Source organism: Nicotiana tomentosiformis, chromosome 8 (assembly GCF_000390325.3).
Source record: "Nicotiana tomentosiformis chromosome 8, ASM39032v3, whole genome shotgun sequence".
Taxonomy (NCBI): Eukaryota; Viridiplantae; Streptophyta; class Magnoliopsida; order Solanales; family Solanaceae; genus Nicotiana; species Nicotiana tomentosiformis.
In genome coordinates, this window is record NC_090819.1 from 4,610,943 (window position 1) to 4,683,031 (window position 72,089).

General features: G+C 40.9%; 4 protein-coding genes and 1 pseudogene across 7 annotated transcripts in view; all 5 read right to left on the minus strand.

Annotated features, from left to right (window-relative positions):
- Positions 1-20,007: 20,007 nt before the first annotated feature.
- On the minus strand, positions 20,008-30,666 carry LOC104092609 (probable E3 ubiquitin-protein ligase ZFP1). 4 transcript variants are annotated; one of them, XM_070181982.1, is made up of 8 exons: positions 30,477-30,665; positions 30,162-30,255; positions 25,262-25,318; positions 23,322-24,161; positions 21,882-22,270; positions 21,660-21,758; positions 21,279-21,446; positions 20,008-20,422 (listed from the first exon to the last, which is right to left on the minus strand). In XM_070181982.1, the coding sequence occupies exons 4-8, from the start codon at positions 24,115-24,117 to the stop codon at positions 20,276-20,278; spliced, it is 1,599 nt and encodes a 532-aa protein (XP_070038083.1). In that variant the 5' UTR covers positions 24,118-24,161; positions 25,262-25,318; positions 30,162-30,255; positions 30,477-30,665; the 3' UTR covers positions 20,008-20,275. The 4 variants fall into 4 exon arrangements, with proteins under 4 accessions (XP_070038083.1, XP_070038082.1, XP_070038084.1 ...); XM_070181981.1 differs by lacking the exon at positions 25,262-25,318 and adding an exon at positions 29,401-29,448; XM_070181983.1 differs by lacking the exon at positions 25,262-25,318 and having other exon boundaries at positions 21,927-22,270; positions 30,477-30,666.
- On the minus strand, positions 25,221-26,006 carry LOC138897006 (uncharacterized). The gene is made up of 2 exons (XM_070182957.1): positions 25,619-26,006; positions 25,221-25,318 (listed from the first exon to the last, which is right to left on the minus strand). The coding sequence occupies exons 1-2, from the start codon at positions 26,004-26,006 to the stop codon at positions 25,221-25,223; spliced, it is 486 nt and encodes a 161-aa protein (XP_070039058.1).
- On the minus strand, positions 26,358-26,810 carry LOC138897007 (secreted RxLR effector protein 78-like). Its single transcript, XM_070182958.1, has one exon. The coding sequence runs from the start codon at positions 26,808-26,810 to the stop codon at positions 26,358-26,360; it is 453 nt and encodes a 150-aa protein (XP_070039059.1).
- Positions 30,667-33,964: 3,298 nt separating the features above from the next.
- Positions 33,965-36,331, minus strand: LOC104098823 (uncharacterized; annotated as a pseudogene).
- A 35,505-nt stretch (positions 36,332-71,836) lies between these two features.
- Positions 71,837-72,089, minus strand: part of LOC138897008 (uncharacterized) — a 735-nt gene continuing 482 nt past the window's right edge. Inside the window, exon 2 of the mRNA XM_070182959.1 lies at positions 71,837-72,089. This exon is cut by the window's right edge and continues 115 nt beyond it. Within this exon, the coding sequence (XP_070039060.1) occupies positions 71,837-72,089 (253 nt within the window).

Genomic DNA, 72,089 nt, shown 5'->3' on the forward strand with positions numbered 1-72,089 from the left:
CAAATGTATCTTTTACTTAATTATGGCGGGGGTCGAGTAGGTGTTAAGTCGAACGAGGTCGAATGTAACATGTACTTTGTTAATTCGAACAAGGCCAAATGTAACTTTTACTTAATTACGACTGGGGGCCGAGTAGGTGTTAATTCGAACGAGGTCGAATGTAACCTGTACTTAGTTAATTCGAACGAGGTCGAATGTAAATTTTACTTAATTACGGCCGGGGGCCGAGTAGGTATTAATTCGAATGAGGTCGAATGTAACTTTTACTTAATTACGGCCGGGGGCCGGGGGGGGAGAGGGAGGGGGGAGGGGGCGAGTAGGTATTAATTCGAACGGGGTCGAATGTAACATGTACTTAGTTAATTCGAATGAGGTTGAATGTAACTTTTACTTCATTATGGCCGGGGCCGAGCAAGTATTGAGGCAACGTTGCTTTGGCTGTGTGTTTGGCGAAAATATGGGCGAATTTCATGAATTTGTGCTTTGTTCATATACTTGGAGAAATTTACATATTTTTCGGGCTGGCATTCAAGTCCACTCTATTTAGTCCCTTCATTGGTCGACCTGGAGAAGTATTGGGAGGTTGGGAAATGAACTGACCGTCATGTTCCTCCGTCTGTTCGCACTTCAACTTGAAGAATTCCCCTTGTCACCTCATTAAAACCCTCCTTGGAAAAAAACAATTGGGACAAAACTCAAGTGAGGGAAAAAAGAGTACGACTTGGAGAACGCTTTTTCTTAAAATTTGAAGTACTTGAGGTGAGTGACATTCGAGTTGTTTGGTAGTAGTTTTCCTTCCATTGTTTCTAGTTGGAATGACTCTTTGTTTGCTTTTGCCGTGATTTTGTATGGGCCATCCCAATTTGTTCCCAGTTTGCCTTCCCGCGGGTATATTCTTGCTTGTGTTTTATCTTTGAGCACGTAATCCTCGACTTTGAGTGGTCTAACCTTTGCCTTTTGTTATAATAACATTTTGTATGTTGTTTTTGGGCGATCATCCTTATGTAGGCCATATCTCTCCGTTCTGCAGCTTCATCGAGCTCTTGCCTTCTGCTTTCATCGTTCCTCGGCCCGCTCTCGTGGGAATATCTCAAACTGGGCTCTCCGACTTCAACTAGTATTAATGCATCAGTCCCATAGACTAATGAGTAGGGAGTCTCTCTCGTGCTCGTCTTTGGCATTGTTCGGTATGCCCAAAGTACTTCTGGTAGTAACTCCGACCGTAGACCCTTTGCGTCCTCAAGCTTTTTCTTCATGATGTTCAATATTGACTTATTGGAGGATTCCTCTTGCTTGTTGCCTGCGGGGTGATAAGGTGTTGAGAGTATTCTTTTGATATGTCGTTTCTCGAAAAATTCCGTGACCTTTTTTCCTGTAAATTAGGGTCCGTTGTCGTAACCGATCTCTTTGGGGAGGCCGAAGCGGTATACGATGTTTTTCCATATAAAGGCGATCACTTCCTGCTCGCGTATTTGGATGAATGCTCCTGCTTCTACACATTTAGAAAAATAGTCAGTTAAAACCAAAAGAAATCGTACGTTACCTCGCCCCACGGGGAGGGGGGACCGACGATGTCCATTCCCCACTTGATGAATGACCAAGGGGAAGTGACTGAATGGAGGTACTCGCTCGCTTAGTGGATCATCGGGGCGTATTTTTGGTATTGCTCGCATTTTTTCATGAAGTCTGCGCCCTCTTTCTTCATGGTGGGCCAATAGTAACCTGCCCGTATGAGACATCTGACCAGAGCCCGATTGCCGGAATAAGCTCTGCAATGGCCTTCATGGACTTCTTCAAGGATGCGTCGCGTCTGATTTGGGCCTAAGCATTTCACTAGAGGGCCGCCATACGTCCTCTTGTATAGGTCGTTATGAATGATGTTGTACCTGACTACTTGCATTCGAATCTTCTTGATTCATTTTTATCATCTGGGAGTACGCCATCCTGCAAGTATGTAACAATATGGTTGCGCCAGTCCCAAGTTAGATTTATGGTCCTTACCTCGATTTGATCTATCGATGAGTGGAGAAGGGTGACCACGTTTCTTTATCCGGTTATGTTTTTGGTGGCTGCTATTAATTTATCGTCGGCAAGGATTTATGACTTTATCATCGTTCGCGGTTGATATGTGATATCATGCTCTCTTAATTCTATGGCCCATTTGGCTAACCTGACCGATAGCTCGGGTTTATGCAAAATACTTCTTAACGTAAAAGTCATAACTAGATGGGATGGCACTGTAAGTAGGGTCTAAGCTTTCTTGAAGCTACGACCAAGACCAGTGCCAATTTTTTGAGGTGGAGATACCTCGTCTCGACGTCGACTAGTGTTTTGCTAATGTAATAGATGAGATATTGCATACATTTATTTTCTCGGACCAGGACTGCACTCACAGCCACCTCAGACACAACGAGGTAGATGACGAGGTGCTCCCCAGGTTGTGGTTTTGAAAGTAGTGGGGGTGACGACAAGTAAGCCTTTAACTCCTTCAGGGTTTGGGCGCACTCGGAGGTTCATTAGAGGTCGTTATCCTTCTTGAGCACACCGAAGAATTTGTGGTACCTATGAGATGATCGCGAGATGAACCTTGAAAGGGCGGCGATGCGGCCAGTCAACCTTTGAACTTGTGTTTTGGTGGTTAAGTGCTCTGGTATCCCTTTGATGGATTTGATGTGGTCGGGGTTGACCTCGATACCTCGCTATGATACTAGGAAACTCAAGAATTTTCCTGAGGCTACACTGAATGCACATTTTTCGGGGTTTAGTTTCATTCCGTATTGCCTGAGTATGTCGAAGGTTTCTCTCAGGTGGTCGATGTGATCTTCTTTTCTTTTGGACTTGACCAGCATGCCATCTATGTAGACTTCCATTGTCTTATCGAGTTAGTTCTTTAACATCTTTATTACCAACCTTTTGTACGATGCCCCTACGTTTTTCAGTCCGAATGGCATGACTCTGTAGCAGTACGTTGGTGGGTGATGAAAGTGGTTTTTTCATGATCCTCCTCTTCCATGAGGATCTGATTGTAGCCTGAGTAGGCGTCCAAAAATCTTAGCAGTTCATGCTCAGCCATTGCATCGATGAATTGATCGATGTGAGATAATGGGAATAAATCTTTGGGCCATGCTTTATTTAAATCGGTAAAGTCTACGCACATTCGCCACTTCTCATTTTTCTTCTTTACCATGACCACATTAGCAACCCTATAACGACTCAACCGATCGTTTTGAGAATTAGAGCCCTGATCTCCTAATAACTTTTTTCCCCACGTTTGTTTCCGCTATTGAGACTTGCCGGAGTGATTAGTTATGGAATTTAGATAGTTTTGGGACACTTAGTCCCTAGTTGTGAGTTTAAGCCTTAAAGTTTGGACCGTAGTCGGAACTGTGTGAAGATGGATCCGGAATGGAATTTCGTCGACTCAATTAGCTCCGTTGAGTGATTTTGGGGTAAGGAGCGTGTCCAGAATGTGTTTTGGAGGCCTGTAGTAGATTTAGGCTTGAATTGACGAAAGTTAGTTTTTCGGCGATTTGTGCCGATAGTGGAAATTTTGATATCGAGCTCGGAATGGAATTCTGAAAGTGGCTGTAGATTCGTAGTGTCATTTGTGACATGTGTGTAAACTTTGAGGTCATTCGGATTAGATTTGATGTGGTTCGGCGTCGTTTGTAGAATTTGGAAAATTTTAAATTCTTGGGCTTGAATCCGTGCTTAATTCATGATTTTGGTGTTGTTCGATGTGGTTTTAAGGCTCGACTAAGTTTGTATGGTATTTTAGGATTGGTTGGTATATTTGGTTGAGGTCCCGGGGGCCTCGGGTGTGTTTCGGATGCTTAACGGAATGAATTTGGACTTAGGAAAAATCTGGTGCCTTTGTTGGTTCTGGTGTTTCGCACCTGCGAAAAGGAGGTCGTATGTGCGAGAGCCGCAGGTGCGGAGGGAGTGCGCAGATGCGGAACTGGTGATGGAGCACAAGTGCACAATTGTGACCGCACCTATAAGCCCGCAGGTGCGAAGCGTGGGCGTATGTGCGGAGCCTGGCTGCCTTAGTGAAATGCGCAGATGTGCCGATTTGGACCGCATGTGCGGTATCCGCAGGTGTAAGGAATTACCCGCAGATGAGGCCCCAGCCCGGATAAGTGACCTTGGTACCTACGATGATTTTTTCCGCAGGTGCGTGACCACAGATGCGGCCCCATGAGCGCAAGTGCGGAAATCGCTGGGTTGAAGAGGCAGCTTCGAGGGTTCATTCCTCATTTTCACCAATTCGATTTAGAGCTCGGTGGGAGACGATTTCTCGTGGGATTTTGAAGGAGAACTATTGGGTAGCTAATTCTAACTCTATTTTGATCATAATACATTAATCTATTATTATTTTCCTCGTCTAATTAAGGAATTTGAGGGTAGAAGTTTGGAAATGGGGGAAAAGGTTCCCCAATTGAAAATCTGAGATTTGAATGGGAATTTGACGTCAGATTTAGATGATGTTTGTTCGAGTGAACTCGTGAGTGAATGGGTGTTCAAAATTTATAATTTTTACTCGATTATGAGACGTGGGCCCGGGGAGACTTGTTGGGTGTTTTTCCTAATTTCACGCTTTAGCTTCGAATTAGTTAGCTAAATTAGTTACGTGTAGTTATATTTACATTATGCAATTAATTTGAATTGATTCGGGCCATTTGAAGTCGGATACTCATGGCAAGAACGTGATATCGAGTTGATTTGAGCGGTTCGAGGTAAGTGACTTATCTAATCTTGTGTTGGGGACTTTCCCTTAGGATGTTTGATATTAATTGATATGTGGGCGCCGTGTACGTGAGGTGACGAGTACGTACACAGGCTAGTATTGCAAAAATCCCGTTTTTCCTTTCTAAATCATAAACTGTTTTTCCTTATTAAATTGCACTAATATGTTTAATTGTTAAACTTAGACTATGGAAGCATGCTTACGTGTTTTAACTGCCTATTTGACATTCTGTGTGCCATGCTTAGTTAAGTCCCTACTTTTCCTTATCTTTGTTCAGTATAAACTGTATAACTCGATGACATACCTGCCATTTCATCTTGCGTTGCATATTTAAATTGGGACTACAGACATATTCCGGGAGATTCCTCTGTCTTGTATATTTATTTTGGGACTAGGGACGTATTCCGGGAATCCCCCAGCACTGCATATTTATTTTGGGACTACAGACGTATTCTGGGAGATCCCCCAGCACTGCATAGTTATTTTGGGACTACAGACGTATTCTGGGAGATCCCCCAGCACTGCATATTTACTTTGGGACTACGGACGTATTTCGGGAGATCCCCTTGTACTGCATATTCATTTGGAACTACGGGACGGTATCCCAGGATATTCCCCACTATGTTTACCTTGTTCTGAGTCGAGGGCTCCCTTAACTATTAAATTTTTGAGAAATTTCTTTGACTGTGTTACCGTAAATTTTACTTATATCTTTTACTGTTTAATTTATTATATTTACTCCGGTAGGGCCTTGACCTGACCTCGTCACTACTTGACCGAGGTTAGGCTTGGCACTTACTGGATATCATTGTGGTGTACTCATGCCCTTCCCTGCACATGTTTTCGTGTGCAAATCCAGGTGCGAGCTATTAGCCTCGGGGTTAGTGCATGTTGCTGATTCTAGGAGACTTCAAGGTACTACTGCATGCGTCTGCAGATCTTTGTAGTCCCCTTCTACTCGCTCGCTTAGAGACTTTCTTTATTATCTTCAGACTTTTGTATAGAGCTACATAGATTATAGCAACTTGTGACTTAGTGATATTCCGGGTCTTGGGAAATTATTTTGTATATGCCGAGTGGTACTACTCTTGGCTATTCACAATACGTTGTGTATCTTTAAAATGTTGTGTTTTCTTTATATTTTTTTCGTAATATTAGGCTTACCTAGTCGTAAAGACTAGGTGCCATCACGACACCTTACAGAGGGTTAATTTGGGTCGTGACAAGTTGGTATCAGAGCCCTAGGTTCATATGAGTCGCGAGTCACAAGCCGATTTATTAGAGTCTCGCGGATCAGTGCGGAGACGTCCGTACTTATCTTCGGGAGGCTATGTAACTGTTAATAACAATCATATTCCTTTGATTTCCTTGTCGTGCGAGTTATTGACATCAAAATTCTAAAACTCTATTCTATTCTTTCTCACAGAATGGTGATGACCCGTACAAGGAGGACCGACGATCAGGCACTTGAGCCCCCTGTCAGAGCCGCCAGAGGCCGGGGTTGGGGTATAGGACGACCACGCGGTACAGCCTGAGCACCTGCGAGAGCTGCGTTAGAGGAGCCCCCAGCAGCTCCAGCTGGAGGGCCAGCACCGGAGATCCCTATTGCTACTCCAGCCCTCCAGGAGACTTTAGCTCAGTTCATGATCATGTTCAGCACTCTGGCTCAGGCTGGACTATTTCCGATAGCTCCCGCTACATCTCAGGTTGGGGGAGGGGCACAGACTCCCGCAGCCCATACTCCTGAGCAGAGGGTCCAGGTTGATCAGGCCCCAGAGTATATTCCTATGCCCCCAATGGCTCCGGTTCAGCATGAGATCAGCGTAGCTGCTTCTGAGGCAGAACAACTCAGACTTGAGAGGTACAAGAAGTACCACCCACCTACTTTTAGTGGACTAGCTTTAGATAATGCTCTGGGTTTTCTTGAGGAGTGTCATCGTATTCTCTGCACTATGGGCATTGTGGAGACGAGTGGGGTTTCTTTCACCACTTTCCAGCTGAGGGGAACATCATATCAGTGGTGGTGTGCCTATGAGTTGAGTAGTCCGGACGAGGAAGCCTCACTCACTTGGACTCAGTTTTCAGAGATGTTCTTGCGTGAGTATGTTCCTCAGATTCTCAAGGATGCTTGGCGCGCAGAGTTTGAGCAGTTGCGTCAAGGTGCTATGACTGTGTCAGAGTATGCAGTCCATTTCAGTGAGTTAGCTTGCATGCACCGGCTCTGGTTGCTACAGTCAGAGAGAGGGTTCGTCGCTTCATTGAGAGACTCCACCCCAGTATTCGGATCAGTATGGCCAGGGAGTTAGAGATGGACATCACTTATCAGCAGACAGTGAGCATTGCCAGGAGAGTGAAGGGCATGTTTGCCCGGGACAGAGAGGAGATAGAGGCCAAAAGGTCTCGAGAGACTGGTCATTATTCAGGATCTCGTGCACCAGTAGCACGCTATGGTAGGGGTTTTGTGAGTCGCCCTATTCATTCAGCTCTTCCAGCAGCCAGCGATGTTTCAGCTCCTCCTAGACCCCAGGAGCCCTATTATGTACCGCCAGTATCGAGTATGCCTCCTACTCGAGGTGCTATTACCGGCCAGTCCAGCAGGCCAGGTCCGAGTCAGTCTCAGCCGTCGCGTCCTCCGAGAGGTTGTTTTGAGTGTGGTGACACTCGTCATATGGTTAGAGATTGACCCATAGCCAGGAGGGGTGCACTTTCACAGACTTATCAGCCTCCATGTGCTCCACCGGGTCCTCCGGCCATCCTTCCAGCACCAGTTGCCACCCCACCTCCTCACCCAGCTCGAGGTGGAGGTCGGGGAGGTCGAGGCTCCCTAGAGGGGGAGGCCAAGCCAGGTACTATGCCCTTCCAGCCCGTTCAGAGGTCGTTGCTTTAGATTCAGTCATCACAAGTATCGTCCATATTTGTCATAGGGATGCATCAGTATTATTTGACCCAGGCTCTACGTATTCATATGCGTCTTCTTATTTTGCTCCACATTTGGGGATATCTCGGGATCTTTGAGTTCCCCTGTTTATGTATCTACTCCCGTGGGAGATTCTCTCATTGTGGACCGCGTATATCGATCATGTTTGATTGTTCTTAGTGGTTTTGAGACCATAGCCGATTTGTTATTACTTAGTATGGTAGATTTTTATGTTATCTTGGGCATGGACTGGTTGTCGCCTCATTATACTATTCTTGGTTGTCACGCTAAGACCGTGACGCTGGCTATGCCAGGTGTGCCGAGATTAGAGTGGAGAGGTACCTTAGAGTATACTTCCCGCAGGGTCATTTCATTTCTTAAGGCTCAGCGAATGGTTGAGAAGGGGTGTGATGTGTATTTGGCATATGTGAATGATGTCAGTATTGATACCCCTACAGTTGAGTCAGTTCCAGTAGTGAGGGACTTTCCAGATGTGTTTCCAGCTGATCTTCCGGGCATGCCGCCCGATAGAGATATTGATTTTGGCATTTATTTGTTGTCGGGTACTCAGCACATCTCTATTCCTCCATATCGTATGGCTCCTTATGAATTAAAGGAGTTGAAGGAACAGTTACAGGAGTTGCTTAATAAGGGCTTCATTCCGCCCAGTGTGTCACCTTGGGGTGCTCCTGTCTTATTTATGAAGAAGAAGGATGGTTCTATGCGGATGTGTATTGATTACCGCCAGTTGAACAAAACCACAGTGAAGAACATGTATCCATTTCCTCGTATTGATGACTTATTTGATCAGTTACAGGGTGCCAAAGTGTTTTCTAAGATTGACTTACGTTCAGGTTATCCTCAGTTGAAGATTCGGGAGTCAGATATCTCGAAGACTGCTTTCAGGACCAGATATGGTCACTATGAGTTTCTTATCATGTCATTTGGGCTGACCAATGCCCCAACAACCTTTATGCATTTGATGCGCAATGTGTTTCGGCCTTATCTTGATTCCTTCGTCATTGTGTTTATTGATGACATCCTGATATATTCCCGGTCTCAGGAAGATCATGAGCAGCACCTGAGGACCATGCTTCAGACTTTGAGGGATAAGAAATTGTATGCAAAATTTTCTAAGTGTGAATTCTGGCTTGATTCAGTGGCATTCTTGGGCCACATAGTGTCTTCTGATGGGATCAAGGTAAATTCGAAGAAGGTGGAGGCAGTGCAGAGTTGGCCTAGACCGTCATCAGCTTCGGAGATTCGCAGTTTCCTTGGTTTGGCGGGGTATTACCGTTGCTTTGTGGAGGGGTTTTCATCCATTGCAGAACCTATGACCAGGCTGACCCAGAAGGGTGCTCCGTTCAGGTGGACCGAGGAGTATGAGGAGAGCTTTCAGAAGGTCAAGACAGCTTTGACTACAGCCCCAATATTAGTATTGCCCACAGGTTCGGGGTCCTACACTGTCTATTGTGATGCCTCGAGGATTGGCCTTGGAGCGATATTGATACAGGACGGTAGGGTGATTGTCTACGCGTTTAGACAGTTGAAGGTGCATGAGAAGAACTATCCGGTTCATGATCTTGAGTTAGCAGCTATTGTTCATGCCCTGAAGATCTGGCGTCATTATTTTTACGGTGTTCCCTGTGAGATTTACACTGATCACCGGAGTTTGCAGCACTTGTTCAGGCAGAAGGACCTTAATTTACGTCAGCGGAGGTGGTTGGAGCTACTTAAAGACTATGATATCACTATATTGTACCACCCGGGGAAGGCCAATGTAGTGACCGACGCCTTGAGTCGCCGGGTAGAGAGTTTGGGGAGTTTGGCATATCTTCCGGCAGTTGAGAGGCCCTTAGCCTTGGATGTTCAGGCCTTAGCCAGCCAGTTCGTGAGATTGGATATTTCAGAGCCTAGCCGGGTATTAGCTTGTGTGGTTGCTCGGTCTTCTCTTTATGACCCTATCAGGGAGCACCAGTATGATGATCCTAATCTTCTAGTTCTTCAGGACAGGGTTCAACGAGGTGATGCCAGAGATGTGACTATTGGTGATGACGGTGTGATGAGGATGCATGGCCGAATCTGTGTGCCCAATGTAGATGGGCTTCAGGAGTTGATTCTCGAAGAGGCCCACAGCTCGCAGTACTCCATTCATCCCGGTGCCGCGAAAATGTACCAGGATTTGAGACAACACTACTGGTGGAAGAGGATGAAGAAGAATATAGTTGGGTTTGTGGCCAAGTGTCTCAACTGTCAGCAGGTCAAATATGAGCACCAGAGGCCGGGTGGATTACTTCAGAGGTTAGAGATCCCAGAGTGGAAGTGGGAGTGGATCACCATGGACTTCGTAGTTGGACTTCCACGGACTTTGAGAAGGTTCGATGCTATTTGGGTGATCGTGGATCGGCTAACCAAGTCAGCTCATTTTATTCCAGTCTTGACCACTTATTCTTCTGAGAGGTTGGCTGAGATTTACATCAGAGAGATTGTCCGCCTTCATGGTATTCCAGTATCCATCATTTCAGACAGAGGTACACAGTTTACATCACGGTTTTGGAGAGCCGTACAACAGAAGTTGGGTACTAGGGTGGAGCTGAGCACATCCTTTCACCCTCAGACGGACGGGCATGAGCACATGATTCAGATTCTAGAGGATTTGCTCCGTGCTTGTGTGATAGAGTTCAGAGGGTCATGGGACCAATACTTGCCACTTGCAGAGTTAGCTTACAACAACAGTTACCAGTACAACATTCAAATGACACTGTATGAGGCTTTTTATGGTAGGCGGTGCCCGTCCCCAGTGGCATGGTTTGAGCCAGACGAGGCCTGATTGTTGGGTATAGATTTGGTCCAGGATTCCCTGGATAAGATGAAGGTGATTCAGGAGAGACTTCGCACAGCCCAGTCCAAGCAGAAGAGTTATTCGGACCGTGAAGTTCGTGATTTGGCATTTATGGTTGGTGAGCAGGTCTTGCTTCGGGTATCGCCTATGAAGGGCATCATGAGGGTTGGGAATAAGGGCAAGCTGAGCCCGAGGTTCATTGGTCCTTTTGAGATATTGCGGCGAGTTGGGGAGGTTTCTTATAAGCTTTCCTTGCCTGCCAGCCTAGCAGGAGTTCACTCGGTATTCCACGTGTCTATGCTCTGGAAGTATCACGGTAATCCGACTCATGTATTGTATTTCAGCTCAGTCCAGTTGGACAAGGATCTATCTTATGTTGAGGAGCCAGTAGCCATTTTGGACAGGCAGGTCAGAAAGCTCAGGTCAAAGAATATTGCTTCAGTAAAGGTCCAGTGGAGAGGTCAGCCGGTCGAGGAGGCGACTTGGGAGACCGAGCAGGATATACGCAGCCAGTACCCTCATCTTTTCACAGTTTCAGGTATGTCTTTATACTCGTTCGAGGACGAACAATTATTTTAAGAGGGGGAGGATGTAACGACCCGGCCGGTCATTTTGAGAATTAGAGCCCTGATCCTCTAATAACTATTTTCCCCACGTTTGTTTTTGCTATTGAGACTTGCTAGAGTGATTGGTTATGGAATTTAGAGAATTTTGGGACACTTAGTCCCTAGTTGTGAGTTTAAGCCTTAGAGTTTGGACCGTAGTCGGAACTGTATGAAGACGGATCCGGAATGGAATTCTGTCGACTCCGTTAGCTCCGTTGAGTGATTTTGGGGTTAGGAGCATGTCCGTAATGTGTTTTAGAGGCCTGTAGTAGATTTAGGCTTGAATTGGCGAAAGTTAGTTTTTCGGCAATTTCGGCCGATAGTGAAAATTTTGTTATCGAGCTCGAAATGGAATTCCGAAAGTGGCTGTAGGTTCGTGTTTTATTTATTTTAGTTTTCGTAATATTAGGCCTACCTAGTCGTAAAGACTAGGTGCCATCACGACACCTTATAGAGGGTTAATTTGGGTCATGACAGACCCATTGGGGGTATTTTGACTCTCTGATGGAACCATTTTCCAATAACTTTTCAACTTCATCGCGTACTGCATCGTTTATCGCGGAGTTGAACTTACGCCTAACCTACCTCACCCGGGGGGTAGAATGGGTCGGCGTTTAATTTATGTGTAGCGATTTCCTTCGGGATACTTGACATATCTGCATGGCTAAAAGCAAACAAGTCCGCGTTAGTAGTTAAGAATTGACGGAATTTACCTAGTTCTTGAAGCTTGCAGCCGATGTAAACTTTCTTGCTAGGGTCGTTTCCGTCTAATTGAACGGGGTCGCGGTCTTCTATGGTCGATTTTGCGGCTTCTACCCTATCAGGGTCTCTGATGCCATCTTCTCTCTCATCATAACTTGACCTCAACCCTGTTAATTGATATGCCTCTTTTGCTTTACCTTTCATTGGTTGAGTGGTCGTACAATCCAGGGCGATGCGGTAGCATTCCTGAGATGTGCGTTGTTCTCCTCGTGTACTGAATATTCCCCACAAAGTTGGAAATTTGATAACTTGGTACAAGCTGGAGGGGATGGCCCTCATGGCATGTATCCATGGTCGCCCTATTATGGCGTTGCATGATGTGTCCTGATCCATGATGTGGAATGTGGTTTCCATAGCGCCATCGGCCAAGACGGGGAGTGTGATTTCTCCAGATGTTCATTTAATTGCATTGTTAAAACCTGTTAGCGTGATGCAACGTGACACTGTCTTATCCTCGAGTTTCATTTGTGCAAACACCCGAGGGTGGATAATGCACGCGCCGCTCCCATCGTCTACCACGTCAAGTGATAACAAGGGCGTCATAGTGAGGGAAATCCAAACCATGGGTATCTGACTTATCAAAGATGATACTTTCTTCGAGTTTGTCATACCGTTCATGAGTGATCGACCGTTTGAGCTTATGGTTTATGGTGAACTTTACATTGTTGATAGAAGCATTGTCGCCGCTGTCGATGATAATTTTGATGGTGCGGGTTGGTAAGGGCGGCTTCGGCGGTCCCTGATTTGTTCACGTCCTCTGGAAAAGTTGGTCCTTCCTCGATCGCTTAATAACTCCTTGAGGTGTCCTTGTCGGAGCATGTTTATGACCTCCTATCTTAGGGCGATATAGTCCTCAGATTTGTGCCCTCGTTCTTCGTGGAACTCGCAGAGTGCATTTGACTTTCTGGTACTTGGATCTGACCTCATATTTTGTGGTCATTTTACCTTTGACCCGAGCTTCTCCAACGCATAGACTATTTCTGAAGGTGACACACAAAAATTGTGAGCGGATAACAAAGGGGGCATACCTCTCACGTTCCGGTGAGTCCCTGTCCTTGGTCTGGGTGGGCCTTTTTTGTGGTGGGAAGGAGGTGCAATGGCACCTCTGATGTATTGTAGATATGGTTCTCGGTTGGGTCGTGGAGCCACGAGGTCCCTTCTGGTATCGTTTCTTTGATCTATACTGGACTCGGCTTGTACCGAGTTCAATCGGTGAGTCGGCCCATTGAGGTCGTCCTCGTCTGCTCTAACTTTGGCACAATAGGCGTTGTGTATTTCATCCAAGTAGTTGGGGGATACTTCATAAGCTGACTCAATAACTTTCTCGTCGCCCTTGAACCACTCTTGCTCAGCCCGTTCTAGAAAGTTGCGATGATCATTCCTTCTGATACACTTGGTAGGGTCATTCTTACTCGGTTGAATCGGACGAGGAAGTACCCCAGTCCCTCTATAGCCGACTGTTTGATAGCGAATATATCGTTTACTCTTGCCTCTGCCTTTTTGGCCCCGGCATGGGCCCTTACTAACTTGTCAGCCATCTCTTCGAATGTTTCGATGGACCGCACGGGCAGTTGTTAATACCAAGTCAATGCTCCTCCGGTGAGGGTTTCGCCGAATTTTTTCAACAAGATGGAGGATACTTGTTCCTTGGCAAGGTCATTGCCTTTTACAACGGTGACATAGTGAGTCACATGATCTTCAGGATCGGTCGTACCATCTTATATTTTCAGATAGGGCGGCATTTTGAAGGTCTTTGGTATGGCATGCGGGGCAACTTCATCACTGTATGGTTGCTCGACAAACCGACCGGCATCTCTCTTTGGCAAGAGTTTTGGGGCACCCCGTATTTTGTCGACCCTTTCTTAGTGCTCTCTCATTTGGTCCTGAAGCACTTTGTTCTTGTTCTCCATTTCCTTCATATTTTTCAAAATGGCTGTGGGGGTGTTGTTACCTGCATTATTAACAGTGTGAGTAGTACCTGTTATCGGAGGAGGGAAAGGGTCATGCTGCATGACCATAGTCGGTGTAACGCAAGTCCTTGTGTTTTCTATGATTGTATCCTGAGCGGGCTTGTAGAGTATGTTGGTTAGCGTGTCAGTTAGCCAAGCCTTAAAGAGCTTTTTCACCGCTGGTGGCGTCTCTTCCGTCATGGACGTGGAGGCTCCTTTATCGCAGGATGTTGCGATACTGCCGTGAGGGAGAGACGACCCGCCTCGTCTAGGAGAGGCATTAGGCGTTATGGCCTCGCTTTCTGTCTCAGAAACCTCATTGATGGTGTTCAAGATATTGATGGTGAGATCGATCACTACCCTCATTCTTTCTTCTTCGTTACCTGCCATGTCAGATCTGTGTGTACAAAAAAAATGAGTTTTGTTCTCTGTGTATTTTTTGTTAGCAATCCGTGCTAGTTGTAGATCTAGAAGAAACTAAAAATTTAACTAGGAAATCTCCACAGACGGCGCCAAATTGTTTGACCAAAAAATATAAACTTTCGGTTAAACTATTAAATCTTATGTAATAAAGGGTTAAACCTAGTTAATGATAATATCTCTAGATTTAGAACCAGTTAGCATAAATAACGTGAGATAATGCTGGTGGGGAACTGAAAACAATGCACATTTAATATTTCAAAGGAATTGAGCAATAATAGAGAAACATCAAGCAATAAATAGCAATGAATGACATTTATGTAAATAAGGAGAATGATTCACCCAATATTGAATGAGGTGGATTATTCTTCTTTCTGATAGTGATGAATGACAGATAAATCCTAGAATATTTGAACTACTCTCGGATCTGATGGAAAAGTATGAAATAATAGATGATGGAATCTTAGTAAAAAGGTAGAGTTTGTATCTTTGAGAGAGAGAGAGAGAGAGTGTGTGTGTTCTTCTCAAAAAGTGTTCTTATCAAATGACTATTACATGCCTTATCCCCTTATTTCTTTTTCTCTTTATATGAGACATATCTCTAATCAACCCTAATAGTACACGTGCAGAGAATATTCAATGGAATATTCTCTTTAATATCTTATTACAAAAACTAGCCGCTAGTGCTCTGTCCTTGATGCTCAACATCGACCATTGTTGACTTTCCGGCCACGAATCCCACAGTTTCCTAGTCGACCTCGACTGCATCTTTTTCCTTAATACCACTTTATGCTAAATTCCCTTAGGACTGATTTTGGCCTATACACTCAGCTGTTCAGGTTAGACTGTAGAGATAATTATCTTTGATAAGTGAAATTTAGTAAGATAAAATTAATACAACTAATATGGTTAAAACAAATTAAGAAAGCTTTTTAGAAGATGCTCAACCTTTAAAAAATTACAGAAATATGACCTTTTTGGGGTTGTTTTTAACTTTTGACCCCCCTTATCCCATGAACAGAACTTATAGGTCAACTATTAAAAGTGTAGCGTATTAGCAAGGGCAATACTTATTAAACATAAAGTTTTGCTATGTGATATGCCAGACAAAAATTCAAGATACATTCATTTTGAGGACTATTTGTGTACTTCACCCCTCAACTTTTACTAGAGATTATTGAGTCCTTGTACGATAAACATGAACACGTCTTTTTGCTGTTCTCGTACTATAAATATGGCTCCAGCACAACCTTTGTGCTGATGACCAAATATTGAATAATATGTTACAATAAATTAAATTGCATTGTTAATAATTTTATCTGTAGTTAAAAAATCACGAAACTAGAAACAAGCACTGCAAACTATAATTGCGTAACATGTCAAGAACTATTTATTAAACTTTTTTTACCGAAAAATATTTTATTATATTATTTTCCTTAGTTTAACAACAACAAAACAACAACAAAAAAATCAGTGTATTTCTATAAGTGGGGTCTGGGGAGGGTAGTGTGTACACAAATATTACCCCCACCTTTAAGAAGACAGAGATGTTATTTCTGGTAGACCCTCGGCTCAGGACAAATAAAGGGAAGGAGCAATGACAAGCAAACCAATCAAAAAATCAAGCGAAAACACAAAACTAACACTAGGTAGTGCATTTAGAAAACGAAGCGAAGACAATAACAAGTAATAACAGAAGTCTAGAAATACAAAAATGCACGAAAGACACTAAGTGATGTACTAAAGCCTCTACTCTAATTCTCAACGTCCACATCTTCCTATCCATAGTTATGCCCTCGGTACGCTGGAACAACGTCATATCTTGCCTAATCACTTCTCCCCAATACTTCGTCAGCCTACCTCTACCTCCTCGTTGGCCCTCCAAGACCAACCTCTCACACCTACTCACGGGTGTATTTGCGCCCCTGCCTTCTAATTTTAGGTCGTCCTAAACTCGTGTCTGACAGAATATTATTGATTCATGTCAGACAAGTGTCATACTCACATCTTGGTACTTCTAAGACAAACTTTTTCTTTCCTTTCTTTCTCAAAGAAAGAGAACTTGTAATTACCACACCCAAATTTTACACAACCAAAATACATTTTCAGTTATTCTCCTCATGAACGTACAAAGTTACAATTGTCATGCTATAACAGTTTGTTCTGGCAACAAGATGTTCGTTTAACAGGAAAGAATAACTGTCTACAGACTGTTGGATTCATGCTGACCCCGTTTTTATTGTTCTTTTTTTTTTTTCTTTTTTCTCTTAGGATGAATAAAGATGGATAGTTTCGTTCATGATGCTGACTTGTACAAATTCAAACCCACACCATATGCCACATGGATTATCAAGTGATATAAACTAAGGGTCTACCAAACTATATAGAGAACCTGGTTCTCCATCAGTCCCCACAGAACATACACACACACAGAGCAGTAAGTAAATAATACAGACTCTCAGCTCACGGGATTAAAAATTACGACCTACGCTCGTAGGATTTCAACTTCACTACTGAGCAAACTTCAGATTACAAACTATTGTAACGTAGGAATTAAACTCGTAATCCCTCACTCACTTGTAATAACTCTATTACAAGCCCCTTTGTAATAACTCTATCACAAAGCTCACAACTCGACTAACCCTAGCCAAGATACACACATAAGGTTTATGGTGTTACAACTGGTTTCCTATACAATGCTTCTAGCTAAGCTATGTAGGAGTTACAAGTAAATCGTTCTAACAAAGGTACAACACAACTGAGGATATATGGTAACGCAATGCTAGAAACTGGTCCTTGTTCTGTTGTTCTTTGTTCTTGAAGGCTTGAAGTCACTTGCAAGATTGCAACGCCCTTGAGAGAGAAGCTTGATGATTTCCAAGTGTTCAAGTGAGTCGTTTGCCCTTGCATCATGTTGATAATATACAAGTGATGTCATTTGGATGATGCAAGCAATTACTCGGTACACGGTATTCCCCATAAAGTGATTGATGCACTGTTTGCCTTGTTGCGTGTGTGCAGAGGAACAGTTGCAGCAACTTTACAACTGTGAAAAGTTGACTAGTACAGTCAGCAAGGAGACTGATGTTCATCTGTTCCCTCTATCGTCTCTTTGACTTTAATTATTGAAACTTGTGCCTGACTTGAGACTTGTTATTTTTTAGCACTTTGAGAATGTGTAACAGGTTCCCGATCTGGTTTTTATCATTAAGTTTGTTAGATCATCAAAATATAATAAGACACATAACCTATCAATTTTCCCTGTTTGATGATGACAAATTTGTAATTTAAGTTCCCCCTGAGAGCGAGATTATCATACAATATTTTCTGTATTCCCCCTGAACCTGTACACTCTTGTTCCGTGTTCCCCCTCAATTAATTTTTCCCTTTTTGGTATCATAAAAAGATTATGCACAAGTAATAAGCAAAAAAAAGTCTAGAATGGTTAACTCATGCCATATGTGTGCACACAAACATGGCTAAAAATAGAGTAGAAGAGTAAAACATGTATAGAAAAAAAGGAGGGGATACTTATTAATTTTAAATAAAAGAGAACATAATTAGCAATACCATTTGTTATACAATTATCCACAAAATAAAACAACTTAAAAAGTACCAACCACCAAAAATAACAGAACAAAGGGACCAAGATATAGGACAGACAACTATTAATTGGACATTAAGAAGGGGACTATTTTAAGGAGCACTGGAAGGGAGAGGCAGAGATGAAGAGGCAAGGGTTCTAAGGAGGATATTCATTCGAGCATTTGCCGACACTTGCTCGTTAAGCAGCCTCTCCTTCAGGTCCTCAACCTGTTTCCTGAGATCATCATTTTTCTTGGTCAGACGGGTAACCTCTGTGCTTTGGGCATTGCTGGAACCAGGTGCCTCCTGGGCCTGACTAAGCTGACCCTCAAGAATAACATTTTGTGCCTTCAACTTCCTTATCTCTTCATTGGCAACATTCCGAGCCTCAATCAATTGAGAGATAGTGGAATTGTTGCCAACTCCTCATTTCTTATCAATGCACTCACACTCTTCTAAGGTAGTCTTGGAGAAGGTTTTCTTGCGAGTTCCCACTGTAGCATTTTCCAAAGGGACTTTGAAGAAGTTAAACACCTTAGTGAGTAAGAACCCGTAAGGCAACCCATGATTACCATCCTTAAAATCTGCAACTTTCTTCATGTGCTCTATCATGAGACCAGGCAGATTGATAGTGGTGTAGGCATCTAGTGCTTCCATTAGGAACAGGTCTGCTTTTGACGTAATGGAATGCCTTTCTACCCGTGGAAGAAAAACTTTGTTCACCATTTCGAACAACAGTTGATACACTGGAAGGAGGGCCTTCTTGTGTACCCGTTCCCCGTACTGTTCTGCATCATCCTTCAGAACGACACTTCTGAAATTGAGAGAACAAGTCCCCTCAATTGATGATAGGTACTCCCAAAATATTTCCCAACACAGCCTCGTCTACCACTAAGTCTACACCGTTGACCTTCAAGCAGATGTTGTCCTCTGCTACTGTGAACATGTCTGCATAGAAACTACGCACCTCTTCCTCATACACTTTAGGGCTCTCATTTGTGAACAAATGTGTCCACTTTTGAAACTCACAAATATCCACCAGTTGGCGCATCCCTGTCATGTCAAGAATATCAGGAGCAAATGTTCTGCCCCACAGCACCCTCTGTTTTCTCAGGTTTTCTCTTCCTTCATCCTTGGCCACACCCACCTTGGTCTTCTTGGAGGAACCAGGTTCCTCATTGTCATCAATCTTCCTTTTCACAGACTTTCTCCCACTTTTCTCTTTCTTTGTAGATTGCTCGGACACCTTCTCACCATACTCTTCCACCAAACAAGTTGTAATTTAGCTGAAAAGTACTATAGTACTTCCTAATAAACTCTATATTCATGACTCAAACTAGGATCCAACTAATTAATCCATTAATTTCAATTACGACCTTAAAGTTCTCGAAAATACATTTACTAAAGTTACCGGTGGTCTAATTTGTCAATCTTCAATCTAATTTCATAAATAGAGCAACTCACTTGGCTTCTATCCTCCACTGTGTCAGCAGCCTATGTGCCGATCTATATCAAATTAATTTACGCTATTTTACTTTGTATGTTGTCTTATTATCCCTATTCCTGTTCAATTGCCTATCCATGAAGTCTTATTTTTGTACAGACTTTAAAATTAAAGTATTATGTGCACAAGCAAAAGTGTGTAATCAAAATTGCATTTCTGTTATAAATTAGGCATGGAATAATACAATTTCACCTTCTATTTTATCTGCCATTTAGTCATAGTTCCATAGCAAATGATCTGTTGGCATTTGCTTCAAAAACTTGAAGAATAGTTTTGTAAAAAAACACATTCACTTTTTTACAAAATAGTTTTCCAGCCAAACAGCAAAAAAGAAAAGGCAAGTATGGTTATAACTTATATACTTGTGCATATCCATTCTTGCTATTTTTGGTAAGTATATATTCTTCTTGCTACATGTTAAAAAGCAACTCTTATATGGTTTTTTCTTGCTTATGAACCGTCATATATTAAACTAAAAATCAAAGAACAATTTCCAAATATGACCTCAAATATGAATCTGAAGGCGCATTTTATCTAAAATTGTTTAAAAGAATTTTTCCAAAAAACTATACCAAAATCAACTTCAATTCTCTGCCATATTGCATTAGCATTAAACTGTGCAGATCCTTGTATCCCTTGATACATAAGAACACATTAACAGAACATCCAAGAGTAGTTGAAGAAAAGAAGATCAAATGACATTCCCATTAGAGGTTTCTGTACAACTTCAGGCGACAGACAAAAGTTAGAGGTTTCTGTACAATTTCAGGAGATAGAGATAGTGCCAATAAAGATGTTTCTGGACAGGTTGACCATTCGCCATACCCTGCCGAGTATGTACAAAAATATAGTACAGTTTCAGGAACGCGAATAAATACTTAGCAAGAAAACAAAAATCATCGTTCCTTTTAATGATAGATCCAGTGACCATCTATCGCTTGCTTTCACAAATCCTTTCCTTCCGTCAACAATGCTGTGAACTTGCAGATGGGACAATTGTTCTTCATAATCAACCATTTCTTTACACAATCTGCATGATACTCATGTCCGCACTTGAGTGTCCCGATGCTCTCTTGATCATCGTAATCAGACTGAAATAATATTACATACATGCAGGCCATCAGAGTTTAAAATAAAAAAGCAATAAAAGACGCACTACAATGAATAGCAAAGCTAGTAACCTAACAAGTAATAGCACACAATTGAATTGTAATAAGTAGGACGCTCAACTTATGAAGGAATGGATAAAACAAGATGCTCAGAAACTTCGAGAGGCCGTGGCAACATTGTTCCGTACACACTAAAAGTTAGTAAATTATCCAACTTATAAGGTATGGAAGCCTTGCAAAGATTTAGGAAGGCAATGACAGCATAATACCAGCAGTGTGAAGACGTTGACCATCTCCTTTAATGTCGGTATCCTCAAGGTTATGGTGGGAAATCCTGTGTTGATGTTCAATTGGAATTGTGGTAGGTGGAAGAGAAGACTTAGGGCATGGAATGTTGCTCCACTAGCAGTTATGTGGGTTATTTGGAGAGAAACAAATAGGAGAGCTTTTGAAGATATTGAGATGAACTCTATACGATTGACGAATAGCCTCTTTATCCTTCATTTCTTTTTGGTGCAACTGTGAGATCCCTTTATGTATAGAGGATTGGGTGTTGTTTGTATAGAACCATATCATTTTGTAGGTTTTCTACTTTTTTGGTATACTTCCTGTATAAGGGCCTTTTTCGTGCCCAAACTATTAATAAAACTATTACTTTATCAAAAAAAAAAATACCGACAGTGGGCATGAATGAACCCGAAAAACTAAAATTAACTCATTAAGCTACAGGAATCATCAAAAGTTCCTGAAAACACCTCACAAATTGAGTAATGACCCCTCCAAAAAATTATACACAAATGCTTCCCATGTCAACTGTAAATCAGCATACGGATAATACCTGGCATATGACACAGAAATCAGTCTTGTGATCCGAACATGCAGCCCTTTCCAAATTGCAAGGAGTTACCGATAATGAAAATGATCTTGTTTTCAAATGGCTAACAATGACCTCCTCTGATAACCCGGTTTTTACAGTGCCAATCTGCTCTCCCAATGCAAGAAGCTCCTGGCGTAGGATTTTAAAGTGGATTTAAATTTTGTTTCCAGAAGTTACCGCAAATAAATTGTTAAAATGAACATTACTAAAGTAGTATATATACCTACCCACCCCCCCCCCCCCCCAAAAAAAAAGGAAAATGGAAAAGTTGTATAATACTCATTAACCATCATGATAAATACGAACCGGTACATACAGTTGAAGAACCTACTATCTTCCTACCTCATAAGACATGTGATCTACGTCCATACGCATCTCTCCGTGCTGATCAGCAGGATCACGCACTTCATGGTAGTCAGGAATATCCAACATTGCCACTCCCTGCATACAACCACAAACAAAGAATAACCCATTACTTTCAACCCCATAAATTTTATTGCCCGGAATTAGACAATTATGTGACAAAAAAATCTGGAAATCTGGTAAAACAGAAACATATTTTACATCTTCAGGAAGAACTCTCATGTTAGGTAGGTTGTGATGTCTAACATTTGTTTCATGCATAAATTCTCCTCGTTGGGGCCTGTACAATCTAAACCCAGTCGGTGGGAATGGTCTAATATATCTAGGCCCTGCTTCCACAAGGGCGAATGGATTGATAGAGCTGTTCAACGAGCTACTCGGGAGGTGTCTGTGTGAAGCAGCAGTCATTTGTGGAGGGAGGGTGATAATGTGGGGTCTCACTCCTTGTACATTTGGGGGCAAATGATGAAGGTTTGGGTGCCCTTGAGGAACGGATGGGTGCACAAAACTAGTCAAACCTCCATTGCCGGCTGTTACTTGATAACCTGGCATACTGAAGTTTCCACCATCTTCACAACCTCGAGTATCACCTAGAGTAATGGGAAGAAAAAAAAGCAGAAGAGACATGCAATTAGTGTAGGAAGTTAAAATTTTATCACTTTGAACAAAGACCTTGAGTTTCCCTTGAAGATTTGGGGAAGGGCAAAAAAAGAAGACTGTCCTAGAGCAGTACAAAAAGAAAGGCGAGAGCTGCAATGCTTTCTTAAGGTTAAGTCTTAAATCATTCAATCAATCAAATCAACTATGCCTCAATTCCAAATTCACGGGGCAGCTATATGAATCCTATATAATCACATTCTGCATAAAACAAAGTTAACTTTTTCACTTTGAACAAATATGAAATAGGTTTTGGAAAAATAATGTAAGGATGAAAAGAAAGGGTAAGACCTGTTTCCTGTGAATATATCCTTTTAACCATACATGAATGCAGAAGGAAAGCTCGGATACAGATACTGTTCAACTGGGTGACATAGCAGTGGCACTATTAGAACGGAACATAAAACAGCACCGACTTTGATGAACATTAAATGAAGAGAAGAATAGGTAGTGTTTAGTAGAGCAATTTTTTTTTTTTTTTTTTTTGGGGGGGGGGGGGGGGGGAGGTGAAGGAAGAGAATAGGCAAAGAAATTAATGCATGAAACAGGAGAAATTTGCTGTGGAAATTCCTAAAAAGTTATATCAATTCAGCAGAGAGCTGGAGGGAGTTTTCCTTATTTTCTCCTTGTCAAAAAAACACGGCTTTTATTGTTCGTAAATTAGGTACATCGAAGCCATCCACGAATCTCTCCAAATTTGTGCCCTAAATATGAATAGTTCGCCCCGCCCTCTATAACTGAATTCTCATGTCAGTATTTCTCATTTTATGCAATTGAAGATGTTAAGAACTCTTCTATCCTACGAAACAATTTATCCACAAATTAGGCAAAGATAACATAAAATGGAAAGTTAAAAGCAAGAATTTCTCATTAAAGAAAGAAACAGAAGCTCATCTCAGGATCCCTTAGCAACTGAACAAAAATGTAGGCTGGAACAGATCCATAAAAGTCATAAATAAAAAATAAAAAATGAGTAGGAAGTACCAGGCAGATAAGGTAGACGATTCCAGGCCCAAGATTCAGTCTCTCTAGCGCTGCTGTTGAACTGCAAGCCTGACCAATAATTTCCAGGAAATTGACAGGCTTGGCCGACATAGTTTCCTTGAAGCAGATCATTGTTGTTGTGTCCTAATACATTATCTGGACCACTAGCACCAGATCTGTCCCTCACACTTCTCAGTGCTCCATCTTCGATGAACGATGATAAGTCATTTCTTCTGTACTCAGGTGGTATAAACGATGCAGCACCCATTGGGGCAAGAGAAGAACTGGAGCCTACCAAGGCATGCTGATACTGAAAATTCACGGGAATCCCTTCAGCATTCTTTCTCTTAAACAAGCCTCTGACACTGTCAACATAAATATTGTTCCTTCCATAACTGTCTACATTAATTCCAAAGGTGCCTTGAGTGCTTGAAAATGGAAGCCACTCATGTTGCCCATGGTTTACTGCAACCTGGAGATCTCTAGAAACAGATGGAGCAGCTACGTAATGGTTATAATGATTTGTTGATGAAGCAATGGCTGGGTCGAAATTGGAGGCAGGATGTTGATATTGAACCCCATTGTACTGCGACATCCCATAAATTAATGCACCCTCTTGACAGTCTTGTGGATGGTGCAAATAGAAATTACCAGCATTTCCAGGAGCTGGTAATATTGCATGGACATTAGGCTGCGGAAACATTGTTAAGCTCTGGTAAAAAGCACAAGGCTCCGGATGGACATCTTGACTTCGCTGGTCTGCTTCCAAATCAGTTATTTGATTACTATAGGACATATTCCTTTGCGTGATTTTATCCAGTAAAATTTAGTGTAGAATGCCTGCTTGGAGAAGAAACAGGCATCAGAATACAACTTTCACGTAAATCCATTGTAAGAGATTGCACAAACTTAAGTGAGTACCAGCTGATACTTATTTCAATGAATATAATGTTCAGGTCAACTGATACTTTATTATAATATCTTTGTCTATATTCATTTCAATAAGCACAGTTCAATAAAACCTAAAAGTTTAGTAGTTTCCGTTCAAAAGTTTTAACATTCATGATCTTTGAGTCAAAAATCTGAACTTATCTCACAAAACACCACCTAGATATTGATAAGAAAAAACAGAGCTATGCATGACTTGCTGCTTAAAATAGAGCAGTTATATTTGGTAAAAAGCAAACCAGACTGTATGGAACAGAAACGAGAATTTAATGAAGCAAAGACGGCAAGCTACTCTTCCTGTACTCAAATTTTCCTCAAACTACTATTTCCAAGATGACTTCGCGAAAGGTATATTATTATGATGGCAGACCTAATTGTTTCAGGGGTAACTGTTGATTGCAATTTCGAATCCGTTATAATATAGGGTATGAGTGATGGAAGTGATGCACATCGCGAACCTGATCACATCTTGAACGCTTTAGTATGGGCAAGTAAAGATCCAAAAGAATATGCAAAACGGAGAGGATTACAGCTACAGAGGTCAAAACAAAATCATGACAATAATTAAGCATTATGGCCAAAAAATTCAACTCATTTGAAAGTCAAGTGGCTGCAGGACCTTTTTGGCAATTCAGTAAGCACAAGTTGCCTAAAGGATTCCAAATCAATTTGTCTCTTTCCTCTCCCTTGGGAGTCAAACATGCCACTCTAACAAGGCACACTTGTTCGTATCAGGAAAAGTTGCTCAAGCAACATATGAGGTTTCAATACAATGAAGTCTTGGGCAATTCTCGACCACAATCACACTTTTAGACTCACCCATTTGAAGCTATGCACTCAAAGATTTCCACTAGTCACACCATCTACCAAAATAGGTGTAGGATAAAATAACAACTGAAGATTTCACATTTATACATAATAACAACAACAACAACAACCCAGTATAATCCCTCAAGTGGGGTCTGAGGAGGGTAGGATGTACGCAGCCTTACCCTGGGGCAGGGAGACTGTTTCCGATAGACCCTCGGCTAAAGAAGGTGAAGGAAGCCCTGATATCAAGTAATAGCAAGAAAAACAATTAGAGAACTAAATCTAAGATAGCAACAAAGAATATGAAAGGGGTACTGATAATAAGTATTAGCAAGACAGTATAATTAGAGAAATAAATCCAAGGTAGCACGCGAGAATATGAACGAAGTACTGCTAGCAAACTACGGAATTACCGATGGCAAGTAGTAACGGAACAAGGCATGCAAATATAGCAAACTAAGGAAAAAAAAGGGTACCATACTAGCACTAATACTATCGAACTAGAGAAGACAAAGGGAAATGCACGACTACCTACTAACTTTCTACCCTAATCTTCAACCTCCACACCCTTCTATCTAGGGTCATGTCCTCGATCAGCTCAAGCTGCTCCATGTCCCGCCTGATCACCTCTCCCCAAGACTTCTTTGGCCTACCTCTACCCCTCCTCTCACCTCTCAAGACCAACCTCTCACATCTCCTGACTGGGACATCTGTGCTTCTCCTCTTGACATGCCCGAACCATCTCAACCTTGCCTCATGCATCTTTGCCTCCACAGGGGCCACTCCCACCTTATCTCGAATAACTTCATTCCTAATTCTATCCAACCAAGTATGCCCACACATCCATCTCAACATCCTCATTTCTGCTACTTTCATCTGCTGAACATGGGACTTTTTGACTGGCCAACATTCTGCCCCATACAACATAGTCGGTCTAACCACTACCTTGTAGAACTTACCCTTAAGTCTCAACGGCACATCCTTATCACACAAGACACCGGAAGCGAGCCTCCACTTCATCCACCCTGCTCTGATACGGTGTGAGACATCCTCGTCTATTTCCCCATTCTTCTGAATTATAGATCCTAGATACTTGAAACTCTCTCTCTCCTGGGAATGACTTGCGTATCAAGTCTCACATCCCCGTCCGCCTCCTGGGTAGCACCGCTGAACTTGCACTCCAAGTATTCTATCTTGGTCCTGCTCAACTTGAAACCCTTAGACTCTAGGGTATGTCTCCAGACCTCCAGCCTCTCGTTAATGCCACCTCGCGTCTCATCAATCAGGACTATGTAACAAGCACCAAGGCACCTCCCCTTGAATGTGACGCATCAAAGAATCCATCGCCAGGAAAAACAAAAACGGGCTAAGTGTTGATCCCTGATGCAACCCCATCTCAACCGGAAAGTAGTCAGAGTCTCCTCCTGCTGTCCTAACCCGTGTCTTAGCCCCATCATACATATCCTGAATCACTCTAATATACACTACAGGCACTCCTCTAACCTCCAAACATCTCCATAGAACCTCTCTCGGGACTTTGTCGTAGGCTTTCTCCAGGTCAATGAACACCATATGCAAATCCTTCTTCACCGCCCTATACTGCTCTACCAATCTCCTCACAATGTGAATGGCCTCAGTAGTCGACCGTCCCGGCATAAAACCAAACTGGTTCTCGGAAATGGACACACACCTCCTCAACCTCCCTTCAATCACCCTCTCCCACACTTTCATCGTATGGCTTAACAACTTGATACCCCTATAGTTGTTGCAGTTTTAGACATCCCCTTGTTCTTGTACAACGGGATCATCATACTCCGCCTCCACTCTTCGGGCATCTTCTTCGTCCTAAAAATGACATTAAACAACCTAGCAAGCCATTTCACGCCCTCCTTACCCAAACTCTTCCATAATTCCACTGGGATCTCGTCCGGCCCAGTCGCTCTACCTCTACTCATCCTGCACATAGCCCCTACAACCTCCCCCACTCGTATGCGTCTACAGTACCCAAAATCTCGCTGCCGCTCCGAGTACTCCAACTCCCCCAGCACAATGCCCCTATCTCCCTCTTCATTCAAGAGTTTATGGAAGTAAGACTGCCATCTCTGCCTAATATGTGCCCCCTCTAATAAAACTCTTCCCTCCTCGTCTTTTATACATAACACTGTACATATTTTGAATTGCAAAACTCAACCATAATTCTAAAGATTGAACCCCCTCAACTATCAAATTTGACCTGGATTCAGTTGACAGGCAGTATTAGATCACCGACGAGCATAACTGCTCATATGGAAACCAAAACGAGCTTCATATGACAAGCTTCATAGGCACCAGTAAGTTCATTCAATCCACTTGATCGGTTCTGATGATTATGCCATGGAGAAGAAGATGAGAACTTGAACATAAAGTCGACAAAATAAAATAGGTTGAACAATTATCAACGGCATTAAGAGTATATCGATCAGGCACGGGTATACCTAATCATGTTTAAGATCAACTTTCTATGTGATCTAGCTGAGAGAAGATTCATAAGTTAAATAGGAATGGCCTCCAATGAATGGATCTTTATAGCTCAAAAGTAGCTTCAGCGGGCAGCAGTAAAAATAACCCAACTATCAAACGTTCAAATCAGAAATGAGAATCGGCATTTCCATGCGCAGTAGAGTAAAGACTAAAAGCATCCCAATTGAGAATCTATATCCCAATCTTATAACAACATCAAGACAAAATCAAACAAAGTAAGTTAATGAAATGAAAGTGAAAAGGCGTCAAGCAAACATTGACTTAATTGTTCAAATATCCGGAAGAGTTTTGAATCTAGAAATTACTGTCAGAAGATACGACAGAAATAATGACACTGATACAGAAATTGCTGTAGATTTGTTTCTGTATCAGTTTCATTATTTCAATACAAATGACGAGCTTGAAACCTAGTGTTGGTTCAACGAAAAAGGTAGTACGGGTTGGATGTGTGGCAAGTACATGACGAGCTTGAAACCTAGTGTTGGACCTAGTCCAGTATTTTGGGTGGAGAAGGGCAGCAAAAAGCCGGAATTAGCCACTGAGTTTACAAGCTGAAACAACGGATTTCTCAACCATTAACAAAAATCATACACACCATGTTTGTGACAAAACTAAGCCATCAATACAGGAGTGTAATTCCACAGTAAACATCTTCAACCACATAGCATAAAATACTTCATGACTGGGAAGTAGCTGAATTTCAAGTTCTGGCTGAAATGCTTTACAAACCAACTATATCATGCGCTAGTCATGACTCATGGAAGTTGGAGGTGGGTGAAGGGTGGAAAAAGATAGAGACTTTTCAGTGTAGTCATATTGTCATCAGCTCTTGCCGAGGGAGGAACTGGATTTTCAACATTTATCAGTTCGGATCACCACGCCACCAAAAAAGGTGTCCTTTTTTACTTGGCTAGCAGGTAGCAGCAGTGGAACAATCCTGACAGCTGAGAATTTGAGAAAATGAGCATTACATATGTCGGCTGGTGCTTTATGTGCAAAAGTTCAGGTGAAGATGTGGACCTCCTCCTTTTACTTGTCAAGGGGTAAATTGCTTGTGGTGTGAGATTTTGCGCTCGTTTGGGCTGCAATGGGTGATGCTAGGCACAGTAAAGGAGGCTATCTGACGTTAGAAGCAAGAAGAGAAGCCAATGAGCGTGGGATGTAGCACCATTAGAAATCATGTTGGCCGTGTAGAAAGAGAGAAATAGGAGAGTTTTTGAAGGAATAGAGAATGACTATGTATATTTATAGCCTCTCATTTCTAGTTTTTTTTTTTGGTGCACTCATGAAATTCCTATTTGTATTGTGTCCTTCATAGAATCATAATATGCTGTTAAATTTTTTTCCATAATTAATAGAATTATTAAAGCCCCCAAGACTTAGTTCAAGTGGCAAAGGTTGAGGGACTTGTGACTTAGGTCACAGGTTCAAGACATGTACCATGTGAACTAAGCCCGGTATTTAAGTGGATAGTAAAGGGATGGACCAATATCCTCGGGTTTCAAAGGTCGCAGTCGGTCCTAAGGGTTGGCCCAAACAGATTTCTTAAAAATAAAGTTATAAGAAAAGCATCAAATTCTTTACCATACATGCTCAGACTTCTGAAACTAATAGTACAAGTAACTCAAGGAACTTCTAATAAAGGCACAGCCAAGAGAACAAGATTACCAAATTAAAACTTGCTTAATATATTCCCAAACAACTCTACCTATAAACCACGTGAACGATTTTAAACCTACATTTTTAACCTTCTTATAAGCGACGGTCGTAGATACATAAATTATGAGAATAAAGTTTTTACCTTTCTGAATAATTGTTTCTAAAGTGTCTCCATTTGATTTTCTCTTCGCTGAAATCAGAAAAGAAAGCTTATTATGAGGACACACATGACAACAGCATGGCTACGAACTTTAGTAATTAAGAAGACTGGAAGGCTTTATGAAGGGCCGATTGAGAGTTGACCAAGTTTGACTGGTATTGACCACGGACTTGACCAGCGTTGACCACAAGTTGACCAAGATTTTATCACAATTTGAGCTTTCAGAATGACTCAAGCATGGTCCCACACGCCTCACTGGCCTCGCGACCCCTTTAGTTATGTTAGGACTGCTATTAATTTTGAATAGTTGAAGTTGGGCCTAAGGTCATTGTTTAGCTAGTAGGTATAAATTGGAGTAGTGCGAGATTTTTAACTGGTTTTGGATATGCTTATCTTAGGTTCTATGGAGACCTTTTGGATTCTTGAAGAACTCCTTGGATTGCCATTAAAGGTGTGGATCTTCTTTGGTAATCTCCTTCCTTTATCTTCGATATATTAGGATCAATTATTACGTAATTAGAATGTAATTAGTGTTAAATACAAACTGCGGCCTAATTCTATCAATTTAGTTCTTATTTTCTATCTTTCTATCTATTCTTCCTCCTCTACTTCTATTTTCTTTTGGGATTTCCCTTGTTTGCTATTTCTTCATCAATACATATATCAGCATTATTACAGAAGTAAACATGCAAGTGATACACAAGAACATGAAAAGAGTAAAATATGGAAACTCAAAACCGCACCTTTTTACCATCCAAATCGGTTCTTTTCCCGGATGTTGCCTTCAAGTAATTACAAAGCAGATGAATGTTGAGATAAATTAACCGTAACTGATCCCTGCAAATATATATATACAAAGTAAAAAATAAAAAAAAACATAAAGCTCAAAATGAAAACCCCCAATTTTAAGACATGAAAATCGAGATCAAAGTAAAATCCAAGCAAAATCCACAAAAAATGCTTCATTTTAGAGCCTAATGCATGCATTTTGACTGTATGACAAGAGAGAAATATACACGAACAAATAAAAACTGAAACTTCTAATTGAAAAAACTAACCAGAGTGAGATTTGATCATGCGACGACGAGATAACAGACGGATATCATAGATAGAATTTCTGAAAATTGAAGAGAGTAAAATAGATAAGAAAAGGATAAAAAGAAAGGAGATTTCAACGGTAATTCACCAATTTGTGTTGTTGAAAATGCTCTCTGTGTGATAAGGAAAAATAAAACTTACTATGAATGGTGCTCTTGAAATGTACTCTTTGGAATAAACTGTTATTTTTCTATAGTTAATTAAGACTGTACTTTTCGTTTAATTTGTAAATATTAAGATATATTATTGGATTTAATAATAGCACGAGTAAATTTCGTTTCTTTATTTCATTAACTGTATGTCTGTATATGTGATAGTTATTTACGGTTGTGGTACAATGAACTTGAATTTTGAGAATGAAAGTTTTTTCATAGGAAGCGGTTCCTCCATTAATGAACTTTACACAATGTAAACTCGAATTAATATAAGCTTTAATATGAATATCGAATACTAAATGAAAAATAAAAAAAAGTATATATTTCGAGTTATAACAACCGATAAAATAATATCGTATCTATTATTTTAACTTGATGGTTTAACTTTTATTGAACCTGTTATAATCTTAATATTATTATTCAAAATTTAATATTTGTTGATATTTTATTATTTTTCAAATTTATGATCTGTATCAAAAATATTAGATTCAGTAAAACGTATTGCATTAGTGTTATATCCGCCTTTGCATCGAGGTTATTTGATTAAATCCACCAATTTATTAATCTCTTTTCTTTTTTATTTTTTATTTTTATTTTCTAGTGTTTAATTCAAGTAAACAAGTTGAAAGCAAAACGGCAACAATAAAATATGGATTAATCTTAAAGCAATGTCTAATAAGATTTTGCTTATCTTTAAGCTCATGCAATGGACGGCGAAAGGAAAATAAAATAAGAAAAACTCATTAATCACCCATATCATTAACACCTCAATTATTAGATAACAATTTATTATCCTCAACTTTATTTATTTTATAAAATACAGCAATGAATTTGCACGTGAATGAAACGAACCCATATCACCTAAAGCACATTGTCACTAACAAATCCAAAGATTAAATAAAAAAATAAAAAACAAAAAGGGTGAGAAAATCATGTTTCAAATATTATTTTTTTGGATTATTAAATGGCACTAATAAAATAAAACAAAATAAAGGTGAGAAAATCATGTTTCAAATATTTTTATTATTTTGTTGCTTCCCAAATAGTATTAGTCAATACCACAACAACAACAACAACAAACCCAGTACGATCCTACACAGTGGGGTCTTGGGAGGGTAATGTGTACGCATACCTTACTCATGCCTTATGAAGGAAGAGAGGTTGTTTCCGATAGACCCTCGGCACAAGAACAATGAAAAAGACAAAATAAACATACATTAACAATGGTAAGGAAATACGATAACAGAAACAAATAGCACAACCTTTAATAGCAAAGGAAATAGGAATACGAAGCTACAAGAGAAATGCAAAAACTACCGGCAATAATGACACATCGTCTAACAACAAGGAACTCGGAATAAGAGAATACCAGACTAGTACTACTATTACTAGTACGATTAGAAGAAACTTTCGACTACCTGTAAACCACAACTCTAATCCTCGACCTCCACACCTCCCTATCGAGGGTCACATTCTCGGTAAGCTAAAGTAATGTCATATCCTCCCTAATCACCTCTCCCCAATACTTTCTAGGCCTCCTTCTACCTCTCCTCTGCCCCGCTATGGTCAACCTCTCGCATCTCCTCACCGGGGCATTGGTGTCTCTCCTCTTCACATGCCCGAACCATCCCAGCCTCGATTCCCGCAACTTGTCTTCCATAGGGGCCACACTCACCTTGTCCCTAATAATTTCATTCTTAATACGGTCTTTTCTAATATGCCCACACATCCATCTCAGCATCCTCATCTCTGCTACTTTCATCTTCTGGACATGAAATTTCTTGACTGGCCAGCACTCTGCTCCATACAACATAGTTGGCCTCACTACCACTTTGTAGAACTTGCCTTTAAGTCTTGGAGGCATATTCATATCGCATAAAACACTAGACGCAAGCCTCCACTTCATCTACCCCACTCCAACACGATGAGTAACAACCTCGTCAATCTCCCCATTTCCCTGAATAACAGACCCAATATATTTGAAACTATCTCTCTTGGGGATGACTTGTGTATCAAGCTTTACCTTAACTTCTGTTTCCTGCGTCCCCATACTGAACTTGCACTCATAATATTCAGTTTTTGTCCTACTCAACTTGAAACCTTTAGACTCCAAGGCATGCCTCCTCAACTCCAGTCGACCGTTAACCCTGCAGCGCGTCTCATCGATTAGTACTATGTCATCTAAAAATAACATATACCATGGTACCTCCCCCTGAATGTGGCGCGTCAGCACGTCCATCGCCATGGCAAATAAAAATGGGCTAAGAGTTGAACCCTGATACAACCCCATCATTACTGGAAAATAGTTAGAGTCTCCTCCCACAATTTTCACCGGAATCTTTACTCCATCGTACATATCCTCAATCACCCTAATGTATGCTACCGGAACACCACTAACCTCCGGACATCTCCATAGAACCTCCCTTGTGACTTTATCGTAAGCTTTTTCTAAATCGATAAACACCATATGTAGGCCCCTCTTCCTCTCCTGGTACTATTCCACCAACTTTCTCACAAGATGAATAGCTTCTGTGGTTGAACGTCCCGGCATAAAACCGAACTAATTCTCCGAAATAGACACACTCATCCTCTCCACCACCCTCTCCCACACTTTCATAGTGTGACTCAGTAACTTAATACCCCTGTAGTTGTTATAATTTTGGATATTACCCTTGTTCTTGTACAACGAGACTATCAAACTCCGCCTCTATTATTCGGTCGTCTTCTTAATTCTAAAAATGACATTAAACAGTCCAGTAAGCCACTCCAAGCCTACCCGTCCCACAACCTTCCATAATTCTACCGGGATCTCGTCTGGCCCAGTCGCCCTGCATCTACTCATCTTCTGCATTACCTCTTCAACCTCCTTAACCTTAATACGCCTACAAAACCTAAAATCACGTTGGTTCTTTGAGTTCTCCAACTTGCCAAGCATAATGTTCCTGTCCCCATCCTCGTTCAAGAGTTTATAGAAGTATGACTGCCACATGCGGCTAATGCACGCCTCGTCCACCAATACCTTGCTATCCTCATCTTTGATGCACCTCACTTGGTTCATGTCACGACCCAAAATCCACTAGTCGTGATATAACCTAACCCAACCCGCTAGGCAGAGGCGGACCCAGGATTTAAGCATAACGGGGGCACCATTATCTTTAGTATCCCAATCACCTGCGATAAAGTTCGGGTGCAACTCTTTGAAATGACTATGATAATTTATCATCAAAATAAAAATATCAATATTATCAAATACCATTAACTTGATACTAATATAACAAAAGCACATTGTCCACTCATAGTTGAACTCGACGCACTTTCATATTTTGAAAATGGTCAATAATAGCATCATTGCTTATATTTACAAATACATTCTTCTCAAAGTAACAAACTAAACAATCATTTAAAAATGCATCACTAATACTACTACGCAATTCATCTTTGATGTACTTCATGGATGAGAATGCTCTTTCTACCGTTGCAGTTGCGACAGGTAAAATTAAAGTCAACTTCAAAAGCAAATAAACAAGTGAATAAGTCTCCACAAGATTTGCCTCAACCAATGCTTTTGCCAAATCACCAATTCCTTTCAAATCAGAGAACCTAGGGTCACCATGTTCCATGTGCCATATGAAAGTGTCAAGTTGGCGACTAAGATCTCGAAGCTTCAATTTACCAAACTCATCGGGATAATGCTTGGCCAATGTCATTATTCTTTCCTTATCAAAATTAGCGAATGATTTAGCCGGATTCAAGCTAGCCATACCAAGAAGCAAGTTACTACTCACAACATCAAAACGACTATTAAGATCCAGAAGTTGCAAATCAATCACTGCATAAAAAAGCTCAACACGTAAGTGATGTGAATAAGTAACACTAGAAGGCCTACGCTTCGACTTTCCAGGAATATAGAATTCTTCCATCTTGGGCACCAAAATATCATGTTTTGCACAAAATGAAGATACTTCATCCATCAATGGTTCCCATCCTTCGTCTCTCATTTCTTGCAACCTTTCCTTCGTGATATCAAGAAATACCATGGCATTGACAATATTTTGCTCTTTCTTCTGTAAAGCTTTGCTCAACTCGCTTGACATTATCAACACTTTCAACATAAAGTGAAGCAAGAAAACAAATTCAAATGCTTTAATTTTACTCGAAAAAGCTTCTGCTTGCAACCTATCATTAACATCACCTTCACATTCAATCACCCCAAGCACATGAACAATAGAAGAAAATAAAATAACAAAGTTATCCAACGTTTTATAATGTGATCCCCAACGAGTGTCACCTGGCCTTTGAAGCCCTCGCTCTTGATTTAATCCTTTTCCACTTTGAACTTCACCACTCTCTAGCAATTGCTCTAACAATTCTGCTTGATGTTCTCGAAGTTGGTCTCTACGCTTAAAAGAAACTCCAATCACATTCAACACGTTAGTAACAATAGCAAAGAAAGTCTCCACCTCCTTGTGTTTTTTAGCAACAGCTACAAGCGTCAACTGTAATTGATGAGCAAAACAATGAATGGAATATGCCGATGAAGTTTCTTGCAAAATTAAAGCTTTAAGACCATTCATCTTTTCCTGCATATTACTAGCCCCATCATAGCCTTGTCCACGTATTTTAGATGGACTTAATGAGTGTTTCATTAGCAAAGAAAGTACTGCCTCTTTCAACGACTTTGCAGATGTATCACTAATACGAACAAGACCAATAAATGGCTCGTTCACTTGGCCTTTTTTGTCAACATACCGCAAAGCAAGGGCCATTTGTTCATGGTGTGAAATATCCTTGGACTCATCAACTAATATCCCAAAATAATCTCCATCTAGGTCATTAATTATAGCTTTCACGGTCTCTTGTGCACAAGCACTCACAATATCCTTTTGAATTTTTGGCGAAGTCATCATATCATTTTTTGGAGCATGTTTTAATATAACTCTATCTACATCTGGAAGCCTATTTCCAAGCTATTCCAAAAGCCCCATAAAAAGGTCTTTGTTTTTTGAATATTCACTTTCATCGTGACCTCGAAAAGACAACCCAAAGTCTAAGAGAAACCTTGCAACATCGATTGAGGCATTTAAACGAATTCGATATTCACTCTTTTGTTTCTCAGATTGCTTTTCAAAAGCAGCTTGAATTGATTGAGATTGATTTGACAAGTCTAGCATTTTGTTGAAACACTTATGATGGAGGCTATTTACTTCACCAACATGTAGACCAAGTCTTTCTGGTCCTTTATTCCAAGCCTTAAAGCCGGTTTTTGTGAAAGAGTCACCTGTGCTACTATGAACGTAATCATTTTTGATTAAATAACAACATAAATAAAATGCGGCATCTTTCTTCACACTATACTCTAACCATCTAGAATGTGAATCTTTAAACCAACCTGGACTAAATTGGCGCATTTTTTCCCCAAATAAAGTTTTAGGAAATTTGTGATAAACTGGTTGGCAAGGCCCTCTTTGGATGTAGTGTCTTCTCACTTCATCCTGTATTCTGGAGCTATATCTATGAATGGGTATTCTCTCTCCGGGGTCAGGATTAAGTGATTTCATATCAAACTCCTCTACAAGATGGGAAGAATTGTCTCTAAAACTAGAACTTGGTTGAGAAGAATTAAACCTCGTCAAAAATATGTCCATCTCAATTCACATCAACAAAACTTTCTACAAAGCAACAATGCCAAGCAAAACAATATTTTAATAGGGAAATCACACTCATTCTATCACGAACAAAAGCAAATATAATATTTCTAATAAGGGAATCACACCACTATATTTTATTATAAGTCATAACTCATAACTGTATTATTATTATTATTATCTTAAAGATAGAAGGAACACTTACTAATTTGTGAAAGGTATCCTTGAAATTCAAATACAGCTTGGTTTCAAATCATCCACTTCACTGAAACAATATTTCAAATAGCATTAGCAAAATATCTTCAAATACCTATGAAATTAATTTATTAAGATAAAAGAATTAACACACCAACTAAAGATTTAACATCATGTAAATGTGCACCAATCACCATGATTGTTGTCTGCTCAAACAATGAATTCAAAAACTAAAAGAACAGTAATGAATTCAAAAACTAAAAGAAGTATCATTGAAATCCGAATACAAGTTTCTTGCAAAACTTGCAAGCATTATCTACTATATTAGAGAACTCCAGAAAATTAAGCTAATAAAAAGAAAAATTTACAGGACTACATGAGCACTTTACTCATCAATTATTTGTTCAACTTAAATGCTTGCTACTATTTGAATTTGCATTTGATGGTGTTAGTGAAAAGGGATATTTTGAATGGGGAAGAAAGTAAATCTGTTCATAAGTCATAACTCATAAACAATCTAGGTTAAAATTACAAAAATAAAAAAAATAATATTTGTAAAAAGAAGAAAAACTTACTCAACTAATCAAAGATTTGAAGAAGAGAGGGATTCGAACTTCAAAGGGATGCAAAGAAGTGAAGAACTGAAAAGAAGGTTGAAGTTGAAAGGAGGCAGAGAAGTTGAGAAGGTTTGTTTCTTGAAAAAAAAAGAGGGTTTGTTTTCGGATCTTTGAGGGGGTTAAAAAAATATTAAGCTATTTAAGTCTTAAGTTAAAAAGTAAAAATTAAATAATATGGAATGTAGGACCCCAGATTCGAACCTGGGTCCAGAGGCAAAAGAAGGCTGCTGAGCACTTCCACAAACCATCTCTTCTGTCCGGCCTTTGTGACTTAGGGGGCCGCTTTAAATATTTAAAGGGGTCCTCCCTGTATTAACATATATATATATAATATATATACAATATTTTTGTCGAGGCCAATGGGTTCCGTTGACCCCCCACTCCCAAGCGTAGGTCCGCCCCTGCCGCTAGGTAAGCTAATTAACAACTAACCAATTCCAATAAAATTAATAAAGCAATTAATTAAAAGAAAATATCTGAAACTGATACATTTCCCCAAGAACTGGTAGTACAAATCATGATCTTCTAAGATTAGAATTTATAAAGCTGGTATGAAATAAGTACATCATCTGTTCGAAATGTACATAAATAGATTTTTATAAATCTAAGGCTACCATGAACAAGAGGCAGCTACAACCGGAATGCATGTACGTCTTCAATTCCAGCTCTCATCGATCACAGCAAAATCAGCAAGCAACATCTGCACGCAAGGTGCAGAAGTATAGTATGAGTACAACCGACCCTATGTACTCAATAAGTAACAAACCTAACCTTAGGTTGAAAGTAGTGACGATATAGAACAAAGGTCAGAGTCCAACTCCAATAACTAACAACAATTCATAACATTATAAAGCAAGTAATAAGAGAAGTAACTCAAAGATAAAATGCTCAGCTTAATCATGATTTTTGAAAATAGTTCTGCCTTTCAAGTGTATCAGTGAAAACCCAAGTCGTTTAGCGAAGTTGCCAAAAATATGAGTAAGTTTAAAAACAGTAATTTTCCCAAAACTCCTTTCAACAATAAATAAGATGTTTCATTTTCTTTCCAAATAGCCAGTGTAAAATGCATTACTACGCCCATATATCAATATGTGTGAGAAGTCATGAATGACGTGATACCGTGCATCATGAGAAAAATACATGTCTATGAATGTATGTCATGTGTGCATGTCAATGCTATGTATCTCAGAGATGAACTCATGTACTCTCACTCTCAGAGTATTCAATCACTTAGTATTGTATATGGCCAATCCAGCCCAGGGAAGATCCATCCCTCAATATAAATGCTTCGGACAAGATCCATATCCAGGGAAGATCCATCCCTCAATATAAATGCTTTGGACAAGATCCATGTTCAGGGAAGATCCATCCCTCAATATAATTACTTCGGATAATATCCATATCCAGGGAAGATCCATCCCTCAATATAAATCAACCGCGCTCACTGGGGGGTATTTGCAGACTCCGGATGGGCTCCTTCAGCCCAAACGCTATAAACCGCACGGACAACTCGCGCGCTATAGTATAAATATCCTCACAATCAGGCCCTCGGCCTCACTCAGTTATCAATCTCTCCAGTCTCTCGGCCTCACAATGTCATGAAACTAGCCCAAAATTGATGATATAATGTATCAATAAATAACAACAGAGACTGAGATATGATATGAAGTGAATGAACATGACTGAGTATGAAATTTCAAATGTAAGCAAATAACTCAACAACAGTAATGACCTCAATGGGTCCGGACAGAATAAACATGTAGCCTAGACATGGTTTCTAACATGGATCACAGATCAATAGCTCTAGTACGTAGAGATTTTCATGATTACAGATAAGTTCAAGTAGCTACACAGTACCACAAGAATAACGGAATCACAGTTCGCACGGTGCACGGTCACACGCCCGTCACCTAGCATGTGCATCACCTCAACACCAATCACATAACACGTATAATCAGGGTTCATACCCTCAACTCCAAGATTAGAAGAGTTACTTACCTCGAATAAGTTGAATCCAATGTCGAGCAAGCTAAACAATGCTCCAAAAATACCATTATGCGCGTATCAACTTCCGAACGGCTCGAATCTAGTCATAATTAATTCGATTCAGTCAACACAACTTATAGAAATTAATTCCATATCAAAATACTAATTTTTCCCACAAAATCCGAAATAACACTAAAATATTGCCAGTGGGGACCACGTCTCGGAAGCCGACAAAAGTTATAAAATATGAACTACCACTCAACCACGAGTCCAACCATACCAAATTCCGACAACAACTCGACCTTCAAATCCCCAAATCTCATTTTCAAATCCGTAGGCCCAAAGCCTCTAATTACACCTCAAAAATATGTAATCTAGTCGGAATACTCAATGATAATTCAATATTATTGACTAAAAATGATCACAAGTGACTTACCTCAAGTTTTCCCGTGAACTCTCTCTAAAAATCGCCCCAAAACCGTGGTTGGAATGTCCAACATGACAAAAATGTCGGACCCTTCTATTTTTTGTAGCATGCCCGGCGTTTCCGCTTTTGCGGAGTAATTAACTGCATCTGTGGTCTCGAAGATGTGAGGTCCTCCCCGCTTTCGCGGCTTCTTTTGCTTCTATGGACAAGAGGCCCGCTTCTGCAGCCTCGCATTTGCGGAACCCAGGCCACTTCTGTGATGAGGCCCCTCCCCTCTCACTTTCGCTTCTGCGATCAACTCGTTGCAGTTACGAGTCCGCTTCTGCGGTCCTGCATGCGCACGTGTGACCCCTGCCCTTGCCAAGCCAATTCCGCTTATGCTCAACTAAGCTCGCTTCTGCGAGCTCACACCTACGAGATAATTTCCGCATGTGCGATTGCATCACTAAGCAACAACAAGTTTTAATTGTTCTAAGTCCAAATTTGATCCGCTAACCATCCGAAACTCACCCCGAGACCTCAATCAAATACACCAACAAGTCCTAAAATATCATATGAACTTAGTCGAACCTCTAAATCACATCAAACAACGCTAAAACTACGAATCATACCCCAATTCAAGCTTAATAAAACTAAGAATTTTCAACTTCTACATTCGATGCCGGAACCTACCAAATCAAGTCCGATTGACCTCAAATTTTGCACACAAGTCATAAATGACATAACGTATGTATTCAAATTTCCAGAATTGGATTCCGACCCTGATATCAAAATGTCAACTCCCCGATCAAACTTCCAAACTTAAATTTCCATTTTAGCCAATTCAAACCTAATTTAACTACGGACTTCCAAATAATTTTCTGGGCACATCTCTAAGTCCAAAATACCATACGGATCTATTGGAATCATCAAAACTCTATTCCGGGGTCGTTTTCACATAAGTCAACATTCGGTCAACCTTTTCAACTTAAGCTTTAAGTCTTGGAACTAAGTGTTTCAATTCATTCTGAAACCTCTCCGACGAGTCACAAAATTATAATTGAACACTGGATAAGAACTAAATGGGGAACGGGGCTGTAACACTCAAAACGACCGGTCGGGTCGTTACATTCTACCTCACTTAAACATACGTTCGTCCTCGAACGTGCCAAGAGTTATTCCTAAGCCTTTAAATCACTGTTCCACCTTCCCACGCACATACCCGGGGGTGATCCCACGTCACCCTATTCTATATAGGCTTGACAACACAACACAACTGAAAATTATTAATTTAACCTTAGCCCAAAAACCTTGGAATTCAATTCCCAACATTCAGAATTTCTTACAAGACCCAAATTTCACATTTACACACTGTATAAATCTGAACAAGCTGTATCGAGCCTTAACCATAACCACATATATAATCACATAACATACTACACAACTTGCATACTCGTAGCACCATTCCCGATCATTGTAACTACTCTAAAACCAACCTGGTACTAGTATTAAATCCCATATTAAACAAAACCTCATTCCAAAACCTTCGTACACTGCTGATAATGAAAGAAACATACATGAACTCACGACCACTCACCAGATCAACATGTCACAGATCTTTCCCTCGTCCCACAAGTACCATGGCCAATTGTTTAAGCCAAATTCTAAATTATTCTTCCAACGCATTGTAATCAAACCTGATAGTATCCATTCTGGGTCCAATGACCTTATATTATTTAACATAACTATCCCATAGACATACCACACCAATATAACTCAAGCCACAACTGCGCAATCCGTGTACCCAAAAATGGAAAATATCTTAAAGAGGAGAACCGTTTCGCAAGTTCAGCTAGCACCACCACGACCTAATATTTACAACCAACTCCTCAAATTTCGTGAAGAGGATAACCGTAGGCGCATGTGCATAATTCCTCAAATACGCTGCTCAAGTAATTTTTATCGTAGAGGAAGGAAAGCAATGAATCAGATAAATTATCAAAGAAATAAAATTCCCACATACTGCACAGGCAATTGCCCCGGTGCCCGCACTTGGGCTCAAACCTCATATATATGCACACTCATAGCGTGTAGCTATCACAAATAATTAATGCAACTAGTATCTCCACTGAGTTTAAATAAAATACTCACCTCAAACATGTCACAACCCTGAAACAATATGATTCTGAGAACTCCCAGTCTCCAAACTCATAGGACACATGAATCTCCGTAATCGGTCCAAACTCCAGCACTCGAATGACTAACACATCTTTCATGAACAATCATCCCACGAGGATTTTGTTTTCCATAATTCTTCTGTGCCACATAGCAATAATTTGAATATCAGGAGTCTATCAATCAGGTGAGTACCGTAATATAGATGAACATCCGTAAGTCAAAACACAATTCGCCTTCTGAAATGCGCACCCTTCTCAGGGATTACTGGGCAGTTATAACATTCGTCTGAATATTTGAAATTGACCATGTTGTCCAAAATTTGTGACCTTTCCTTCAAGACCGAACTGCCACCTTGTACATGTAAATCTTAATCCCGCACAACACACCATATCTATCATGCCATCATGTGAAAAGCACGGAAATCTCATTATCAACTATGAGTCACCAACAAATTACACACTCGGTTAGTTAGAAACCTTTTATTTGCTTTCTTTCAGGAGGAAATCATAATATACAACACGTTCCCCACACCGATAAAAAATATATTGTTCAAACTATGGTAGAAACCTTCAAGAACACTTTGAAACCCATTTGCACATAACCAAGCTATCATAACTAAATTCCTCTAACTCAACCAAGCCACGCAGGCCACCAAAACCCAAGAATATTGCCACCAAAATATCTGTAGTGCCTCACCACATCATAATTACCCAAAGCTCACTACAAGACATCCTAACATAAAACGACACCGCCCTAATACCCATAAGCCATTGTATTCTTCTTAAGCAACCCCGTAAGAACCACAACCGAAACGCCCATTCTGAAAATACCTTATGTGAATTTAAAATTATTCTTTTACCTTTCTTATACTGGAATGTAGAATCCATAGTCATACAGAGTTACCGCAAGTCCAAGCACCATCAAATGCAAATCTCAGATTTTTATCCATACACAAGTCCGGAGAAATTCTCAATTGCTATATATAAACCTCGAACCCATTGGAACTTTCTTGAGAGTCACCCACTTTGTTCAAATCCAAATTGCACCGCCCAAACGGGCAGGAAGACACATGCCCCATTATCACAACAACACCCAAAGAAGTAATCCTGCCTTAACACATCAATAAAATTCATACTTTGTGCGCACTACATCCTTCAAATAACAACTTAATCATTACATGATTTTCATATACTCATAAAGCGCAATATAACCCATATTCAGAAATTTCATTATTCTAGTCTTTCTCGATCTCAACATATGCAAGTCATAACTAACCCACAAGTATGCCTCAGACCAAAACTAAAATTAACTTATAACCATGAAATTAAACTGTCAGCGGCAGGCTCCCCCACTTGGCTCAAAAACATAGAACAAAATATTCCATAACTCACGATAACCATACTCTATTATTGCCATAATACCGCAGTCAGTTCAACAAAAATTATTCTTAAGCTCATGCAACACCAACCATAAAATACCTCAATCATCCGCTAAAATTGCATTTATTCTCTTGACAATCAAGTCAACTTTCTCAACCAGATTCAAATTTAAATCTCAACACATATAGCCCACTGGTAGATAGGGAACTCTCCACTCAACATTATAAGGAACACAGCTACATAGATTACTCCGCATGAGATAACCTACCTATTTGGCCTCGAGTTGGCATCTTGCTATACCCTTTCGCAGCCACAATTACTATGTAATAACTTAATCTTTCTGAGTTTGAACTCATCAACATAACATGAAAATCTAATTCGCTCCACAATTAAACCGCATGACAGATTCTTCAACACACTCACAATTCGAGATTGTACGTCACATCAAATGAAAATCAAGCACCCAATGGCCCTCTTTTCATTCCATGTAAACACTTATCGTCACATTCAAACCATCTTAACACATCCTGCAATCACATCATCCTCATTATATAGGCATTAGACCGCTCATCGAGCCACAAATTTTCCACTCATAGGGACACTACCGGTCGCATAAGTCCAAACGCACAAGTTCTCACAATCGAAACTACCGAGCTTAAGTTGCGGTCAAAACCTTGCCTCAAGTCCTCCAGACTGGCCCATTACCAAAACACAGAATACTCATCTCGAACCTCATTCATGGAATCACTAGCCGGCGATGCACAGCTGATACCGAGCGCTCACATGCGCACACGAATGCGTGGAAAGAATTCAAAGAGTTATGTTTTGAGTTGGATCAATTCCGCACGATAAGGAAAGAAAGATGGTAAATTATCCTAAATGCCCTGTAGCCTCTCGAAGATAAGTATGAACGTCTTCATACCGATCCGCAAAACTCTACTAGATACTTGCTCATGACTTGTAGAACCTATGAACCTAGAGCTCTGATACCAACTTGTCACGACCCAAAATCCACTAGTCGTGATGGCACCTAATACAACTCGCTAGGTAAGTCAATTAACAACTAACCAATTCTAATGAAATTAATAAGGCAATTAATTAAAAGAAAATATCTGAAACTAATATATTTCCCCAAGAACTGGTAGTACAAATCATGAGCTTCTAAGATTAGAATTTACAAAGCTAGTATGAAATAAATACATCATCTGTTTGAAATGTACATAAACAGATATTTATAAATCTAAGGCTACTATGAACAAGAGGCAGCTACAACCGGAATGCATGTACGTCTTTAATTCCAGCTCCCATTGATCACAACAACATTAACAACTAGCATCTGCACGCAAGGTGCAAAAGTGTAGTATGAGTACAACCGACCCCATGTACTCAATAAGTAATAAACCTAACCTTAGGTTGAAAGTAGTGACGAGCTGGAACAAAGGTTAGAGTCTAACTCCAATAACCAACAATAATTCATAACAACATAAAGCAAGTAATAAGAGAAGTAACTCGAAGATTAAATGCTCATCTTAATCATGATTTCTGAAAATAGTTCTGCCTTTCAAATGTATCAGTGAAAACCTAAGTCGTTTAGCGAAGTTGCCAAAAATATGAGTAAGTTTGAAAACAATAATTTTCCCAAAACTCCTTTCAACAATAAATAAGATGTTTCATTTTCTTTCCAAATAGCCAGTGTAAAATACATCACTATGCCCATATGTCAATATGTATGAGAAGTCATGAATGACGTGATACTGTACAACATGAGAAAAATACATCTCTATACATGTATGTCATGTGTGCATGTTAATGCTATGTATCTCAGAGATGAACTCATGTACTTGCACTCTCATAGTATTCGATCACCAAGTACTGTATATGGCCAATCTAGCCCAGGGAAGATCCATACCAATATATATACATAATAATTGACATCCAGTCACTCAGTACTGTACAGGGCCAATCCAGCTGTCACGCCCCGACCTGAGGGAGTGCGACCGGCGCTCCACCGAGTAAATCCGGTCGAGCAATCCTACTTTACATCAACTTCTCATCATTACTCATGCATGATTTATCAAAACATAATTAGATATTTACTTTCATATTGAATACATTTGGCTCAATGGCCTATAAATTTGTTTTTCTCATGATGGTTATACAATTTTATAAATAGCTGTAACTACTGTGAACATAAATACATGACGAAACTCAAAACTTAAGTACATGAACCACAGTGTACATGGAGCTTCTATGACGATAGACACCTAAGTATATAAAACTAACTAGACTCGAATAACCACTGGAATTGTAGCGGACTCACCATAATCTGCTGCGCAGAAGATCCCTATCAAAGATCCATATCATTTTGTAGAAGTATACCTGCATCCATTAAAATATGTAACGCCCCTGGCAAAAGTGACGTGAGTACATATGGAATAGTACTCGCATGTAAGGCAAATAGAACAACATATGAAATCATGGTAATTCAAATAATAGGCATACAAAGTACATCAAGAACTACAAAATATCCCATAGATTCACATTTCAGGTCTCGTTATGCTTACATTATTTTAAACTCTGTTTAGGATTAACTGAGCCATATGAACTATACGTGGAATACATAATATAAAGTAATTAAAACAACATGTACAAACAAGGCCAATGAAAGTGGCACCTAATGTCTGCGTTAACAATGCGTCTCACTAGACCGTCCATATCCCTCTCTTATCTTACACCTATACATTTCACTTGTGCGTTTCATAAACCGTTCATATTATTTACTTACACAATACACTTGTGTATTTCATAAACCGTTCACGGTGTTTACTTACACAATACACCTGTGGGTTTCATAGACCTTTCACAGTATCACCTATACAATACACCTGTGTGTATCATAGACCGTTCAAAGTATCACCTATACAATACACTTATGCGTTTCATAGACCATTCACAGTGTTTACTTACACAATACAAATTCACCTGTGTATTTCATAGACCGTTCACAGTGTTTACTTACACAATACAAATACACATGTGCGTTTCATAGACCGTTCACAGTGTTTACTTACACAATACACCTATGCGTTTCATAGACCATTCACAAGATTACATATACATTACACCTGTGCGTTTCATAGACTGTTCACAGTGCTTACTTACACAATACACCTGTGCATTTCATAGACTGTTCACAGGATTACATATACAATACACCTGTGCATTTCATAGACCGTTCACATTGTTTACTTACACAATACACCTGTGTGTTTCATAGACCGTTCACAGGATTACATATACAATACACATATGCGTTTCATAGACCATCCATAGGGTTCACATAACACCTCATTATGCACATGACCATATATAAACTCAAAGCGACATGATTAACATTACATTTAAGGTCGTAAGTTCCCGGATCATTAGAACACTTCATGTTCATGCTCATCATGGAGAAACATAGCTCATTACATTAGCACATGTATGGTGAATCAATAAGTCAATTTCAATGGCACATGGCCCAAACTCGTTTTCATAAGATTCATCATCATTTAGCATAGGGCATCTCCCTTTCATTTCGTTATTCACTCACTTGTCATCTTGAGGTAGTTAGCTAAGTTCATGATTCTTGGGGACTTAACATCGAAGTCATTTATATTTATTATTTTAGAAGCATACATACAATGATTGAAGCCATTGGGACATACAACACCTCATAATTCTCATTTTAGCAAACAGCCATATTTCATGTTCATACTATCACTTATTTGTACTTGCCATGGATGATATAGGACATCAAGAACATTTAAAATATGTAGGAATACCTTAGCCTCTCCTCATGAGTGCGTAGGAGCTTATAGCACACTGGAAACATAAATACGAATACGTTCATCTCATAACCTTTTCACACCATATATCACTTCATTAGTATTTTCAACTACTTACATATCATTATTTCATTGGCTCCCTTGGCCATACTTATTATTCTTCATTCATGGCACTGTGGCCGCATATCATATTCCACACTTTCATTTCTTTTCTTTCAAGGATTGTCATCATAAACATCATCCTATAGAATACTCTTGAAATACCTTTCCCCAAAAAGGGTAATACACAATTTCAACTCATGAATATGTAAGAACTCACAACATATTGGAAATACCTACCAAGTATAGCATTAGTTAGAACAACCACATTTGGACATGACTTGAGTACATAAGCTTTTGGACAATTCTGTTTTCAGAGTCAATTTGGAATAGTTGAACCAAGGCTCATTTCATAATCTTTCACACATCATTTCATTTCATTGGCGCTATTGGCCACAAGTATAATTTTCATTCTCTGCACGTTGTCCACACTTTATATCCACTACTCACTACTTCCACTTTCAAGCATCTTTGTATATTATCGACAATAAAGAATCTCTAATCCAGACATTTAGTACACATATGAGCAATTAAGAGTCTTAAGCACCTTGAGATTTCTTACACAATTTGGCATAATAGCCTTTACTTGAAACACGACTTGAAGTCATAATATTTTAATACCCAACTCATGCTTTGAACACTTTCCCGAAGGATAAAATCCTATGATAAGAGCATCCAGAATACTTTTTGAACATATACCTTTCAACACAAAGCTTATTCGGAATAATTAATTTATAATGAATAACTCTGAACTTACAAGAACATCATGTGATTTAATTCTAGGAAAGAAGCTTAGCCAGCATATCTTGATGTAGCTCTTTAGTGATACTAAAACCTCCCACTACTTTTACAACTTCAATATACATCAACATAATTCAATTGAGCCAATATTAGTAAACATTCCTAGGTTTTTGGTCATTTTGGCATTTTATCAGACACCTAGAGTGCATAGCATTCAACTACCTCTAGTAATAGTATTTTTTCATCCAACAATCCCTCATTCCTACCAACATGAGATACTACACATCCTTTGTCCACTAACTACATTCTTAGCACCATTATAATCATCAATGAACTCACATCCACCAAATTTTACTAATTAACTCATTACAAAATCTCTACAATATTCAATAATCTAGGTTAAGCACTAGTGGCTTCCAATCACCATTCCATAAGTTACAATATTTAATTCATACTCATATTCCCATAATATATCCTTACATGTAAGTCTAAGGGTGTAGAATTATCGTTTGGAAGAAATCTTGCAAAACCCTCCTTTGAGTTCTTGAAGAACTTTCTTGAAGATCTATGTATTTTATGGAGGATTGAGTTAGTTTTAGGGTGGAATTGATGGAATGAAACACCAAATATGGATTACTCACCTTGAAGATGGGGGGAGTTGGAGGTCTTGAGAGAGTGGAGGAAAACCCCAAAGTTCGGCCAAGAAAAATGGGGTAAAATGAACCCCGAATGAGTATATAGCATTTCAAGCGCCACAGGTGGCGTGGGGCGCTAGTTCCAGTACCCAAAAGAAATCCCAGTGCCAGGGATAGCGCCTCACGCTACCCTGGACGCTAGCGATGGGAAATCGTTTCTATCTTTTGCCCGAAAATGGGCATAACTCTCTCATATGATGTCTGAATTCGACGATTCTTTTTGCTATGGCTCCGTAATTTCAATACGGATCTAATGATTCAATCAAAACTGAATTTGGAGCTCATTTGGTTAATGTGATACCACTTATACTCGAAGAAATGACATCGTTGAAACACTTTTGATGTCAAAATAATGCGGTTCCACCCCATAGGTCTCCTTTGATACTCGAATACATTAGTCCCGAATACCGTTATCGCACTTTAAAATCTTAAATCATTAGAAAATTCTAACGGGGCCTTACACCAGCCCAGGGGTATATCCATCCCCAAATATCAATGATTCGGACAAGATCCATGTCCAGGGTAGATCCATCCCTTAATATAAATGCTTCAGACAAGATCCATCTCCAGGGAAGATCCATCACTTAATATAAATGCTTCGGACAAGATCCATGTCCATGGAAGATCCATCCCTCAATATATATGCTTCGGACAAGATCCATGTCCAGGAAAGATCCATCCCTCAATATAAATGCTTCGGACAAGATCCATGTCCAGGGAAGATCCATCCCTCAATATAAATGCTTCGGGAAATATTCATGTCCAGGGAAGATCCATCCTTCAATATAAATCAACCGCGCTCACTGGGGGTGTGCACAGATTCCGGAGGGGTTCCTTCAGCCCAAATGCTATAAACCACACGTACAACTCACGTGCTATAGTATCAATATCCTCACAATCAGGCTTTTGACCTCACTCAGTCATCAATCTCTCCAGTCTCTCGGCCTCACAATGTCACGACCCAATTTCCCCTCCGTATGACGGCGTGATGGAACCTAGTCTCTATGACTGGGTAAGCCTAACATTTGCGGAATAATGAAATGAAAACATGAATTAAACAACTAACTGTTCAAAATACATAGTAATCCCAAAACCCGGAACATCGTAAGTCACAAGCTACAGAAGGAAACTAGTATCTCTATACACCAGTCTAATAACAGAAGTAAGAAAGGTAAATGACATAGGAGGGAATAGAGGGGGACTCCGAGGTCTACGGACGCGACAGATATACCTTGAAGTCTCCGTACAGCAGCAAGCACTCTCATCTAGTAGCTGGGCTGATAAGAAGTATCTGGATCTGCACACAAAACATGTGCAGAAGAGTAGCATAAGTACACCATAATCGGTACCCAGTAAGTGTCAAGCCTAACCTCGGTAGAGTAGTGATGAGGTCAGGTCCGGGCCCTACCGGAATATGATAATAAAGCAAGGCAAACATAAAATATTATAGTAAAAATAAAGACTGAAATTTAACAAGAAAGAATTCATAGAAGGTAACAGCTCAATACACAGAGATAATAATAGGGGATCTCCCAAGATACCGTCTCGTAGTCCCAAACGTAAATGTACAGGGGGATCTCCTGGAATACTGTTCTGTAGTCCCAAAGTAAATAGGCAAGACAGGGGCATCTCCCGGAATACCGTTCCGTAGTCCGAAAGTAAATATACAGTACATGAGGATCTCCCAAAATACCGTTCCGCAGTCCCAAAGTAAATATGCAGTATAGGGGGATCTCTCGGAATACCGTTCTGTAGTCCCAAAGTAAATATACAGTACATGGGGATCTCCCGGAATACCGTTCCATAGTCCCAAAGTAAATATGCAGTACAGGGGGATCTCTTAGAATACCGTTCCGTAGTCCCAAAGTAAATATGCAGCGCAAAAATAGAAATACAACTACATTATGAAATCTTACGATTTAGATCGCAGAAAAGGCCTCGCGATGGCGAAGAACAACTTCGCTCCCTCAGAACTTTACTCTACGCGAACGCGTAACAACTCACGCAAACGCGATGCACTAGTTGCTCACACCTACGCGATCAAAATTGTCCTCACGCGACTGCAAAGAGTAACACTCAAACTCCACTGCTGCCTCACTTCTTCTTCGCGAACGCGGCCTAGCCCACGCATTTGCGGTGCACTGCCTGATAACCTTATGCGATCGCGTCTTCATCTTCGCGAACGCGAAGAGCACTTTTAGCTGACCTCTCAGATGACCTACACAATCGCGAGATCTCCCTCGCGAACGCGATGAAGAAAAAAATGTCTACAATAACACCAGAAAATCTGCCAACTCCCTAAGTCCAAAAATGACCTGTTGAGCATCCGAAACACGCCCGAGGCCCTCGGGACCTCAACCAAACATATAAACCAATCCTAAAACACCTTACGAACTTAGTCAAGCCCTCAAATTACATCAAACAATGTTAAAATCGCGAATCACCCTCCAATTCTAACTTAAAGAACTTAAAACTTCAAAATTATACAATAGATGCCGAAACCTATCAAACCACGTCTGATTGACCCCAAATTTTGCACACAAGTCATATACAACATTACGGATCTACTCCAACTTCTGGAATCAGAATCCGGCCCCGATATCAAAATTTTCACTATCGGTCCATAACTCCAAAATTTCGACTTTCGCCATTTTAAGCCTAAATCAGCTACGGACCTACAAAACACAATCCGGACATGCCCCTAAGTCCAAAATCACCTAACGGAGCTAACAGAACCGACAGAATTTCATTTCGGAGTCGTCTTCACATAATTCCCACTACTGGACTAAGTGTTCCAAAACACTCCAAAAACCAAAATGAAACCTCCCGGCAAGTCACAATAGCAGAAATAGATATGGGAGAAGCAGTAAATAGGGAATCGGGGCTATTACTCTCAAAACGACCGTCCTGGTCGTTACATCCTCCCCTCTTAAAAGATGAGGATAACGGCTGCGCATATCCTTCTCGGTCTCCCAAGTCGCCTTCTCGACCGACTGTCCTCTCCACTGAACCTTCACGGAAGCAATATTCTTTGACCTTAGCTTTATGACCTTCCTGTCTAAAATAGCCACTGGCTCTTCAACATAAGATAGATCCTTGTCCAATTGGACTGAGCTGAAATCCAACACATAAGACGGATTGCCGTGATACCTCAGGAGCATCGAAACATGAAATACCGGATGAACTCCTGCTAGGCTGGGAGGTAAGGCAAGCTCATAAGCAACCTCCCTAACTCGCCGCAACACCTCAAAGGGGCCAATAAACCTTGGGCTCAGCTTGCCCCTTTTTCCGAACCTCATAACGCCCTTCATAGGCGAAACCCGAAGCAGGACCCGCTCTCCAACTATAAATGCAACATCACGAACCTTCCAGTCTGTATAGCTCTTATGTCTGGACTAGGTTGTGTGAATTCTGTCCTGAATTACCTTCACCTTCTCCAAGGCATCCTGAACCAAGTATGTACCCAATAATCTGGTCTCGCCCGACTCAAACCAACCCACTGGGGACCGACACCGCTACCATCCAGAGCCTCATACGGTGCCATCTTAATGGTGGACTGATTACTGTTGTTGTAAGCAAACTCCGCAGGTGGCAAGAACTGATCCCAAGCACCCCCAAAATCTATCACACAAGCGCGGAGCATATCCTCCAGTATCTGAATAGTGCGCTCGGACTGTCCGTCCGTATGAGGGTGAAATGTTGTGCTCAACTCAACCCGAGTACCCAATTCATGCTGTACAGCTCTCCAAAACCGTGATGTAAACTGCGTACACCGGTCAGAGATGATAGATACTGGTACGCCATGAAGCCTGACGATCTCACGGATGTACCGAAGAATATGTAGTCATCACAGGAATGAAATAAGCCAACTTGGTCAGCCTATCCACATTCACCCAAACTGCATCAAACCTCCGCTGAGTCTATGGGAGTCCAACAACAAAATCCATAGTGATCCGCTCCCATTTCCATTCTGGAATCTCCAACTTCTGAAGCAACCCACCTGGCCGCTGATGCTCATACTTCACCTGCTGGCAATTTAGACATCGAGCCACATACTCTACTATGTATTTCTTTATCCTCCTCCACTAGAAATGTTGTTTCAAGTCCTGATATATCTTTGCAGCACCCGGATGAATAGAGTACCGCGAACTGTGAGCCTCCTAGAGAATCAACTCACGCAAACCATCTACATTGGGCACACATAGCCTGCCCTGCATCCTCAATGCACCATCATCTCCAATGGTGACCTCCTTAGCATCACCGTGTTGGACCGTGTCCTTAAGGACAAGCAGATGGTGGTCATCATACTGACACTCGTTGATACGATCATAAAGGGAAGACTGAGAGACCATACAAGCCAATACTCAACTCGTCTCAGAAACATCCAATCTCACAAACTGGCTGGCTAAGGCCTGAACATCCAATGCCATGGGCCTCTCTGTTGCTGGAAGATATGCTAAACTCCCCAAACTCTCTGCCTGACGACTCAAAGCATTGGCCACCACATTGGCCTTCTCAGGATTGTACAAAATGGTGATGTCATAATCCTTAAGTAGCTCTAACCACCTCCTCTGACGCAAATTAAGATCCTTCTGCTTGAACAGATGCTGCAAACTCCGGTGATCGGTATAGATCTCATAAGGGACACCGTACAAATAGTACCTCAAAATCTTTAAGGCATGAAAAATAGCTGCTAGCTCAAGGTCTTGGACAAGATAGTTCTTTTTATGCACCTTTAGATGTCTGGACGCATAGGCAATCTCCCTACGGTCCTGCATCAACACCTTGCCGAGGCCAAAACGCGACGCATCACAATAAACTGTATAAGACCCTGAATCTGAAGGCAATACCAATACTAGGGTTGTAATCAAAGCTGTCTTGAGCTTTTGAAAGCTCTTCTCACACTCCTTTGTCCACCTGAACGGAGCACCCTTCTGGGTCAGCCTGGTCATAGGTGCTGCAATAGATGAGAATCCCTCAACGAATCGACGGTAATACCCCGCCAAACCAAGAAAACTCCGACTCTCCGTAGCTGAGGATGGTCTGGGCCAAATCTGCGCTGCTTCAATCTTCTTCGGATCCACCTGGATCCCCTCACTCAATACTATATGACCCAAGAATGCCACCGAGTCTAGCCAAAACTCACACTTTGAAAATTTTGCATATAACTTCTTTTCTCTCGAGGTCTGAAGCGTAGTCCTCAGGTGTTGCTCATGATCTTCCCGAGTCCTAGAGTACACCAGAATGTCGTCAATAAATACAATGATGAATGCATCAAGATAAGGCCGGAACACACTGTGCATCAAGTGCATAAAAGCTACTAGGGCATTGGTCAGCCCAAAAGACATAACAAGAAACTCATAGTGACCATATCTGGTCCTGAAAGTAGTCTTTGGGATATCTGGCTCCCGAATCTTCAACTGATGATATCCTGAATGTAATCCAATCTTGAAAAACACTCTGGCACCCTGTAACTGATCAAATAAGTCATCAATACGAGGCAATGGATACTTGTTCTTCACTGTGACTTTGTTCAACAGAGGGTAATTAATACACATCCGTATAGAACCATCCTTCTTCATCACAAATAAGACAAGAGCACCCCATGGTGATACATTGGGCCGAATGAAGCCCTTGTCAAGCAATTCCTGTAACTGCTCATTCAACTCTTTTAACTCAGGAGGAGCCATACGATATGGAGGAATAGAGATGGGCTGAGTTCCCGGTAACAAATCAATGCCAAAATTAATATCTCTGTCGGGCGGCATGCCCGAAAGATCAGCTGGAAACACATCTGGAAAGTCCCTCACTACTGGAACTGATTCAACCGTAGGGGTATCAATACTAACATCTCTCATATACGCTAGATACGCGTCACACCCCTTCTCAACCATTCATTGAACTTTAAGAAATGAAATAACTCTACTGGGAGTATACTCTAAGGTACCTATCCACTCTAATCGCGGTAAACCTGGCATAGCCAGCGTCACGGTTTTGGCATGACAATCAAGAATAGCATAATGGGGCGACAACCAGTCCATGCCCAAAATAATATCAAAGTCCACCATGTTGAGCAATAATAAATTGGCTCTTGTCTTAAAACCACTAATAGCAATCAAAGGTGACCGATACACGCGGTCCACAATAAGCGAATCTTCCACAAGAGTAGACACATAAATAGGGTAACTCAAAGAATCCCGAGACACGCCCAAATACGGGGAAAAATAAGAGGACACATAAGAATATGTAGAGCATGGGTCAAAAATTACCGACACATCTCTATGACAGACTAGAACAATACCTGTAATGATAGAATCAGAAGCAACTACCTCTGTACAAGCAGGAAGTGCATAATATCTGGCATGGCCTCCCCCTCTATGGCAACCTCTACCTCTCCGACCTTCACCTCGGGCTGGCTGAGCAGGTGGGGTGGCAGCTGGTGCTGTAATCATAGCTTGAGGACCCGGTGGAGCACGATGTGGCTGAGAAGTATGTGGAGGTGCACCCCTCCTAAATCTGGGGTAATCCCTCACCATATCGCGAGTGTCACCATACTCAAAACAAGCTCTGGGAGGGCGTGGCTGCTATGGCTGGCTCAGGCCAGATCTGCTAGACTGGCCGCTAGGAACACCCCGTGCAGGATGCACACTAGATACTGGCGGTGCATAATAAGGCTCCTAGGTCCTAGAAGGGGTTGGAACACCGCTGGCAGCTGGAAGAGCTGAATGAACGGGGAGGCTCACATAAATCGTACCATGGCGAGCTGCTGGGGCACGAGCTCCAGAATAATAACCAGTCTCTCGAGACCTTGTCACGACCCCAAATTTCCTCCGTAGGATGTCGTGATGGCACCTAGTTTCTAAGACTAGGTAAGCCTATCAATGCGGAATAATAATAAACATATAAAATAAATAAACTACAATTCAAACAATTTCAACTCCCAAAACCCGGTAGAAATAAGTCACAAGTTTCTAAGAATTTATTCTCAATGTCTCTATATATCAAGGTCTAAAGAAAAATAAGGAAGCAACATAAAAATGATAGAAGGGGACTCTAGAGTCTGCGGACGCTGACAGATATACCTCGAAGTCTCCGTGCGCAGGTAACTCACTGACGTCTAGACTGGTAAGATGTACCTGGATCTGCACAAAAAGATATGCAGAAATATAGTATGAGTACACCACAACGGTACCCAGTAACTGCCAAGCCTAACCTCGGTAGAGTAGTGACGAGGTGATGTGAGGCCCTACTGGAATATAATAATAGCATGGTAAAATGTTTAACAATATAGTAAAATAAAATGACATTGAAAATGAATCAAGTAGTGTGTCACCATTTAATTAAGCAAAATAATGGCAAATAATATCTCGTGAAAACAAAACAGAATTTCAAATAATATCTCGTGGAAACAAAACCGAATTTCCTTTCAACTTTAAGAAAATCACAACAAATAATCAAGGCAACTGCGGCCATAAATCAATATCAACAAGGGCACTCTCGAGGTACCGCCTCGTAGTCCCAAATCATAAATAAATTCACAATATCTCATTTTCTTATCTCACCGTGGGAGCCTTCACAATTTATTTGAAAGAAAATATTTTTTCCGAAATAGCATCCCGCGTTTTAGCCATCCTTATCATACTGCATAACTTCTAGTAGTTCCCCCTACTAGCCACACGTATCAAGCCACCCTTATCTCACCGCATGCGTTTCAATACCCAGACCTTATACCACCGCATGCGTATCAATATCACAACATATCACAATTTACACCTCAAGTGCTCAAATAATGTAACTTGCCAAAATAATTCAACAATAATATTTTTTCACAATAAAGAGCTCACGGCTCATGCCAAAATAAATCATCAATAATATTTTTCCACAATAAAGAGCTCACGGCTCCATCACAATGAGTACAAAAATCTTGCAAAATATTCAAGAATAAATAACACAATGAGTACAAAAATCTTGCAAAATATTCAAGAATAAATAATTCAAAAAAATAATATTTTAAAATCTTTAATACGTTGCTTCAATATCAAATTTAAAATATCAAATACTTCATATTAATAATGTTTAATTTAAAATAAATCACTTCAAATAATGCACAGAATAAAAGAAACCAAATTTCAACTAAACAGGTATAACAATTGTATATATCTCAGATCAATGATGAAGATTATAACAAGATAAAATAATTTAATAAATGCGCAACAATGATCTACACAATTTAAAAATATAATCTTTTACATTTAGCCCGTGTACACACTCGTCACCTCATGTACACGACTTTCAACACATTTCAATAATCATATTAATATCAATTCTAGGGAAAATTCCCCCCACACAAGGTTAGACAAGTCACTTACCTTGACTCGCTCCAATTTAACCAAGTAGTATGCTTTTTCCTCGATTTTCCTATTCCGATCTACTCGTATCTAGTCATAATTAATTCGATATAGTCAACAAAAATAATAGTATCAATTCCATATGAAAATACTATATTTTTCAATAAAATCCGAAATTAACTCAAAAATGGCCCGTGGGGACCACGTCTCGAAATCCAGTGAAAGTTACGAAATATGAACGCCCATTCAACTACGAGTCCAACCATACCATTTATACAAAAATCCGACATCAACTTGACCTCCAAATCTCAAATTCTCATTTTGAAATCCCTAGGCCCAAATCCTCTAATTTCACCTCAAAAACATGTAATCTATTCGAAATGTTCAATGATAATCCAATATAATTGACTAACAATGATCACATGTGACTTACCTCAAGTTACCCCGTGAATTCGCTCTAAAAATCGCCGAAAACCGTGTTGAAAATGTCCAAATGACAAAAATATTGGAACCCCTCTATTTTTGTAATCTGGTCAGTGCTTTCGCACTTGCGGACAAAATTCTCGCACCTGCTGCAAGCTTTGGACCGCATCTGCGCCTTCACAGGTGCGGAAAATTCCATCGCACCTGCGGACCTGCCCGCACCTGCGCCCTTCCTCTCACTTCTGCGCAACATGAGCCGCATCTGCGGCACCAACTGGGCAGCCCTTCGTCCGCTTCTGCGAGTCCGCACCTGCGGTCAGTCCCTCCACAGGTGCGATGACACCAGAAGCTGCAAATTTCAGAATTTGCCTAAGTCCAAAAATTGATCCGATTTCGATCCGGATCGCACTCGGGGGACTCGGGACCCCCTCCGAAAATACCAACAAGTCCTAAATCATCATACTAACTTAGTCGAGTCTTCAAATCACATCCAACAACACTAAAAATACGAATGACACATAGATTCAAGCCTAATAAATCTTAAGAATTTCCAACTTCTACATTCGATGTCGAAACCTATCAAATCAAGTCCGATTGACCTCAAATTTTGTACACAAGTCATAAATGACATAACGGAGCTGTTAAAATTTTCAGAACTGGATTCCGACCCCGATATCAAAAAGTAAACTCCCCGATCAAACTTCCAAACTTAAATTCCTATTTTAGCCATTTCAAGCCTAATTTCACTACGGACATCCAAATAAAATTCCGATCACGCTCCTAAATCCAAAATCACCATACAGAACTGTTGGAATCATCAAAATTCTATTCCGGGGTCATTTGCACATAATTCGACATCCGATCACTATTTATATTTAAACTTGTAATTTTTCTTCAAAATTCCATATCTTGGGCTAGGGACCTCGGAATTTGATTCCGGGCATACGCCCAAGTCCCAAATCATGATACGGACCTACAAAACTGTCAAAACACTAATCCGAGTCCGTTTCCTAAAATGTTGACCAAGGTCAACTCAGTTGAGTTTTAAAGCTCTAATTCACATTTTAATTCATTTTTCGCATAAAAACTTTTTGGAAAATTTTACGGACTGCGCACGTAAGTCGAGTAATAATAAATAATGCTTTTCGAAGTCTTAGAATAAAGAATTAATTATTAAATTTGAAGATGACATTTTGGGTCATCACATTCTCCACCTCTAAAACAAACGTTCGTCCTCGAACGGAGTTAGAAGAAATACCTGAGCTGGTGAATAAGTGTGGATCACAGCTGTGTATATCATGCTCGGTCTCCTAAGTCGCCTCTTTGACCAGATAACCCCTTTACTGAACCTTCACGGAAGCAATGTTCTTTGACCTCAGCTTTCAAACCTGCCTATCCAAAATAGCCACTGGTTCCTCAACATAAGATAGATCCTTTTCCAACTGAACCGAACTGAAGTCTAACACATGAGATGGATCGCCGTGATATTTTCGAAGCATGGAAACATGGAATACAGGATGAACCGCTGAGAGACTAGGTGGTAGTGCAAGTTTGTCAGCCACCTCTCCAACTCTCTCAAGAATCTCAAAAGACCCAATATATCTAGGGCTCAACTTTCTCTTCTTCCCGAACCTCATCACACCCTTCATAGGCGAAACCTGGAGCAATACCCGCTCACCACTCATGAATGCAACATCACAAACCTTCTGATCCACATAACTCTTTGGTCTAGATTGGGATGTACGGAGTCGATCCTGAATCAACTTAACCTTTTTCAAGGCATCCTGAACCAAGTCTGTACCCAATAGTCTAGCCTCGCCCGGTTCGAACCAACCCACTGGAGACCGGCACCGCTTACCATACAAGGCCTCATATGGAGACATCTAAATGCTTGACTGGTAACTGTTGTTGTAAGCAAACTCTGCATGTTGTAAGAACTGATCCCAAGAAACCCCAAAATCTATCACACATGCACGAAGCATATCCTCCAGTATCTGAATAGTGCGTTCGGACTGTCCGTCCGTCTGAGGGTGAAATGCTATACTCAACTCTACCCGAGTACCCAACTCATGTTGTACTGCCCTCCAAAACTGTGTACCCCGGTCAGAGATAATAGATATTGGTACACCGTGAAGTTTAACAATCTCGCGAATATATACATGAGCCAATTGCTCTGAAGAGTAAGTAGTAATCACAGGAATGAAATGAGCTGATTTGGTCAGCCTATCCACAATCACCCAAACTACATCAAACTTCCGCTGAGTCCGTGGGAACCCAACAACTAAATCCATAGTGATCCGCTCCCATTTCCATTTTGGAATCTCTAACTTCTGAAGTAATCCACCCGGTCGATGATGCTCATATTTCACCTATTGACAATTTAGACACCGAGATATATACTCCACTATGTCTTTCTTCATCCGCCTCCACCAATAGTGTTGTCTCAAGTCTTGATACATCTTTGCAGCACCCAGATGAATGGAGTCAACTCACGCAAGCCATCTACATTGGGTACACATAGACTGCCCTGCATCCGTAGTACACCGTCATCTCCAATAGTGAATTCTTCGGCATCACTGTGTTGAACTGTATCCTTAAGGACAAGCAAGTGAGGGTCATTATACTGACGCTCCCTGATACGATCATAAAGAGAAGACTGATAAACCATACAAGCCAAAACTCGACTCGGCTCGGAAATATCCAACCTGACAAACTGGTTGGCTAAGGCCTGAACATCCAAGGCTAAAGGCCTCTCTGCTACCGGTACATATGCTAAGCTACCCAAACTCTCCGCATTATGACTCAAGGCATCAGCCACTATACTGGCCTTCCCAGGATGATAGAGAATTGTGATATCATAATCCTTAAGCAACTACAACTATCTCCGCTACCACAAATTAAGATCCTTCTATTTAAACAGATGTTGTAGACTCCGGTGATCGGTGTAGACCTCACAATGGACACCGTACAAATAATGCTACCAAAGTTTTAAGGCATGAACAATAGCTGCTAACTTCAGGTCATGTATAGGATAATTCTTCTCATGCACCTTTAACTGTCTGGACGCGTAGGCAATCACCCTACCATCTTGCATCAACACTGCGCTGAGACCAATACGCGACGCGTCACAATACATAATATAAGACCTTGTACCTTAGGTAATACCAATAATGGGGATTTAGTCAAAGCTGTCTTGAGATTTTGAAAGCTCTCCTCTCATTCCTTGGTCTACCTGAACGGAGCACCCTTCTGGGTTAATTTGGTCATAGATGCAGCAATAGAAGAGAAACCCTTTACAAATCGACGATAATACCCTGCCAAACCAAGAAAATTCCGGATTTCCGTAACCGAAGACGGTCTGAACCAATTCTGCACTGCTTCAATCTTCTTTGGATCTACCTTGATCCCCTCGCATGAAACTATATGACCCAAAAATCCCACCGAATCAAGCCAAAATTCACACTTTGAGAATTTTTCATATAACTTATTTTCTCTCAAAATCTGAAGCACAGTCCTCAGGTGTTGTTCATGATCTTCCTGACTCCAGAAATACACCAGAATGTCGTCAATAAACACAATGACAAAAGAATCAAGATAGGGCTGAAATACACTATTCATTAAGTACATAAATATTGTTGGGGCGTTGGTCAGTCCAAAAGACATCACAAGGAACTCGTAATAACCATATCGAGTCCTGAAAGCAGTCTTTGGGATATCTGGCTCCCGAATCTTCAATTGGTGATAGCCTGAACGTAAGTCGATCTTAGAGAATACTCTAGCACCCTGAAGCTAATCAAATAGGTCATCAATACGTGGCAATGGATACCTGTTCTTCACGGTAACCTTGTTCAGCTTGCGGTAATCAATACACATCCGCATAGAACCATCCTTCTTCTTCACAAATAAGACACGAGCACCCCAAGGCGATACACTAGGCCGAATGAAACCCTTATCAAGCAATTCCTATAACTGTTCTTTTAATTCTTTCAACTCTGTTGGGGCCATATGGTATGGTAGAATAGAAATGGGCTGAGTGCCCGGTAACAAATCAATGCCAAAATTAATATCCCTATCGGGTGGCATACCCGGAAGATCCGCTGGAAATACATCGGGAAAATCCCTTACTATAGGAACTAACTCTACGGTAGGAGTATCAACTCTAACATCTCTTACATAGGACAGGTACGCATCACACCCCTTCTCAACCATTCGTTGAACTTTAAGAAATAAAACAACCCTGCTAGGAACATGACCTGAGGTACCTCTCCACTCTAGCCACGGTAGACCTGGCATAGCCAACGTCACCTTCTTGGCATAACAATCAAGAATAGCGTGATAGGGCGACAACCAGTCCATGCCCAAAATAATATCGAAATCCACCATACTGAGCAATAATAAATCAACTTTGGTCTCAAAACCATTGATAACAATTAAACGCAACCGATACACACGGTCCACAATAATATATTCACCTACGAGTGTAGATACATAAATAGAAGAACTCAAGGAATCACGTGATATGCCCAAATACAGGGCAAAATAAGATGACACATAAGAGTAAGTGGAGCCTGGATCAAATAAGACGGATGCATCTCTATGACAGACCAGAATAATACATGTGATAATAGAATCGGATGCAACGGCATCTGTCCTAGTAGGAAGGGCATAATATCTGGCCTGGCCTCCCCCTCTAGGGCGACCTCTACCTGCCCGACCTCCACCTCTAGCTGGCTGTGCAGGTAGAGTGGCAACTAGTGCAGTAATAATGGCCTGAGAAGCCTGAGGACCCTGTGGAATAGGTGGGGCGTGCACCCCTCCTAAGTCTTGGGCAATCCCTCATGATATGACGAGTGTCACCACACTCAAAACAAGCCCTCAGAGTACGTGGCTGCTGGGACTGGCTCGGGGCTGATAGACTAGACTGCCCGCTGAAAGCACCCCGTACCGGAGGTACATAAGTCACTGGCGGTGCATAATATGGAACATGAGGTCTGGGAGTAGCCGGAATACCACTGAAAGCTGTAAGTGCTGAATGAATAGGAAGGCTCACATAACCTCTACCATGACGGGCTGCAACTGGGGCACGAGAATTATTATATGTGCCAGAATCTTGGGGTCTCTTAGCTTCTCTCTCTTCCTTTTACTGAGTCCGCATACCTTCCAATCTCCTAGCAATTGACACCACCTGTTGGTATGTGATATCCATCTCTAGCTCTTAGTCCATACTGTATCTGATACTAGGGTGGAGACCCTCAATAAATCTGCGAACCCAGTCTCCAATAGTAGCAACTAAGGCTGGTGCATGCCTAGCCAAATCACTGAATTGGACTGCATATTCTGACACGGTCATAGAACCCCTGGCACAACTGCTCAAACTCTGCGCGCCATGCATCTCTAAGACTCTGAGGAACATACTCCCTTAAGAACATATCTAAAAATTAAGTCCAAGTAAGTGAAGCTGCCTCAGCCGGACGATCCAACTCATATGCTTGCCACCACTGGCAGGCTGCTCCTCTAAACTGGAATGCCGTGAAAGAAACCCCACTGGAATCCACAATACCCATAGTACAAAGGATACGATGACATTCCTCTAGAAAACCATGAGCATCCTCTGAAGCTAAACCACTGAAAGTGGGAGGGTGGTACTTCTTATACCTCTCGATCATGAGTTGCTCCCCCTCTGAAACTACTGTCCTAATCTCAGGCCAAACTGGGACAACTGGCTGCATTGTTATAACTCTAGGACATGGTCAACTTGGGACCGTGGCTCTGGAGTACGGGCGGCAGGAGTCTGCGCTCCTCCCCCAGCCTGAGATGTGACAAGAGAAAGTGGAATTCATCCTGCCTAAGCTAAAGTGCCAAACATGCTCAAAAATTGGGCAAGAGTCTCCTGAAGTGCAGGATTAGTAACAGGCATCTCAGGTGCCTTCTCTCCAACTGGAGCTACTGGTGGCTCCGGTGCAGCAGCTCGTGCAAGTGCTCTGGATGCACCACGTGGTCTTCCTCGGCCTCTGACTCGGCCTCTACCCCGTCCCCGACCTCTTGCGGCTCCAACAGGGGGCATGAGTATCTGATCATCAGATCCAGTTGTGCGTCTCCTCACCATCTGTGAGAGAATAGAAAGACAATTGTTTAGAACTTTGAAATCAACCAAGGCGCACGATAAGGAATCAAAGAAGTGAATATTTTCTAACAGTTCCATAGCCTCTCGAAGATAAGTACAAACGTCTCCAGAATAATAACCAGTCTCCTAGGGCCTAGAAGGGGTTGGAACACCGCTGGCGGCTGGAAGAGCTGAATGAACGGGGAGGCTCACATAAACCCTACCATGGCGAGCTGCTGGGGCACGAGCTCCAGAATAATAACCAGTCTCTCGAGACCTTGTCACGACCCCAAATTCCCACCGTAGGATGTCGTGATGACACCTAGTTTCTAAGACTAGGTAAGCCTATCAATGCGGAATAATAATAAATATATAAACTAAATAAACTACAATTCAAACAATTTCAACTCCCAAAACCCGGTAGAAATAAGTCACAAGCTTCTAAGAATTTATTCTCAATGTCTCTATATATCAAGGTGTAAAGAAAAATAAGGAAGCAACATAAAAATGATAGAAGGGGACTCTGAAGTCTGCGGACGCTGACAGATATACCTCGAAGTCTCCGTGTGCAGGTAACTCACTGACGTCTAGACTGGTAAGATGTACCTGGATCTGCACAAAAAGATGTGCAGAAGCATAGTATGAGTACACCACAACGGTACCCAGTAACTGCCAAGCCTAACCTCGGTAGAGTAGTGACGAGGTGAGGTGAGGCCCTACTGGAATATAATAATAGCATGGTAAAATATTTAACAATATAGTAAAATAAAATAACATTGGAAATGAATCAAGTAGTGTGTCACCATTTAATTCAGCAAAATAATGGCAAATAATATCTCGTGGAAACAAAACAGAATTTCAAATAATATCTCGTGGAAACAAAACCGAATTTCCTTTCAACTTTAATAAAATCACAAGAAATAATCAAGGCAACTGCGGCCATAAATCAATATCAACAAGGGCACTCTCGAGGTACCGCCTCATAGTCCCAAATCATAAATAAATTCACAATATCTCATTTTCTTATCTCACCGCGGGAGCCTTCATAATTTATTTGAAAAAAAGTATTTTTCCCGAAATAGCATCCCGCGTTTTAGCCATCTTTATCACACCGCATGACTTCTAGTAGTTCCCCCTACTAGCCACGCGTATCAAGCCACCCTTATCTCACTGCATGTGTTTCAATACCCAGACCTTATATCACTGCATGCGTATCAATATCACAATATATCATAATTTGCACCTCAACTGCTCAAATAATGTAACTTGCCAAAATAATTCAACAACAATATTTTTTCACAATAAAGAGCTCACGACTCATGCCAAAATAAATCATCAATAATATTTTTCCACAATAAAGAGCTCACGGCTCCATCACAATGAGTACAAAAATCTTACAAAATATTCAAGAATAAATAATTCAGGAAAATAATATTTCAAAATCTTTAATACATTGCTTCAATATCAAATTTAAAATGTCAAATACTTCATATTAATAATGTTTAATTTTTAAAAAATTACCCTTCAAATAATGCACAGAATAAAAGAAACAAAGTTTCAACTAAATAGGTATAACAATTAGCAGGAAAAGGTCAAGCAGATTTAAGGTATATATCTCAGATCAATGATGAAAAATATAACAAGATAAAATAATTTAATAAATGCGCAACAATGATCTACACAATTTAAAAATATAATCTTTCATATTTAGCCCGTGTACACACTCGTCACCTCGTGTACACGAGTTTCAACACATTTCATTTATCACATTAATATCAATTCTAGGGAAAATTTCCCCCACACAAGGTTAGACAAGTCACTTACCTCGACTCGCTCCAATTTAACCAAGTAGTATATTTTTTCCTCGATTTTCTGATTTCGGTCGACTCGTATTTAGTCATAATTAATTTGATACAGTCAACAAAAATTATAGTATCAATTCCATAAGAAAATACTATATTTTTCAATAAAATTCAAAATTAACTCAAAAATGGCCCGTGCGGACCATGTCTCGGAATCCGACGAAAGTTATGAAATATGAATGCCCATTCAACTACGAGTCCAACCATACCATTTTTACAAAAATCCGACATCAACTTGACCTCCAAATCTCAAATTCTCATTTTAAAATCCCGAGGCCCAAATCCTCTAATTTTACCTCAAAAATATGTAATCTATTCGAAATATTCAATGATAATCCAATATAATTAACTAACAATGATCACATGTGGCTTACCTCAAGTTACCCCGTGAATTCTCTCTGAATAATCGCCCAAAACCGTGTTGAAAATGTCCAAATGACAAAAATATCGGAACCCGTCTGTTTTTGTAATCTGGTAAGTGCTTTCGCACTTGCGGACAAATTTCTCGCACTTGCGGTCCCGTATATGCGGTGAAATACCGCATCTGCGAAAATTGCTCAGCCCAGCTGCCTTCGCTTCTGCGAGCTTTGGACCGCATCTGCGCCTTCGCAGGTGCGGAAAATTCCATCGCACTTGCGGACCTGCACGCACTTGCGCCCTTCCTCTCGCTTCTACGTAACATGAGCCGCATCTGCGGCTCCAACTGGGCAGCCCTTCGTCCACTTCTGCGAGCCACAGCTTGCTTGTGCGAGTCCGCACCTGCGATCAGTCCCTCTGCAGGTGCGATGACACCAGAAGCTACAAATTTTAGAATTTGCCTTAGTCCAAAAATTGATCTGATTTCGATCCGGATCGCACTCGGGGTACTCGGGACCCCGTCCGAAAATACCAACAAGTCCTAAATTATCATACGAACTTAGTTGAGTCTTCAAATCACATCCAACAACACTAAAAACACGAATGACACATAGATTCAAGCCTAATAAATCTTAAGAATTTCCAACATCTACATTTGATGTCGAAACCTATCAAATCAAGTCCGATTGACCTCAAATTTTGTACACAAGTCATAAATGACATAACGCAGCTGTTAAAATTTTTAAAACTGGATTCTGACCCCGATATCAAAAAGTTAACTCCCCGGTCAAACTTCCAAACTTAAATTCTTATTTTAGCCATTTCAAGTCTAATTTCACTACGGACTTCCAAATAAAATTTCGATCATGCTCCTAAGTCCAAAATCACCATAAGGAACTGTTGAAATCATCAAAATTCTATTCCGGGGTCGTTTGCACATAATTCGACATCCGGTCACTATTTGAATTTAAACTTTTAATTTTTCTTTAAAATTCCATATCTTGGGCTAGGGACCTCGGAATTTGATTCCGGGCATACGCTCAAGTCCCAAATCACGATACGGACCTACCGAAACTATCAAAACACTAATCCGAGTCCATTTGCTAAAAATATTGACCAAGGTCAACTCAATTGAGTTTTAAAGCTCTAATTCACATTTTAATTCATTTTTCGCATAAAAACTTTTCGGTAAATTTTACGGATTGCGCACGCAAGTCGAGTAATGATAAATAGTGCTTTTTGAGGTCTTAGAACATAGAATTAATTATTAAATTTAAAGATAACATTTTAGATCATCACAGACCTCTTGGTCTCTCTCTCCTCTCTATCCCGGGCAAGCATGCCCTCCAATCTCCTGGCAATACTCACAACCTGTTGATAAGAAATATCTATCTCCAACTCCCTAGCCATACTAATCCGGATACTGGGGTGGAGTCCCTCAATAAACCATCGAACCCTCTCTCGAACTGTGGCAACCAAGGCGGTGCATGTCGGGCCAAATCACTAAAACAGACTACATACTCTAACACAGTTATCGATTCGTGGCGCAGCTTCTCGAACTCCGCGCAGCATGAGTCCTTGAGGCTCTGAGGGACATACTCTCTCAAAAACATATCCGAGACCTAAGTCTGCACACAAAACATGTGCAGAAGAGTAGCATGAATACATCACAATCGGTACCCAGTAAGTGCCAAGCCTAACGTTGGTAGAGTAGTGACAAGGTCAGATCCGGGCCCTACTGGAATATAATAATAAAGCAAGGCAAAATAAAATATCGCAGTAAAAATAAAGATTGAAATTTAACAAGAAAGAATTCATAGAAGGTAACAGCTCAATACACAGAGATAACAACAGGGGATCTCCCGAGATACTGTCTCGTAGTCCCAAACGTAAATGTGTAGGGGGATCTTCCGGAATACGGTTTTATAGTCCCAAAGTAAATATGCAAGACAGGGGGATCTCCCGGAATACCGTTCTGTAGTCCCAAAGTAAATATGCAGTACAGGGAAATCTCCTGGAATACCGTTCCGTAGTCCCAAAGTAAATATGCAGTACATGGGTATCTCCCGAAATACTGTTCTGTAGTCCCAAAGTAAACAGGCAGTACATGGGGATCTTCCGGAATATCATTCTGTAGTCCAAAATAAATATGCAGTGCAAAAATAGAAATACAACTACATCATGAAATCTTACGATTTAGACTAAGTACCAGACAAGGAAGAAGCAGAAAATTCACTAAGCATGCTGCACAAAGTTCACATAAGCAATTAAGACACGTAGACATAATGTATTAGACTAAACAGGATAGCTACGCATATTGGAATAACTCAATTAAGAATGAAAATAGATTAATACTTATTAAAATGGTATAACTCAAACTAAAGGAAAACATGTTTCTGCTCAGTAAGAAAATCGGGGTTTTCCACAACTAGCTCATGTATGTACTCGTCATCTCACGTACACGGCGCTCACATATCAAAATAGTTCCAAATCTTAAGGAGATTTCCCCCACACAAAGTTAGGCAAGCCACTTACCTCGAACCAAGTTAAATCAATCGGTCACAATGCCTTTCCGACGAATATCCGGCTCTGAATGGTCCAAATCTAGCCAAAATCAATTACATATCATAAATACAACCATAATAGACTCATCTAATTAATGAAGTTAACACTTTAACAAAACTTCCGAAGTTAACTCAAAAATCGCCCATGGGGCCCACGTCTCGGAATCGGGTAAAAGTCACAAAATATGAATACACATTCACTCACGAGTCTAACCATACCAAATTCACTCAAATCCGATACCAAAATCTCGATCAAAATCCCGAAATTCAGCCTAAGAACTTTTTTCAAATTTTCCCATATTTCCACCCCAAATCCTAAATTAAATGATGAAATCAAGTATAGATTAGTGGAAATTAATCATAAAGGAGTTAGGAATCATTACCCAATAACTTCCTCCGAAAATCTCTCCAAATTGTGCCTTCTACCGAGCTCTTAATCAAATTTTGTGATATGAACTTAAACCCTCGTTTTTGAACTTTAAATTCTGCCCAGTGGTTCCTTAATCGCGATCGCGGAAAAGGCCTTACGATCGCGAAGAACAACTTCGCTCCCTCAGAACTTTACTCTACGTGAACATGTAACACCTCACGCGAATGCGATGCACTAGCTGCTCATACCTACGCGATCGTAATTGTCCTCACGCGACCGCGAAGAGTAACACTCAAACTCCACTGCTGCCTCACTTCTTCTTCGCGGACGCGGCCTAGCCCACGCGTTCGCGGTGCACTGCCTGATAACCTTATGTGATCGCGTCTTCATCTTTGCGAATGCGAAGAGAAATTTTAGCTGACCTCTCAGATGACCTATGCGATCGCGAGATCTCCCTCGCGAATGCGATGAAGAAAAAATGTCTGCAATAACACCAGAAAATCTGCCAACTCCCTAAGTCCAAAACTGACCCGTTGAGCATCCGAAACATGCCCGAGGCCCCCGGGACCTCAACCAAACATGCCAACCAATCCTAAAATACCTTACGAACTTAGTCGAGCTCTCAAATCACATCAAACAACGCTAAAATCATGAGTCACCCTCCAATTCAAACTTAAAGAACTTGAAACTTTAAAATTCTACAACTGATGCCGAAACCTAACAAACCACGTACGATTGACCCCAAATTTTTCATACAAGACATATTCAACATTATGGACCTACTTTAACTTCCGGAATCAAAATCTGACCCCGATATCAAAATTTCCACTACCAGTCCAAAACTCCAAAAAATTGACTTTCGCCATTTCAAGCCTAAATAAGCTACAGACCTCCAAAACACAATCCGGACACGCCCCTAAGTCCAAAATCACCTAACGGAGCTAACGAAACCGACGGAATTTCATTCTGGAGTTGTCTTTATACAATTCTGACTACGGTCCAAATCCTAACGCTTAAGCCTCCATTTAGGGACTAAGTGTCCCAAAACACTCCAAAAACCAAAATGAAACCTCCCGGCAAGTCACAATAGCAGAAATAGATATGGGAAAAGTAGTAAATGGGGGATCAGGGCTATTACTCTCAAAATAACCGGTCGGATCGTTACACACAATGTCATGAAACTAGCCCAAAATTGATGATATGATGTATCAATAAATAACAACAGAGACTGAGATATGATATTAAATGAATGAACATGGCTGAGTATGAAATTTCAAATGTAAGCAAACAACTCTACAATAGTAATGACCTCAATGAGTCCCAACAGAATAAGCATGTAGCCTAGATATGGTTTCTAACATGGATCACAACTCAATAGCTCTAGTACGTAGAGATTTTCATGATTACAGATAAGTTCAAGTAACTACACAGTATCACAGGAATAACGACATCACAGTTTGCACGGTGCACACCCACACGCCCGTCACCTAGCATGTGCATCACCTTAATACCATACACATAACACGTATAATCAGGGTTCATACCCTGAGCTCCATGATTAGAAGAGTTACTTACCTCGAACAAGTCGAATCCAATATCGAGCAAGCTAAACAATGCTCCAAAAATTCCATTATGCACGTATCAACTTCCGAACGGCTCGAATCTAGTCACAATTAATTCGATTCAGTCAACACAAATTATAGGAATTAATTCCATATCAAAACACTAATTTTTCCCACAAAATCCGAAATAACACTCAAAAACCGCCAGCGGGGCCCACATCTCGGAACCCGACAAAAGTTACAAAATATGAACATCCATTCAACCACGAGTCCAACCATACCAAATTTACCAAATTCCGACAACAACTTGACCTTCAAATCCCCAAATCTCATTTTCAAATCCCTAGGCCCAAATCCTCTAATTACACCTCATAAATACGTAATCTAGTCGGAATACTCAATGATAATTTAATATTATCGACTAGAAATGATCACAAGTGACTTATCTCAAGTTTTTTCGTGAATTATCTCGAAAATCGCCCCAAAACCGCGGTTGGAATGTCCAAAATGACAAAAATATCGGACCCTTGTGTTTTTTGTAGCATGCCCAGCGTTTCCGTTTCTGCGGAGTACTTAAATGCATTTGCGGTCTCGCAAATGCGAGTTCCTCCCTGCTTCTGCAGCTTCTTTCGCTTCTGCAGACAAGAGGCCCGCTTCTGTGGCCTCGCATTTGCGGATCCCAAGCCGCTTCTGCGATGAGGCCCCTCCCCTCTCACTTCTGCTTCTGCGATCAACTCGTCGCAAGTGCGAGTCTACTTCTGCCGTCCTGCATGCGCACCTGCGACCCCTGCCCTTGCCAAGCCAATTCCGCTTCTGTGCAACCAAGCTCGCTTCTTCGAGCTCGCACCTGCGAGACAATTTCCGCATTTGCGATTGCATCACTAGGCAACAGCAAGTTTCAATTGTTTTAAGTCCAAATTTAATTCGCTAACCATCCGAAATTCACCCGAAGCCCCCGAGACCTCAACCAAATACACCAATAAGTCCTAAAACATCATACGAACTTAATCAAACCTCTAAATCACATTAAACAATGATAAAATTATGAATCATACCCCAATTCAAGTTTAATGAAACTAAGAATTTCCAACTTCTACATTCGATGCCGGAACCTATCAAATCAAGTCCGATTGACCTCAAATTTTGCACACAAGTCATAAATTACATAACGTACGTATTCCAATTTTCAGAATCGGATTCCGACCCCGATATCAAAAAGTCAACTACCCGGTCAAACTTCGAAACTTAAATTTCCATTTTAGCCAATTCAAGCCTAATTTGACTACGGACTTCCAAATAATTTTTCGGGCACGACTCTAAGTCCAAAATCACCATACGGATCTATTGGAATCATCAAAAATCTATTCCAAGGTCGTTTTCTTATTAGTCAACATCCAGTCAACCTTTTCAACTTAAACTTTAAGTCTTGGAACTAAGTGTTCCAATTCATTCTGAAACCTCTCCGACGAGTCACAAAATTATCATAAACACAGGATAAGTAGTAAATAAGGAGCGTGGCTGTAACACTAAAAATGACCAGACGGGTCGTTACAGTTCAGGTCCCGAGCCTTCATTTCTCGAACCTTGGCTAACCTGAACAATCTCTTGTCACTGCCTCTGCCCCTTAGTTCAGCATACAAGCGTTCAAATGATGCGGTCTTAGCTACCGTGACCGCTAACTTTGCCTCTTTCTTAGTCTTCTTGTAACACTCCTTAAGCGTCCTCCTCTTCTCCTCGTCAGCGTTCTTCACTAACTTCATATGCGCCGCTTTCTTGGCTTCTACTTTATCTTAGACCTCTCCATTCTACCACCAGTCACCTTTGTGACCCATGGTAAAACCCCTTGTGACCCCTAAAACTGTTCTAACAGCTTCCCTAATACAGTTCGCTGTCGAGGACCACATACTACTCGCATCCCCACAACTCCGCCAAGCCTCCATATCTAAGAACTTCTCCCCCAATTCCTGAGCTTTGTCCTCGGGCAAGGCTTCCCACTTGATCTTAGGTTGACCAAACACCACTCTCTTCTCCTTCTCCCTCTTAATCTCCAAGTCCATA

What these genes read in the sequence shown, in the direction of transcription:
- LOC104092609 (XM_070181980.1), bottom strand. Translation starts at nt 24,117, where the DNA reads ATGTCCTATAGTAATCAAATAACTGATTTGGAAGCAGACCAGCGAAGT. An exon ending in TAGATCACATGTCTTATGAG is followed by an intron (nt 21,447 to 21,659) that starts GTAGGAAGATAG and finishes ATCCTACGCCAG; the next exon opens with GAGCTTCTTGCATTGGGAGA. An exon ending in ATTTCTGTGTCATATGCCAG is followed by an intron (nt 20,423 to 21,278) that starts GTATTATCCGTA and finishes ATATTATTTCAG; the next exon opens with TCTGATTACGATGATCAAGA.
- LOC138897006 (XM_070182957.1), bottom strand. Translation starts at nt 26,006, where the DNA reads ATGTTGTATGGGGCAGAATGTTGGCCAGTCAAAAAGTCCCATGTTCAG. An exon ending in GTTGAAGATTAGGGTAGAAA is followed by an intron (nt 25,319 to 25,618) that starts GTTAGTAGGTAG and finishes ACTTGATATCAG; the next exon opens with GGCTTCCTTCACCTTCTTTA.
- LOC138897007 (XM_070182958.1), bottom strand. Translation starts at nt 26,810, where the DNA reads ATGAAAGTGTGGGAGAGGGTGATTGAAGGGAGGTTGAGGAGGTGTGTG.